This window comes from Eleutherodactylus coqui, chromosome 3 (assembly GCF_035609145.1).
Source record: "Eleutherodactylus coqui strain aEleCoq1 chromosome 3, aEleCoq1.hap1, whole genome shotgun sequence".
Classification (NCBI taxonomy): domain Eukaryota; kingdom Metazoa; phylum Chordata; class Amphibia; order Anura; family Eleutherodactylidae; genus Eleutherodactylus; species Eleutherodactylus coqui.
The window spans coordinates 203,612,954-203,685,042 of record NC_089839.1 but is presented as its reverse complement, the minus strand read 5'-3'; the positions used below and the strand labels follow the sequence as shown (position 1 = coordinate 203,685,042).

The following is a 72,089-nucleotide window of genomic DNA, read 5'->3' as shown; positions in this document are numbered from 1 at the left end:
TCATAAATCAGAGGAAATATAAACAGACATCAGACGTCACAGAAAAACACGCATCTACAAGACCGGAGGGGAGGTACTGCAGTGTAATAATCTCTGGTCACACACATGCGTCTTTGAGCCTATGAGAGGCGTGTGGAGGTACTACATTTTCTCTTTAAGTCTAATCTTCTACCTGCACTGTGAAGTCTAAAAGTGAACTGCCTTGTAGTATTTGTTGTCAAGTTTGAAGTAAAGTTTGCAGGGCTCTAACCATTCCTAGAGACCCGTGGTACTCCAGAACTGTCTGTGGCTGAATTTATTATCTGCCATGGGTCATACTGGTGTGTGAAGGGACAGTAGCGTCACCCATGACCACTAACTCCCTGTTATCCTGTTTAGTCGGCATTCCCTATCCTAGGGGTGTCCCAGGTGGCCTGCAGTGCTACTATGGCACTGGCTGTGTGTGTCCCTCCGTGAAGGAGTCTGGTAAGTGCCACCATGACACGTCAGCACTATACCCTCCCAGCTCCCCACATATGTCAGGTGTCCGTGGTATCCATATGGGATACTGCACTTACAATCTGCGAGGCAATAAGGGGACACAAGAGCTTGCAATCTATAGGAAATAGGGGAACACAAGAGCTTACAATCTATGAGGAAGTATGGGTGACATGAGCTGGCAATCTACAAGAAAATAGGGGAAGACAAGAGCTTACAATTTGCAAGGAAATAGAGGGGGCACAAGCTTACAATCTATGAGCAGACGGGGGTGTTGGGGGACACAAGGTAGAACTATTTGGTCTACTAAAATACTGGAAAGAAATGGAAAATATTGAAATAGATGCTCATTGGTCTCCATTTCTGCAGTAGATATCTGGGGTTTCCTCTGTATCTCATTTTCATGGGCTCGAATGCACCCGATATTACACAGTGGGGGGAGTATAATTTGTGTTCAGTAAGATTGTCAGTTGACACACCTCAGTGACATGACTCTGATCCCTCCTCTGTGATTGGTCAGTGACTGGACTGTGGATACTTACCTGTATACTGTGACTAAGGGCTGCACAGAATTTAGATGGAAATGTAGATAAAGTTGAGGGATTTTGCGGTCCTGTATCTGGAATCGTCACGTTCTGCTGTTAAACGTGCCGCCTTGATCCTCTGTGCATCTGTGAAACTACCTATAGGTGAGCTGGGTATAGCTAAGACTCCTCCCCTGCAGAGCCCAGATTACGTCAGTGGAGGCGGAGTCAGACCAATCAGGAGACGAAACAGGGAAGCTTAGACTCCTGCACAGAAATGTGAAATGTAACTCTTTGTGAAACTCAGTCTAATAAAGGAATAGTACTCTTGAGTCCTGGAGAGAGGGGGGTGTGAGCAGAAATTGATGTTAGGGAAATCATCAGAGATTTCTTAGTGTGTTTTATTGCCTGGTCCAAATTAAATGAGATGCTGTGTACACAGATCACTGACACATGACACAGTCTGTATCATCCGACAATGAAAGCTCTTCTGAGTTTATTACAAAGCAGCCAATATATATATATGTTCACTTACGTATGGTCAGAAATACATGCCCCCTGTAATCATAAGAACTCATGATTGGCTCTAGGTGCTAATGGCTTAACATATGTTAACACCTCAAGGCGTGTAACTCCAAACACGTAATTCCCAGGAATAGAAACTTAGTTCTGTACAGACTGTCCTAGCAGTTTCTACGGTATATGTGTGGAGGATTAGAAACCACTATTTCTAGACATTTGCTAAGCCGTGACAGAATATAGAGAGAATATGACCCTATCAACATACCACTGTACAACACAAACTGAGTTAACCACTTAGATGCTGGTTATCGACTAAGGAGGAAGATATATCAGTATCTACATATATATATATATATATATCTATATATATATATATATACATATATCCATACACGTGTTTGCCTAGACTGATATGAGAAACATTAGTATAACAGTGAGAATCCCCCCTCATGAAAATGTCACCTGCATCACAGTGTAGGAGGGACCTCGGTATTTGCGTATTTTATCAATATGAGTATATGGGAGAAGCAAGGTACATGTGCTAATATATCTCCCTCATTCCTGATGTTTAGGAGGTGAAGTGGCTAATGGAGGGCGTGGCTAATGCCTGGCATGGCTAGAGAGTCACATAATAAAGTTTTGCTGTCTGCAGACCCCACTAGGGGGATCTCACTGCATACAGATATATACTCTCTCCTTGGTCAGAGAATTTTCTGTCCACTCACTGTAGAGAACAGAGACGTCCCGATCTTTTCTGTGGTGGGATGGTGGTATTTGCTCTGTACTGTGCATCCTCATCCAGCAGAGCTTACCCTGTGCATACCTGATGGGGCTTCCTCCTACAGCCCTACCTACACTTGGCTCCTGCACTGTAGCAGATCCTCTCCAGCTCTCCTTCCGTTGGACCTTCCACTGAATCCCACTTGCATTGGGTAATGGGAGTGGTATATGAGGAGGAGGTGTAAGATATTAAATGCGCTCTATACCCGGGGTCATGTGAGGATTGTGGTGGAGCCTCCAGTCAGGGGGCAATAAGATTTATCAGTGATTAAATCCAGGCTCTATTACTGCTGTGATCCTGGCCCGAGCTCTCCAGGAGTCATGGTTGACTTATTGAGCCAATGATAAGACCATCAACAGAGCTCATGAGGACAGTGACAGAGCGTAGGACATGTGGTAGAGCCCCTGACATCTGGATTTGTTGTGGCAAGGAGCACATGGAAGGCCAAGATGTAGACTCAGTGGGGCAGGCGGTGATCTGTGGGTTTGGTACTCAGATCATACTCTCAGGTCATCTTCTGTTTCGTGGTTTGTCTCTTCCTGTGTCTTTGTTCCATTTCCTAATTCTCTACAGCGTATTCTGAGGCAGCTGAAAACAGTCATCTCCGACGTCCACTCTTCTCCTTCATCTCCATGGTCGAATCTTGTCCTTCATCTCCATTGTCCACTCTTCTCCTTCATCTCCATTGTCCACTCTTCTCCTTCATCTCATCCGTCTTCATCTCTATTTTATACAGTAAGATGAAGATACTGGCAGCACTCATCCTTATCTTGGGATCTCTGCAAGGTAAGGACAGTCCAGGCTTTGGTCATGTGTGGTACAGGAGTGTCAGTGATGAGTAATCATACCATCCATGGACAGGTTGGAAGCAAATGTAATATGTGGCTGTGTTCAGTAACATAATATATATATGGATATGTGCTATATATATTATTTGTGGATATATATGAAAATGTTGTGTTATATATGGATATAGATGCATATGATAAACTGCCAGGAAATTGTCATCAAAATGTTCCCTGATGAGAAATGTCCCCGTCTGTCTGTCAGGATTCCTCTTTCAGGAGATCCAGGTGTTTCAGGTCCCCGAGGTACATGCCACCCCAAGCAGCGATGCCACCTTACCGTGTACCTACAACATCTCTGGAGTAGAGGCCATTATCGGTACCTACAAGTGGTACAGATATCTAGTGAGGTATGGGCCAGAAGTGTCTGATAGTAATAAGGATTTCACCGGACGGATCTCCAGAGTGAATACAGACCTTTTCATTAACACCAGATCGGCCCAGATCACCATACACAACGTGATTCCCTCAGACGCCGCCAGTTATTACTGTGAAGTCACCTTTCTACATCATGGTGGCGAAATCTCTGGACACGGGGCCGGGACCCTGCTCAATGTGACAGGTGGGAATTATCTATTTATCTCTTTTATATAATCTATCTCTCTTATATGATCTATCTAATATCTCATACCTACTTATTTCTCTCTCTCTCTCATATATCTCTATACTTGAGGTTTGGTGCAGGGTCAGTAGAGATATAATTGAAGGTTGGAGCCTGTCCCAGGCTTGTGTGACAAACACATACATAGAGCAGTATGATAAAGCACTGACCCTAGGTCTCCTCATGTGGCCTGGGTGACAGAAGAGCTCATGCTTAAGAATTGAATGCCTGTGATTGGTTCTTCAAGCGCTGCATTGATTGGCTGAGTCACGGCGCTCAAAAACCAATCAGAGCCAGTGCTGTCTGGAGGCGGGATTTATGAACCCCCTGACCAGGAAGCGGCTGCTGAAGACAAGTGTGCCGGAGCTTTGGGAGAAGTGCGGTGGAGCGGATAGCACCTATTAGGTAATGTATTGGTTTTTTATTTTTTTAGATGCAGCTAGGGCTTATTTTGGAGATACACTGTAAAATTTCCTACTGTAAAAGTTGCATCGCAGCGCTCGAAAGCCACAATTTCGTGCAATGCGATGCAGCACAAAGGAAGGCTCCATAGGCAAACATGGGCTACAAAACATTGCAAATCGCAGCATTTTTTCTCTCGCAATGTAGCAGCCTACAAAACATTGCTAATGTGAAGGAACCCATTGGAAAGCATGGGCTTCACATACATGCAATATGGAGCAGTGTTGCATCGTGTGAAAGCGGCCTAATCTAGATATGGAGGGATATGTTTGCATGCCTTATACATATGCATATTTTTTGAGCATCACCAGATATGAGTATATTTGCATATATATATATATATATATATATATACAGTTCCCAAGGAGGGACTGTTTGTGACTATTGGATGTAGGTTATAGGTAATAGATAATATCTACCTTAACATGATTTATTATGATGTCCTGTCATTTTATTGAATTGCCTATGTATGAATATGTTATATGTTATACATGATATACACGATGTTGACAAAAGTATTGGGACACGCGTGATGAAATTTGATTTTCTCAATACAGGCTGCCTCTGCCTTCAGTGATTGTAGTAACCTCCTATGCACACTTTCCACTAAATTCTGATAGTTACGTAAAGCAGTTTGCCTCCACTCCTTGAGGAGAGTTTCAGATAATGATGTGTGGCATGATGGGCGTGTTGCGGGTACACAGATACTACGTTTCATCCCAAGGATGCTCAATGGAGATCCGGACTTTAGGTTGGCCAATGACGTTTGCAGATGTTCTGCTCCTAAAACTGAGCCTCAACACTGGTGCTGTATGACATGGTGCTCGGTCATGTTGGTAGAGACACGGAGCTGTACCAGAGTATTGTCATAGGGTAGGTGATGCCACATTGTGCAGGATGTCTCTGTACCCGTTGGGGTTATGGGTGGACTTCACTATAACCAATGGCCCGAGTCCTTCCCAGCAGAACCCCCCCTTCCCCACACCATTACAGAACCTCCTCCAAAGTTCATTGTTGGGACGATGCAGTCACATAGAAACCGCTCTCCAGGCAACCACCACACCCAAGTGCGGCCATCCGATTGGAAGATGGTGTACTGCGATTCAGCCGTCCACACTTGCTTCCACTTACAGTCCAGGAACAACATTCCAAGCACCATTGCAGGCATTTCAGTGTATGAGCTGCTGTGATGTTGGGCTTGAATGCAGCCGCTCGTCCATGGTAACCCTTCGCATGCAATTTCCTACAGATGGTTCTGGTGCTAATGGAAGATCCAATGTCCTGTGAGACCTCCTGATGAGGGCAGACGGTATGTGATGCTCCACAGCCTGTACAAAGCTTCGTTGTTCATGTTCTGTCAGTCTACGAGCTCTCCCTGAACGTGGCTGCACCGCACACACCAGATGGCTTCCTTCTCCCTATAACATGGCCAACAGTGGACTTTGGAAGGTCTAAAAGCGCTGCAATTGGTTGCTCAGGTGACATCCCACCACCGGACCCATTAGAAGTCTGTCAACTCTACACCTTTATACCTAATGCTCATACATCCAATTTGCATATCCACTATGCCTGACATTACAGGATTGGTGGGTATACTGCATTTAAAAATGTTTTGTTAGATATGAGTACACACTGAAGCTGAGAACAATGGTCCCATGTCCCATCCTCCTCACTGCATGCTTACTGCACCCCCCGGAAGTGAAGAGGAGACTGAATGGAGTGCTGGTAGCGCAAGTACGCTGCCGCATCATTCATTTTTAATAGGACTGACGGAGATAGCTGAGCAGCAAGCACTCAGGTATTTCCATCAGCTCCATTGAAATGAAAGAAATGGTGGCCGTGCACGCTCAGCCAATGCTCTGTTCATTCGGACATCACTGCGGGAAGGAAGGAAGGAGCGATAAGCTTTTTGGGTTACTTTTGTGATATATTTTGGGTCATTCTTCATCTATATTGTGAAGCATCGTCCTACCAGTTTTGCAGAAAATAAGGACGTCCTCCATACACTTCAGAATCCATCCTACTTATCTATGCATTATCAGTAAATACCAGTGACCGGCTCCATTGGCACCATACATGCCCAAGCCATAACGCCGCCTCTATCACATGTGAAAGAAGATGTGGTGCTGACACCCTTCCTATACTTCTTAACATTCTGGCACTGGTTCACCTTCATTTCATCCATTCATAAACTCTTGTTCCAGAACTAGGCAACTTTTTTTTAATGTCTAGTAAAGTAGTCTCCGGACGTTCTGTTCTTGAGATAAAGTCTCTTGACTGTAACAGTGATTTGCCAAGCTCCTCCAGCGTGTGAGGGACTAGTATGGATGATGTAAAGGTTTTCTTTACCAAGGAGAGAATTCTGAGAACATCCACTTAGCTTACTTTTGTTCTCTTCCAGGTCTTTTGGGGGGACGGGGTGGCGCTTTCCTTTATTTTAGGAATGGACCAGATAGTTGATTTGGTCGTTTCTGAAATCTCTCTGATTAGGATTTTCATCCTAATGATGGCCCTATTCACCGGCATTGACTCCTCCTTGAATCTGCATTTGGTTGCTGTTCATGGAAACTTCCAATATGTGGTGTAACACTTCAGAACTTTTATCTCCTTAATCTGCCATGAAATGATGAGGCCACAGCGAACCATGAACCTGCTGACCCGGCGCTTGTGTTACGGTAATGTGGTCAGAGCAAGGTTAAAGTAAGGGTCTTGTGTGAATTATTTTTGGATGACGAGTTCTTGTCTTACAGGGTATCTTTTCTGTTCTGCTAGGATTCCTCTCCCAGGAGATCCAGGTGTTTCAGGTCCCTGAGGTACATGCCACCCCAAGCAGCAATGTCACCTTACCGTGTACCTACAATGTCTCTGGATTTGAAGATACGACTATTGGTTCCTACAAGTGGTACAGACATCAAGTGAAGACCGGGCCGGAAGTGTCTGATAGTAATAAGGATTTCTTTGGCCGGATATCCAGAACGGACGCATCTGAATTCATCAGTAAGAGAATCGCCCATCTCACCATACACAACGTGGATTCCTCGCACGCTGGGATATATTTCTGTCAAGTTACTTTTCAACATGGAAAAGAAATATCTGAACATGGAAACGGGACTCTGCTGAATGTGACAGGTAAGTGCTGACGACAATCCTCATCACATAGTATCAGCCTTTCCCGAACTGTTATCTGTTTATAAAGTTTCCATAAACTCCATTAGGGGATTCTGATTGGGGGCAGAGATGCCTTATTTAGGACTAATCTATCAGGTGGACTAAAGTGCATCTGTGGAGGACATGGCACATCTCTACATTAGAACCCAGTGTTGGATCCCAGTGACTTATAACTCCATCCAAACATGTGTGAACAAAAAGAGGGATGTGAGGCACCAAGGAGCATATGATAGGGCGGATATATAGGGGTTTTATCAATTCTCTAACTACAAGTCATTAGTCCAATTTCAGTCCCAATGTGAGGCATTTCATCTATAGATGTAGCCAGTGTATCCCTGTATAACCAGTATATCTCATTGTAAACTGTATACCCCTGTATAACCAGTAACTCTCCGCCATATAACCCATGCACCCTGATTAACTGGTGGATCCCCAAATTACCAGTACACCTCCATGTATCTGGTAGATCTATAGTATAATCAGTACACTAGTATGATCAATACAGGCTCAGTATGACCAGTGCAGCTCTGGTAATGATCAGTATACACTTCCAGTATGACCAGTAGGGGTTCAGTATGAGCAATACACCTCTGATATGACCAGTGCAGATCCAATATACTGTGCAATCACTGCATTCATTCCTTGTCTTGACCTTCTTTTCTCAGATGACTCTCAGAAGACTTTTAGCATCTGCATCCCGGTGAAGGCAGCTGGATTTCTCCTGATTGTCCTGACAGGACTCATTGCTTCCTTGTGCACATTCAGATTTCGTTCTCTTATCTTAAATCACTTCAATCAGCACTCCGGCTCTCCTCGCGGTGCATGCGGTAGTCCTGCTGTCCTGACTCAGTCACTGTCCCAGTGATAGCGGGGTCAGCAGTACAGATGGTGGACAGTTCCAACGGGAGTTGCATCCTGACGGTGGAGGTAACAAGATCTCGGATCATTAATAGAGATGAGCGAGTATACTCGCTAAAGGCAATTGCTCGAGCGAGCATTGCCTTTAGCGAGTAACTGCCCGCTCGAGATGAAAGGTTCGGGTGCCGGCGGCGGGCAGGGAGCTGCGGGGGAGAGCGGAGCGGAACGGAGATCTCTCTCTCCCCCCCGCTCCCTCCTGCTGACAGCCACAACTCACCGCTCCCCCGCGCCGGCACCCGAACCTTTCATCTCGAGCGGGCAGGTACTCGATAAAGGCAATGCTCGCTCGAGCAATTGCCTTTAGCGAGTATACTCGCTCATCTCTAATCATTAACCATTGAGTTGTTCAAACCAATCACTGTCCCATGATCAGGTCTGGGGATCAGTCCAGTGTCTGAGATCACATAAACCATTGGAGAACACAACTCATGCATTTTAATTCAGTGCTATGAAAAAGTATTTATCCCTCTCGGATGTACTGCACATATGGGCCACAAACCTCCAGCGCATTAAGGCCTCCTTCGCACGAACGGATTTCCGCCGCGTAATTCGCGACGGAAATCTGCTGCGTTGCCCGCAGCTATTAGGTTCTATTGAACCTAATAGCTCAGGGCACACAGTGCGGAATTCCACCGCGGAATTCCGCATCGTGAAATCTCCCGTCCTCACCCGCAGCATGCTCTATTTGCCGCGGGTGTACGCGCTGACGGCTTCCATTGCAGTCAATGGAAGCCGTCCGTTCACGCTATCTCCCGCTGTAACACAGCGGAAGATAGCGTGAAAACGCTTCCCCGCCTACCGCCGCGTCATGTGACACGGCCGGCCGCGTCGTGACACGGCGGCGGTGGGTGGGGAAGCGTCATGCGGGAGCGAAAACGCTGGATCCGCTGGTAAGTATGGGGTCGCTAGGGAGCGCCGTGACGGGCTTCGCCGCGGAATATTACGCGGCAGAGCCCGTCACGCTCGTGTGCAGCCGGCCTAATGGTTTGTGATTTCAATATTGGGGACCTGAGTGATGATATGACCTAAGGGCAGAGTGGCAGCTTTCATAACCCTGACACAGCAAACACATAGTAATGATGTGCATCATGATATATAGTCTACAGGGCATATACATTATGAAGTCATGATATATCATCTGTAGATAATATACACTATGATGTTCTATCATCTATACAGAGTGAACACTATGACGTTGTGCCGTATCATCATTAGTGCATAAGTTATGACATTATGATATATCGACTATAGAGAGTATACACTGTGATATATCAATTGTGTTGTTAGCCATTTAGTCGTTCGCGACCCTACAGGCTCCCTCCATGTTTTTCGGTTTTGCACTGCTTCTTTCAGTTGTGTGATATCCATGCCAGTATCAGCCATCATGTTCTTTGGCGGGCGGGTCTTCTTTTGCCACAGATCTGTCCAAGCATTATAGACTTTTCTAGTGACTCTGCTCGCATTACATGGCCAAAATATGTGTCAATATATATTGTTTATATATTTGTATACAGTCTATGACATCATGATGTATCGTCTATAGAGCATATACACGGCATTATCAATTATCATTTATAGAGTGTATATATTATTAGGGTTCATACAGGTTTTTAAAACATTTTTTCCATGACAAAATCTTGATTTTCAATGACACTCGCAGAACTCAAAATACACACAAAGGTTGAGGCCTCATATCCACGGACGGATTACGCATGCAGTAGCCCACAGGAGCCCGACCCTGCCCACGGCCAGCGACCGCACCTACCTGTTCGGGTCTTCTTTTTTCTGTACTGCGGATGTGTGCGGAAGTGCCAGCCGGCGCACATGCGCAATACATATTTTTTGTTTGTTTTAAACTCTTGCTTTCCCGTGGAATCCGCGGCCCGTCCGCAATGCAATTATGGCCAGGCCGCGGCTCAGCCGGCTTCCATTTACTTCAGTGTAAGCCGTCCGTGCGGGAACCTTACTGAAATGAAGCATGCTGCAATTTGTTTTCTGCACCAAAAAAAATCCGCAAATCAAATCTGCATGCTTTATTCCAGGTGTAGATGCCCATACTTCCCTATGGGCAGCTTGAATTGCGGATGTTCCGCACGGGTGCCCCCCACTTGTTCCGTAAATCAAATCTGCCTGTGGACATTGGACCTTAAGGCGCCTGCACACGAGCGGAAATTCCGCGATGGGATTTCCGCCACTGGAAGCCTGCATAGGATTGCGTTAACATACGGCCACGGTATGGCCGCGGGAAATCTCACGCGGCAAAAAAACTGCGGCGTGCTCTATTTCTGTGCGGGGCTCACAGAAGTCGTAACACCAGTGGGTAAGAGCCCTAAGACTGAGTATTGAAATTCTTGTGTGTTTTTAGTTATGTTTATCCAAAACAATTTCTTTATTGCAAAAGCCTATAGCGCTAAACACAATACTGGATTGTAATGGAATAAAGAAATTGTTTTGGATAGTCAATAAACTTAATTACAAGAAAAAGTAATCTCTCAGTGATACGGGTGAAAAAAAGCACCGATTTGACTCTTAGCAAAACATTCCATGACAAATCAGAAAATTGCATGACCCATCAAATTCCAGGTTTTCTATGACACATATGAACCCTGATAATGACATCATGACGTCCACTGTGGATGGGCACACCCCTGCTGCTAAGCCAAGTCAATTTCCATAAAAACTGGCATAAAACTGAAAAAAAGTCACAATTTTCCGCACAAGTGCGCATGCACAGAAATTTGTGGCTTTTTTTACACCAGTTTTACTTTGATAAATTTCTCATTTGTGTTGGTTATCGATTGGCCAGCTCGTTCAGTAGGTGGTATTTTAGGATTGAGCTTTTCATTTCATGAAACGCTAAGAATAAGAATCTTTACTTGAAATGCATAAGGGGTTCATCAATGGAGACCGTCTTACACACCGTAGGAACAAATAAAGCTAGAAGTTCTATTGGATCCTGTCAATGTGCTGGAATGTTAGCTGCTCAGCACTGCTGTAGAATGTCCTTCATGCTGTTGCTGTGCTACAGTGAGATAGGGGAGCAGGATCTCTTCTTCTCTATGGGAAGAATCACAGCCCCAGCCTCCACCCCCCAGCTCTGGGAACACTGAAAATTCGGGATGGAGCTTGCAGAGGGGAAAACTGGTGATAAATACAGGATACCAGCCTTATAATGTCCACATGTCTTCTATTCCTCATGTAAACACACGGCAGTTTATTTTGCAAAGTCACTTGGCAGTGCAGGGGTGCTTTAAGGAAAAACTTTCCTCCAATGACACGTCCTTTAAGTGTAAGACGTAGATACTTGGGTCCAATTCATTTTCTAGAGAGACGGGCACTCATCCCTTGTGAAGGGTGGAGCAGCATTTTGTATGTACTGGGCTTGTTGCTGTGTTCATGTAAAAAAAAAACTTTTAACGTGTCAAACATTTTGTGGCTTGCATTCTTTCTCACTTATATATCACCAGACACACCCAGAGCTGCGCTCATATACCCTCTGCTCTCGTCTCACCAAAGGACAATGCACTGTGGGGGCTCAGGCTGCAGATGCAGAGCAGTGACAAGATTGTAGGGTGGAGTCTGATCACAAACGCTTTCCAACAACCACTAACAGTTCTAAGTGTAATCCGAGTATAAAGGCCCATTTACACGCAACGATTATCACTCAAAATTCTTTAAACGACCGATAATCGGTACATGTAAACGTGGGCATTGTGCATTTTTCGTGTGAACAATGATTATAAGGTGAACTTAAAAACCATCTTTCAGCCTTAGAGATATAAAGGATCCCCGGGAGCCGGAGATAACAGTGTATTCTGCTGGCAACCCCGACGAGAATAATGCAGCTGTGTGCTGAGCCCAAGGTGTGACTAATCACACACTGAGCTTTGCAAACAGCTCCTGGACCATTTACATGCAAATGAAGATGCTAAAGTGTTAATGGACATTAGTGTCCATTAACACTTTATGCAAATAGATCACTAAAACGTTCAATCATTTAAAAGATTATCTTTGCCTGTAAATGGGTCTTAAGCCATACTGTAATGTTACAGCAGATTTATGAAAGCAGCTGTGAATGCGACTGCAGTAGAAGACACAATGTAAAAGCAGTTCTAAATGTGACTGAAGTATAAGACACCATATAACATCAGTATTGTGAGTGTAGCTCTGAATAGGACTGGTGTATAAGCTACCTCAAAACATAAAGAAAGCCATTGGCAGAATGCTTGTTAGGGCACCAGCTCCCCTTCCAACGTTCCCATACTACATTCATAGTCAGTCTGGCTGAGCGGGCATGTGTTCTGACTGCAGAGAAGAAAGATAAATGGCACCATACACTTCTGTCCACCTCCAGATCCCTTTGTCCCCTTCAAGTTCCCCTTCCCTTTCCAGATCACTTTGTCCCCTCCAGATTGCTCTGGCAGCGGCTTATCTTCCCGCGAACAAAAGGATTGGGTTATTAAAATCCAACTTCCTGATACTTATTCCCTTGTATAGAGGCTGTTCATAGGGCACTAGACACATTAGATGACGGACTAGACATATTGAAATCAGCCAGTCTAAGATAAGAAGCAACATCAACATTGTTACTGCAGCTCTGGAAGTGACTGAAGAAGAAATGAAGATAACAATGGTGTATGGATTTCTGGTGCCCAGGAGTTTCTAGCTCCGACTCCAGGTAGAGTTTCCCTCTGGTCACAGCTGCAGCTGGATCATTGCCGGAGCCGAGTCCCTTAGATTCCAGAGATGAGTGAACCAGCACATTTCCTGTTTTGGCGCTGTATTCCCCTTGTACGAAGGATTGTAGGTACCTGTGCTCCAGCATTTTATACTCCTCATCGTAGATATGGGAAATACAGCTGCATTATGATGCACAGAGGTTTTTGGGCCATTTTTTCCATGTGGTTTTTTGAACCAAAGCCAGACATGGGTTTAAAAGATCTTGGAAATATACAAGAAGAACTTCTACTTCTCAGAGCCTCTACTTTTCCTTTGTGATGGAGTCGCTTCTGGGTGTCTACCTTCCTGACCTCTACTTTTCCTTCCTCTCAGAGACACTTCTGTGCTTCTCCTTTTCCCTCTCACTACAGCTACTTCTGCTCTTCTACTACTTCTTCTTCCTGTTGGTTCCACTTCTGTACTTGTCTCAAAAACCTACATGAAAACTGTCACTAAAAGTGTATCATCAGCCCAGCAGGACTTTGGACAGGAACTTCCTAATAGGAATCTGCGCGCTCACTTGTCCCTCACCCTTCATATTAACTTTTCATACTTTAAAAAAAATAAAAAAAGCACACCTATAAAGGGGTTGCCCAGTTGTTTTATGAGTGCTCTTTATTTCCCAGTAACAGGGACACCTCTTGTTCTGCATCTGGTAGTGCAGTCATGCACTCGAATACCCGACACATGGACAGGAGTGGCATGGTCTTTGTAAGAAAGCTGCCATGTTGTACAACCCTTCAGCAGACTGAAGCTTCGGTCCTGAGACCAGTGCTGATAATAACGATGGATATGATACTGTTGATGGGGGTGAGCAGCCACAGCTCATCTATACGCGATGGTTTTGGCAGCACTTTGAGTAGCGTCTGAGCGTGAAAGGTGTCCACAGGAAACCACATTACCCATATGACCAGTGAACAACATCCCCTCTGGTCACAGCTGCAGCCGGATAGCGGGGCTGCAAAGCAGAAACGAAAACCAGAAGGTCAAATGTGGATGCATAGCAGCTGTCAATTGCTGACAGCATCCGGACCTTCTATCGTGTGGCGCTGTGTATGGCCGCAGTACGGCACTTGATGAGATAAATGATATTTACAGAAAAACCTGATACTGTGCAAAAAAAAGACAGTTCCATGGCGAACAACAGCAGAGGACGCCAAGAGATGCCCACCACTGAGATATGCAAACACCATTTCCAATAGAAAGCATATCTGCAGAAAACTTGTTTTAAAATTTCCAGTGCTGCATACTAATATACAGCATGCAGGGATTTGGTGTGTGGGCCGGACCATCTCTTCTGGCTGGAGGCTTCGCCATAAACCGCCCATCTCTATTATACACAATATGAAATCTCATGCATGCGCTGGAGGTTCACAGACCGGCTCATGCAGATGGGTACAAAGGATCTGCACATGCGTCGGTCCACAAACTTCCTGCGCATACGTGAGATGTGCATAATATCATAGGCTTATAATGGGGCCATGTGCTGTCAGTGGATTAACATTGCCTCAAATACAGTAGAGTTATATAGTAGAAACCTCTTTAACCTTTCCTCCCTGAAAAGGGTGATTATACCTACCCGATAATCGGGTTTCCAGGAGTCTCCACGACAGCACCACCTGAGATCGCCTCCTCCTGATAGGACAGGAACACACCGAGAGGTTAAAGTCTTCCCCCCTTCCTCAGTGTATTATAACGAAACTGCCAGGTTAGGAGCTAACCTAAAAATTTTTTACCTATCTGGTATATATATATATATATATATATATATATATATATATATATTTTTTTTTTTTTTTTTACCGTATATACCTATTAACTTTTTTCCCCCCTTTTTTGGGGGGAGGGAATGTAGGGGTGCTGTCGTGGAGACTCCTGGAAACCTGATTATCGGGTAGGTATAATCACCCTTTTCCCAAGTCGTCTCCACGACAGCACCACCTGAGACGTACCAACTAAAGTTATTCTAGGGTGGGATTGCCGCCGAGAGGACCTTACGACCAATAGTCATGTCCTCGTCTAGCTGCACTTTTACCCTATAATGTCTGACAAAAGTATGAGGCTTTTTCCATACTGCTGCCTTGCATATCTGTTCCACGGATGCCGAGCTACGCTCAGCCCATGAAGTCGCTATTGCCCTCGTGGAGTGGGCTTTAAGAGCCGAGGGAGCCTCCTTCTCCAGGGTCCTATATGATTTGTTAATGGCCAGGCATATCCACTTGGCTATAGAGCTTTTAGCCGCTTTTTTCCCCTTGTTAGGGCCTGAGAAGTGGACGAACAGGTTGTCGTCCTGCCTCCAGGGACCCGTGGCATCGATGTACCTCAGGACCGCTCTCCTGAGGTCTAAGCAATTTAGGGCTCTCTCTCTTTCGTTTTTTGGGTTATTAAAGAACGAGGGGATTACTATGTTCTGGGCCCTATGGAATGGTGACACTACTTTAGGCAAGAAGGTCGGGTCTGTTTTGAAGACTAGTTTGGTGTCAGTTATCTTGAGGAGCGGGTGGCGGATGGATAGAGCTTGTAGCTCGCTGACCCGTCTGGCTGAGGAAATGGCCACTAGGAAAATTGTCTTAATTGTGATTATTCTTATTGAGAGCCCTCAATTGGTTCGAAGGGTTCCGCATACATAGCCCCCAAGACCCAATTTAGGTTCCAGTCTGGACATATATTTGTAGGTCTAGGTCGCAACCTATCTGCCGCTGTCAGGAATCTACTGATCCACTTGTCTCCCGCTAGCTTAGTGTCGAATAGGGCGCTAAGGGCTGCCGTCTGGACTCTTAGGGTGCTTGGGGAGAGGCCCATATCCAGGCCCTCCTGGAGGAAATCCAGGATTAATGGGATGTCAGCGCCGCTGCTCGAGGAGTCCTTTCCCTGCCTCCTGTCTTGCCCTTGCCCCTATACGGTTCCGGCTGTTGTGCTCGGGCCCGGAAGAAGGTCTTCCCCTTCTGCTGTTTCTCCTCCGGGAATCCCTTCCTTTTGTCGGATGCCTTCTCGAGGATCTTGTCCAGATCCGGCCCAAAGAGGAACTGGTCATGGGAAGGGAGCGAACATAATTTGTTTTTCGACACCAGGTCACCTGACCATGACTTTAGCCACAGGACTCTTCTAGCGGAATTGGTTAAGGCCGTTGCTTTCGCCGAGAGCTTCACCGACTTTTCCGCCAGAAAACTTGTGGCCATTTTTAGTATAGAGAGGAAATCTATGATTTGTTCCCTCGACGTTTTGTTTGAAATATGCAGCTCCAGCCATACCCCCAGGGTTCTAGCGACACACGTGGCTGCGACCCCTGGTCTGAGTGTACTGGCGGCTGCCTCCCAGGATCTTCTCAGTAGGCCCTCCGCCTTCCGATCCATTGGATCTCTCAACTGTGTGGCGTCTTCAAAGGGCAAGGTTGTCCTCTTAGCAACCTTAGCCACTGGGACGTCCACTCTGGGTATTTCCTCCCAACTTGCGCATACCTCCTCAAACGGGTAGCGTCTCCTAACCCCTCTAGAGGAGAAGGATCCCGCGTCGGGTTTTTTCCACTCTTTTTGTATCATCTTTGAGATGTTGCTGTGGACCGGGAAGGTATGCTTCCGTCTCTCCCCTAATCCCCCAAAGACTTCGTCTTGTATGGTGCGGGGCTCTTTGGGTTCCTCCATCTTAAGCGTGGCTCTAACCGATTTGAGGAGTTCCGCTAGGTCTTCTCTATGGAAGAGGTCCTTTTTGTAGTCCTCTTCTTCTGAAGACTCCTCGAGCACCGGCTCTTCTGGTTCTGATCCTGAACTCTCTTCAGAGTCCGAGTGCTCCTCTGGGCTATACGCCCTTTTTCGGCGTTTCGCCCTGGATGCCCCCATTGGTGGCGTTTTTGGAGTTGTCAGGGCTGACCGTACCTCCTCCCGCACTAGCTTCCTGACGTCCTCGAGGAATCCCCCCCCTCCGATTCCTCCTTGACTAGCCTGGCTATGCATGTTTTGCATAACAACTTCACATACGTAGCCGGCAGTCTTGCGCCGCATTCTGCGCATTTTTCGCTTTGGTTCTGGGAGGGGCATCTCTTTTATCCCCCTGGCAGATAAACAAAATTTTTTGCGGATAAGGATGCAATATTCACAATAACATACAAGAATATGCATGACCTTGTTTGTCCCACTGGCTACTTACGGTTCCCGCTGCGGAGCACTCATGTTTTACTGCTGGTGCTGCAGACACTCTTGGGGCAGTAAGCCAAACAATCACCGAATGGCCCTTACTTGATCTGCGCCATCTTCTCTCAGGTTCCTGTTTTATTTTTTGAATTTGGCGCCTTTAAGATTAAGCCCCGCCCCCTCCGAGCACCGGCTGAGCCAGCCACGATGACGTCATCGCGCTAGTCACGTTGCGCCCCGCCCCCTCCAACCCGCGTTAAGGGGATCCAGAAAGCGCCGCGCTCGGTCCTAAGCCGGCGCTGGAGGAGAGCTGGAGCTCCGCTTTGAACCCCCCATGGGCCGCCGCGGGAGGAACCTGGCCCAGGAGAACCACCCCATGTGGCGTCCCGGGAGCCGCTCTGCAGGAAGGGAGGGCAGGCTGACCCACTGCCCTCTAATCTGCCGGTAAGATCCTTCAGGCTGGCGTCTCCACCAGCCCCTCTCGGTGATCCTGCCTCCAGGAAGGACAGGAAAACACTGAGGAAGAAGGGAAGGGGGGGGGGGGAAGACTTTAACCTCTCGGTGTGTTCCTGTCCTATCAGGAGGCTGCGATCTCAGGTGGTGCCGTCGTAGACACGACTTGGGAAATAAATCTTATAGCAGCGACCCCTTAACCCCTTCATGACGCGGCCCTTTTTTTCCCCTCATTTTTGTTCCCCTCCTTAAAAAACTTAAAACTCCTTTATTTATCCATTGACGTCGCTGTATGAGGGCTTCCTTTTTGCGGGACGAGTTGTATTTTTCAATGGTGCTATTTAATGTACCATATAATGTACTGAAAAACTATTAAAAAATTCTAAGTGGAGTAAAATGAAAAAAAAAAACGACATTCCGCCATCTTTAAGTGCATCTTGTTTCTACGGTGCACAAACTGCAACAAAAACGACATGATAACTTTAGTCTATGGGTCAGTACTAGAGATGAGCGAACGTACTCGTCCGAGCTTGATATTCGTGCGAATATTAGGGTGTTCGGGATGCTCGTTACTCGAAACGAATACCACGCGGTGTTCTGGTTACTTTCAGTTTCCTCTCGGAGACGTTAGCGCGCTTTTCTGGCCAATTGAAAGACAGGGAAGGCATTACAACTTCCCCCTGTGACGTTCAAGCCCTATACCACCCCCCTGCAGTGAGTGGCTGGGAAGATCAGGTGTCACCCGAACATAAAAGTCGGCCCCTCCCGCGGCTCGCCACACATGCCTTGTGAGTTAGCTGAGGGAAAGTACTATCGTGCTGGTGCTGCTGTAGGGAGAGCGTTAGGAGTCAGTGTAGGCTTCAAGAACCCCAACGGTCCTTCTCAGGGCCACATCTACCTGTGTGCAGGCTGCTGCTAGCAGTGTTTTTTTGTTTTTTTTTCTCAAAATCGGCAGTGCAGAGCATTGCACCTGGCATTAGGGACAGAAGTGGTGCATAGGCAGGGAGAGTGTTAGGAGTGAGTGTAGCCTTCAAGAACCTCAACGGTCCTTTCTAGGGCCAAATTTAAGCGTGTGCAGTACTGTGCAGGCTGCTGTTAGCAGTGTTGCATTTTTTTTTTTTTCTAAAAATCGTCTGTGCAGAGCATTGCACCCTCCATTGATACTACAGGGACAGAATTGTGTAGGCAGGGCCACAACACAGTTATTGTTCATTGAATATACGCAGTGGGTCCTTCCCTTTGCAAAAAAGGAAAATAAATTATATTTGGCCTGCCTGTGTCAGTCCTAAGGTCTCCGTGTACGTGTGTGCTGCGTGGACAACGTACAAAAATCAGACGCAACCAGCTACGGTTTACTGCAGGCTTGCGCCATTGTCTTTCCTGACTGGCAAATACCTGCTCTGCTAGAGTTAATAACTCTGCTACACTATAGTTGTGTGACACTTTTTGAGGGCCACACCACAGATATTAAACTTCTTGTTCATTGAATATACGCAGTGGGGTCTTCCCTTTGCTAAAAAGGACAAAAAATTATATTTGGCCTGCAGGCTTGCGCCAATTTATTTCCTGCCTGAGAAATCAAATCACTGGTAAAACAGCATGCTGAGGGGTAGGGGTAGGCCTAGAGGACGTGGAGGCGGCCGAGGACGCGGAGGGCCAAGTGAGGGTGTGGGCACAGGCCGAGCCAGTGCGGTGGCCAGGGGTAGAGGCAGGGCCAGACCGAATAATCCACCAACTGTTTCCCAAAGCGCCCCCTCGCGCCATGCCACCCTGCACAGGTCAAGGTGCTGTACGGTGTGGCAGTTTTTCACAGAGACGCCTGACGACCGACGAACAGTGGTGTGCAACCTTTGTCGCGCCAAGATCAGCTGGGGAGGCACCACCAACAGCATGCGCAGGCATATGATGGCCAAGCACCCCCCAAGGTGGGATGATGCCCGTTCACCGCCTCCGGTTTGCACCACTGCCTCTCCCCCTGTGCCCCAACCTGCCACTGAGATCCAACCCCCCTCTGAGGACACAGGCACTACCGTCTCCTGGCCTGCACCCACACCCTCACCTCCGCTGTCCTCGGCCCCATCCAGCAATGGCTCTCAGCGCAGCGTCCAGACGTCGCTAGTGCCACAGTTTGAGCGCAAGCGCAAGTACGACACCACGCACCCGCACACTCAAGCGTTAAACGTGCACATTGCAAAATTGATCAGCCTAGAGATGCTGCCGTATAGGCTTGTGGAAACGGAGGCTTTCAAAAGCATGATGGCGGCGGCTGCCCCGCGCTACTCGGTTCCCAGTCGCCACTACTTTTCCCGATGTGCCGTCCCAGCCCTGCACGACCACGTCTCCCGCAACATTGTACGCGCCCTCACCAACGCGGTTACTGCCAAGGTCCACTTAACAACGGACACGTGGACAAGCACAGGCGGGCAGGGCCACTATATCTCCCTGACGGCACATTGGGTGAATTTAGTGGAGGCTGGGACAGAGTCAGAGCCTGGGACCGCTCACGTCCTACCCACCCCCAGAATTGCGCGCCACAGCTCGGTGGTGGTATCTGCGGCGGTGTATGCTTCCTCCACTAAAGCACCTTCCTCCTCCTCCTCCTCCAACGCAACCTCTGTCTCGCAATCAAGATGTGTCAGCAGCAGCACGTCGCCAGCAGTCGGTGTCGCGCGGCACGGCAGCACAGCGGTGGGCAAGCGTCAGCAGGCCGTGCTGAAACTACTCAGCTTAGGAGAGAAGAGGCACACGGCCCACGAACTGCTGCAGGGTCTGACAGAGCAGATCGACCGCTGGCTTGCGCCGCTGAGCCTTCAACCGGGCATGGTCGTGTGTGACAACGGCCGTAAGCTGGTGGCGGCTCTGCAGCTCAGCAGCCTCACGCACGTGCCATGCCTGGCCCATGTCTTTAATTTGGTGGTTCAGCGCTTTCTGAAAAGCTACCCCCACTTGTCATACCTGCTCGGAAAGGTGCGCCAGTACCCTGGCACACATGGCTGACTTCATGTTAGGATGCCTTTCTCGTGACCCTCGCGTTACACGCATTCTGGCCACTACGGATTACTGGGTGTACACACTGCTCGATCCACGGTATAAGGAGAGCCTTTGCACTCTCATTCCCGAAGAGGAAAGGGGTTCGAGAATGATGCTATACCACAGGGCGCTGGTGGACAAACTGATGGTAAACTTCCCATCCGACAGCGCTAGTGGCAGAAGGCGCAGTTCCGAGGGCCAGGTAGCAGGGGAGGCGCAGAGATCAGGCAGCATGTACAGCGCAGGCAGGGGAACATTCTCCAAGGCCTTTGCCAGCTTTATGGCTCCCCAGCAAGACTGTGTCACCGCTCCCCAGTCAAGGCTGAGTCGGCGGGACCACTGTAAAAGGATGGTGAGGGAGTACGTAGCCGATCGCACGACCGTCCTCCGTGACGCCTCTGCCCCCTACAACTACTGGGTGTCGAAGCTGGACACGTGGCCTGAACTCGCGCTGTATACCCTGGAGGTGCTTGCTTGTCCTGCGGCTAGCGTCATGTCAGAGAGTGTGTTTAGTGTGGCTGGGGGAATCATCACGGATAAGCGTACCCACCTGTCAACCGACAGTGCCGACAGGCTAACACTCATCAAGATGAACAAAGCCTGGATTTCCCGAGACTTCTCTTCTCCACCAGCGGACAACAGCGATACCTAAGCAATACGTAGGCTGCACCCGCGGATGGAAGCTACGTTCTCTCTCACCATCCAAAACGGGGACATTTCTGCTTCATCAATCTGTGTCTAATATTCCTCCTCCTCCTCCTGCTCCTCCTCCTGAAACCTCACGTAATCACGCTGAACGGGCAATTTTTCTTAGGGCCACAAGGCTCACTCATAATTTTTCTAAACAATTTTTATATGTTTCAATGCTCTTAAAAGCGTTGAAACTTTAACTTGAGCCAATTTTTCGTTAAACTGGGCTGCCTCCAGGCCTAGTTACCACTTAAGCCACATTAACCAAAGCGATTAATGGGTTTCACCTGCCCTCTTGGTTGGCCATGGCCAATTTTTTTGATGTACATTAGTACTGTTGATACAGCAATTTTTGTGGGCCCTCGCCTACAGTGTAATCAAATGAATTTTTAGCCCACCTGCATTACAGCTGACGTTACATCCGCTGTGTTGGGCAATGCAATGGGATATTTTTGTGTATCGCCGGTGGGTTCCAGGGAGCCACCCATGCTGTAGGTGCACACGGAGTTTAACCTACATCTGTCCACTTGTAAAGAACCCCAGTCAGACTGGGGCATGCAGTGTGGGCCGAAGCCCACCTGCATTAAGCACGACATTACTACCTCAGCTGTGTTGGGCAATGCAATGGGATATTTCTATGTACCGCCGGTGGCTTCCTGGCACCCACCCCTGCTGTGGGTCCACAGGGAATTATAAATGCATCTGTTTCCACTTGTAAAGAACCCCAGTCAGACTGGGGCATGCAGTGTGGGCCGAAGCCCACCTGCATTAAGCACGACATTACTACCTCAGCTGTGTTGGGCAATGCAATGGGATATTTCTATGTACCGCCGGTGGCTTCCTGGCACCCACCCCTGCTGTGGGTCCACAGGGAATTATAAATGCATCTGTTTCCACTTGTAAAGAACCCCAGTCAGACTGGGGCATGCAGTGTGGGCCAAAGCCCACCTGCATTAAGCACGACATTACTACCTCAGCTGTGTTGGGCAATGCAATGGGATATTTCTATGTACCGCCGGTGGCTTCCTGGCACCCACCCCTGCTGTGGGTCCACAGGGAATTATAAATGCATCTGTTTCCACTTGTAAAGAACCCCAGTCTGATTGGGGCATGCAGTGTGGGCCGAAGCCCACCTGCATTAAGCACGACATTACTACCTCAGCTGTGTTGGGCAATGCAATGGGATATTTTTATGTACCGCCGCTGGGTTCCAGGAAGCCACCCATGCTGTCGGTCGACAGGGACTTCACAATAGGGAGTTGTACCTGCCTGTGTCTATGAATTAAAAAGCCCGGTCTGACTGGGGCATGCAGAGACACCTTGACAGAATGAATAGTGTGTGACACATAGGTTCCCCATTGCTATGCCCACGTGTGCAGCTCCTGATGGCGGTGGCACAGGATTCTATTTCTCATTGCTTCTGTACAGCATTGTGGGCTATCGCCCCGCCCCTTTTAAAGAGGGTCGCTGCCTAGCCGTGCCAACCTCTGCAGTGTGTGCCTGCGGTTCCTCCTCATGGCAGACGCACTTCTAAATAGACATGAGGGTGGTGAGGCATTAGGGCAGCTGAAGGCTGCGCAGGGACACTTTGGTGTGTGCTGTGGGGGGGGAGGGGGGGCGGTTGGGCAGCATGTAACACAGGAGAAGTGGCAGTGGAGTGTCATGCAAGCAGTGATTGTGCTTTGTTGGAGGTAGTGTGGTGCTTAGCTAAGGTATGCCATGCTAATGAGGGCTTTTCAGAAGTAAAAGTTTTTGGGAGGGGGGGGGCCCACTCTTGCCGCTATTGTGGCTTAATAGTGGGACCTGTGAACTTGAGATGCAGCCCAACATGTAGCCCCTCGCCTGCCCTATCCGTTGCTGTGTCGTTCCCATCACTTTCTTGAATTGCCCAGATTTTCACACAAGGAAACCTTAGCGAGCATCGGCGAAATACAAAAATGCTCGGGTCGCCCATTGACTTCAATGGGGTTCGTTACTCGAAACGAACCCTCGAGCATCGCGAAAAGTTCGTCCCGAATAACGAGCACCCGAGCATTTTGGTGCTCGCTCATCTCTAGTCAGTACGATTACTACGTTACCAAACTTATATAGTTTTTTTTTTTTACTATACTACTCTTTTTTCAATTATTTTCTGCGGTCATTTTGTCCGCGCAATAACTTTTTTATTTTTCCATCGACGTAGTTCAGCGAGGGCTCATTTTTTGCGGAGTGTCCTGCATTTTCCTCCAGTACTAATTTGGAATACGTATGACTTTTTGATCGCTTTTTATTGCATTTTTTCTGGGAGACAGGGTGACTGAAAAAGTGCATTTCTGGCGGGGAGGGGGGGGGATTTCGGCCGACGTTCACCGTGCGGGGTAAATAATGCGCTACTTTGATAGATCGGACTTTTGCGAATACGGCGATACCAAATATGTATTTTTATTTTATTTAGACTTTTTAATTATAGATATGGCAAAAGGGAGGTGATTTAAACTTATTACTTTTTTTTTTAACAATTAAAAAAACTTTCTTGCTCTTTTTTTCACTTTACTTTTAAGTCCCCCTGGGGGACTACAATATGCGATACTTTGATCACCCGTGCAGTATGACATAATGTTATAGCATTACATCATACTGCATCCTGACAGGCAGCCTATCAAGCCACCCCACGGGGATGGCTTGAAAGGCAGTCTCTCAAGGCAGCCCTGGGGCCTTTCAGAAGGCTCCCGGCATCCATGACACCTGCACGGCTCCTCCGATCTAACCGGGGCTTTAAATGCCGCTGTCAGAACTGACAGCGGCATTTAAAGGGTTAATAGCCGTAATCGGACGAACGGCCGATCGCGGCTACTGCTCCGGGTGTAAAGCTGTAGTAAACAGCTGACGCCCGCGCTGTATGCAGAGAGGTCGCTCTGCGACCTCTCTTCATACATACCCCGACGTTCCCGGACATAAATGCACGGGAAGGGGTTAAATCTTCCTTCCCTGTTATAACTCTTCTAGCGGTAATCTATTTAATCCCTCCTCCTTGTAATAACTCTACTAGTAGAGACCCCTTTAATCTCGTTTTCCTGTAATAACTCTTCTAGGGACATGCCTTTAGGTCTCGTGTCCACGGCATGCGCAGATTTTTTTATGTGGATTTCCGCAGCGGATGCATTGCGTTTCATCATTAAATAGATTATTTTTTTATTGCTTGTGGGAGTTTGCAGATTGCGTTTTTTTTCCGCTCAAATCATGGCAGATGCACTGCTCAACCCCGCCTCCCTTTAACCTTCAAATCCACAGTGAATCCGCAAATGTATTTGCGGATGCATTGTGGATCGTAAGTTCCCATAGAGATGAATGGGGCACATCTGCACGTGACCAGCGGTAAAATGGAGCATGCTGCGATTTATTATCTGCACGTACCACCCGCAAATCTAAAAAAAATCCCATCCGCAGGTGTTATATTCACTGCAGACGCCCGATTCATCTCTATGGGTATATTGTACTGCGGATTACCCACACAGATGGCACAATCCAATTTTGCCTGTGGACATGAGGCCTTAATCCCTATGATAATTCCTAGCAGCGACACCTACCTTGCTGTGTGATAATAAACATCACATAACACAACAAAATCCACAGCCGGTAATTATAAAACATTTAATAAGGTTAAATAGATAAATAATGCAACAAAAACTAAAGGAAAGCAACCGGCGGCAACCGCCAGGAACAGACCCCAATACTAAAGAGGGTGAAAAGTCTCCGCTGACCAGACACCTGTGCTACCCCGCATCCGCTCCCAGGATATGACAGACTAATGACACGTTCAGAAGCCGGTGACCTAATTACTAACCAGTAATGATGGGAGTAATTAGCACATTTCTGCTACAGGATATAAACAGACAGTGACACTACAGTAAGGCGCAGTGTGACAGTGAATGAAGGGTTAATCTGTCCTGGGATCTGTAGCCCCAAAATGTAAACAGCAGTGAAATGAGGAATGACCGACCTACAGGACCCCAATCCAGGAGGGCTATGAGCAACGTCTGGGATGTAACCCATGAGACCATGTACTGAAAAAACTGAAGACGCAGAGACTACAACAACCATCATCTCAGGAAATCTGGCGTCAGCGCTCACAGGTAAACCAACCAAAAGTCAAGTGGCTTAGAACATGGAGGTCTGCAGCTCCCGCTTGAACATCCCCTCAAAGTTCAGGTCTGTCCCCATCAACTCTTCCTCCAGGTCATCTAGTGCCCACTGGTGGTCAGTGAGCTCCAGGGCTTCCCACTCCGTCTGATGAGAGATAGACAAAGAGGAAGACTAGTAACTGATAGCCTCACACAACGGGGAAGGGCATAACGGCAGGCAGTGTGTTCAACCAGACTGAGGTACCTGTACCTTCCCACTGTTAGAACTGTGAACACATGAACACAAGAGATTGTACCTCTCACCTTAAACGCCTTGTTGGTGTCAGCAGGCATAGCCATCGCCGCGCCGGTCATCTGCTCCTGCATGACGCGCGACTGGTCCGCAGCTGGGGCATAAAACACAGGTTACGACACCTGAGTTCAGGTAAATGAAGGGGCAGGCAGGCATGGGGTCAACAACTTTGACGCTCCCCCTTAATACACTATATGTGCAAGGGCCCAAGGGTCCACTCTGAACATACACCCCAATTTGATCTGCACCCCACTCTAGGTAACACACATGCGTACAGCGTAACATAAGCCATCTACTAATAAACAGTGAGGGACAGGGCCGAAAGTGACACTAGAGAGCGTTTCTTACCATTGTCCTGCCCCAGGATCAAAGAGTAGATGCTCCTCAAGCCAAACACATTGAGAAAGTACCACGAGGCAGAGCTGACCCTGCAGGGGGACAGGAGGGATAAGCAGAGGAAACCCAAAATCTGGGACACGGACACGGACACACACACACACGGACACGGACACACACACACGGACACGGACACACACACACGGACACGGACACACACACACGGACACGGACACACACACACGGACAAGGACACACACACACGGACAAGGACACACACACACAGACAAGGACACACACACACCAGGCGTCCTGGGGGTTACCAGTGCAGGGAACACAGAGGGGGAGGGCTATAAAGAACACTTTTATAACATGCATGATACATACAGGGTAGTGGGGTTATACAGAGTATAGACTAAAGGACCCTAAATAAAACTTTCCCCTCTATAGTTACCCTATAAAATTATAGACACCTCTACTGGAAAGGGGATAGAATATTGATGTAGGTGGTATATCAAAATACTAATGACCACTTGTCTGTCCGTGAGTTACATGCTCCGCCCCTGATCACATGATGGTGACATCATCACAGGTCCTGTAGGCAAAGAGCTGCCATCCGGCTAAGTGTTTGTAAGTATTCCATAGCAACTGAGGCTGCAGGTGGTTTGTAGGGAATGTAGTCCACCCGCAATCTGCACAGGGACCTGTGATGATGTAACTGTCATCTGATCAGAGGTGGGGCATGTAACTCAATCGAGATGAAATAGTCGTGATGACACCACGTGATCAGGGGTGGGGCACGACAGTGATGTCATCACAGGTGCCTCATCCCAAGTGCTGTGCCGCTTGTGATCCCTGTTGTATGGAATGAAGAATGTATGTAGCAGAGCTATATGTGAAATACATGTAGCAGAGCTATGTGTGTGACGTGCATTGTGCCTCCATAAACACTGGTAGTATAATTTCCTAATAATTACTAGTAGAGTATATATAGTTCACATAGAATATTGATTTTACACAAAGTATGGGGGAAAGTGCTGGGAAGGGGTTCATCTCCGGGAAAGCTGGTGCTGCTGGGGTTTATCTCTAGTACAGGTGGGGGGTGGGGGGGTATATCCAGAAGAGAGTTGGATATACTACAGTAGTATCACTGTATCTCCAACAAAAATTTACAGATCTCTTACCAGGAGGCGTCCAGTGAGAGCAGCTCAATCCCCTGCTGCAACATGGGCTTGAAGCGCAGGGTCAGGGGGAAGGGAACCTTAGCTAGAACACACAGAGAACACGCCAATCACATGATGCTATTATGAAGCAATCATCTAATCATACTCAAATAGGAAAAAAAAGGCAGGAGGATCCATCATGCAATGTGGTATAAAACTTCAACTGCTTTATTTCAATCCTTAAAATCAGGGCTTAGAAGCAAGATAGACGGGGATGTAATAAGGCAATTACCACACAGGACTGGCAGATTCAGGGATTCAGTCTGAGCCCCAACTTCTGCTGGTCCTACGAGTTCATTGCCTTATTACATCACCGTCTACGTCTTGCTTCGCACCCTGATTTTATGGATTTAAGTGAAGAATCTGAAATGTTATGCCACATTACATGCTGGATCCTCTTCTTTTTTGCCCACTTTCAGACAAGCACATTGTAACCCGTCCGTTATACAGACCCGTAATATGGACATGTTACAGATGGCATTAGTATTTGTCCAATAAAAAAAATAGCAAAACGGAGGTAAAAATCCAAACAGGTCATGCGTTTAAAAGACCCGAAACACAATGGATGTGAAAATACAGCCATGTGACTACCTCTATAAATTTACATTAGATGTGTAATACAGTCTGCAAATCACAGATATGGAGCTCATATACGCCTGTCTGAAAGCAGCCTGGGAGTTTGCTTGGAGATTTTAGGATCCTGGGAATGCCTCAGGTGAGCGAGTCATCCTCCTGTTTGCTGTATGATCATCTAATCATAGATGACAATGAGGGATCTGTGCCGCTCATCATCTTCATCAGCAATTGAGCCATGATCTTCCGCTATATAGATAAATACAGGTACACGCAGACGCCGGCTGGGTACAAGGTCTGATTCCGCCACGGGCTCCCGCATGCGGAATCCAACCCGTTCGTGTGCAGGCGGCCTTATGCTCATCACCCACCCTAAACCCCCAATCATCACTCACTTGTTACAAACCCAGAGAAGGTCATATTGATCCAGCCCCCGATGAGGATCATGGGAAGCACGTTGGTCACATTCCCCTTCATCATGTCTGTAAGCATGGTCGGATCTGAGGGAACCGAGAAGAGTCATCAAACCCTGAAAAAACTACACAAGCAAGGAAAGGGGGTTGTTACCCCATGTATGTGCTATACTCAATGTTGCCCAATAGTATATATACAAACCATGGCGAGTAGGGCGCTCCTATATACAGAGTGCTACCCTACATACAAAACTATAAAGATGGAGTTCTTCGATTTTTCCTCATTCTGTTCCAGCCTTTTCCTCCCAGAGGGAATGCAGAGTTTGTGCAGGAGTGGCATTAATGTGATGCTACACGTTTCACGTCACATACAACAAGCAGGGACATGCGCACCTGTCATGGGGGAGGGGGGAACAACTTTCCTCTTCGTCTTTTTAAAGAATCCGTCTTCTGAGTTGTTGAAGTAGAACTTTCTCATTAGAAAAGACTGAAAAGATGAAAGACAGCGTTAGGGGCGTGGGCTGACCACGACAGCGATGCATATCACACAGGTAAACTATGTGAACTGTGTGCTGAAGACAACCTCATATGACTTCCATCAGGGGGGGAGGTAGGAGGGGGTGCACATGGGGTCACTTACCTGTTTGGAAATGTACTTGCCGTTTTCTCTGAGAATTCTGCTTCGTATCAGCACCTGGCTGCAAGAGGAGACAACACATAATGTAACCCGGGGCATAACGATTCTTTAAAGGGGCGCTCTTACCGCAGACATGCCCGTAAATATCCTCTGAAAAATCTATATTCTCAAAACATTTGTCAAAAAGACAACAATGACAGACGAGATGAATGCAATAACAGTTATATCCTCTTATAGAATACAGTACATGCTATAACAATGTCATCCCACCCTACTGTATGATGGAAGGTAATATATGCTCTAACAAGGATATCCCACCCTATGATGTTCTGAAATCCCACCCTATGACAGAACAATGATATCCTGCAATATTATAGAAGGCAGAGCATGCTATAATGATATCCCACTATGATAGATGATAGAGCATGCTATAACTATGATAACCCACCCAACATGATAGAAGGCAGAGTATGATATGATAATAATATCCCACTCTACGATAGAAGGCAGAGTGTGCTATAACAATGATATCCCGACATATGCTAGAAGGTAGAGCATGCTATAAGAATGATATCCCGCCATATGCTAGAAGGTAAAACATGCTATAGCAACGATATCCTCGCCTTATGAAAGACGATGGGGTATGCTATGATATACCGCGCTTTGATAAAAGGTAGTGTATGTTATAACAACGATTCTTTGTGGGACATCAGTCTTTACATGGTCGGCAATGGCAGACCTAACCTGTCGGACACCTGCTCCTGCGTCAGCTTCTTGTCACTCTGTAGCAGGATGGACACATAATGGCGGATCATTCCGACAAAGAAAGTGATGAAGACGATGGGCAGGACGACCCACAGGCGGATGTTGGAGTCCAGTAACAGCTCTGGCTCTGCCATGATCACACGCTGGTCTAGATACTCCTCTGTAAATAAATCACAATTATTACATTATTGAACCCTGTGATGTATATTCTCTAACCACGCAGCTCCTCCCCCTCATTACATACTGATCTGGGTTAATGTAATAATAACGATGAGGATGAGGGATGATGATATTATATTACCTCACTGCCCCTCCTCCTCTGATTATATACAGACCAGGGTGTGATGAAATATCCATCATTATTATTATGACATAACCCTACAGCCCCACCATCACCACCACCATTTTATACTTCGTGTGATGTAATAATAATGATGATAAAGGATATTATACTACCTCACAGCACCCTCTTCCCAAATATATACAGATCTGTGTGTGATGTAATAATTATGGGAGATATTATAATACCTCATAGCCCCACCCCACCCCTCCTTCCGATTATATACAGATCTGGGTATGATGTAATAACTATGATGGGGAAGCTGTGAGGTAATATAATATTCATCATCATTATTACATCACCCCTAGATCTGTATATAATATAGGGGTGCTGTGAGGTAATAGAATATTCATTATACACAGATCCAAGTGTACTGTAATAATAATGATGGACATATCTCCCAGCCCCTTCTCCTCTTATTACATGCAGTTCTGGAAGTGATACAACAATGTAATTACCTCACAGCTTCCTGCATTATACTGTATTCAGATCTAGGTGTGATGTGATAATGATCACAGATATTATAAACATATCCGGGTGTGATGTTATAATATCCATCATCGTTACCTCACACTTCCCCATTATATGCAGATCTCGGAGTGATGTAATAATGATGATGGGGGAGCTATCAGGTAATATAATATCCATTATCATTGTTACATCACACCCATATCTGTATAAAATGGTGAGGGGGGAGTTGTGAGGTAATATAATATCCATCATCAAAATACTATCGACCACCTGTCCATCCGTGAGTTATATACTCCGCCCCTGATCACATGACGGTGACGTCATCACAGGTACTTCATCCCCGAGGAAGTTACATGCTCCGCCCCTGATCACATGATGGTGACGCTATCACAGGTCCTGTAAGCAGACGGCTGCTGTCCGGCTAGGTGGTCATTAGTATTCCATAGCAACTGAGGCCGCAGAGAGTTTGTAAGGGATGTAGTCCGCCTGTAATCTGCACAGGGATGAAGGACCTGTGATGACGTCATTGTCATGTGATCAGGGGCAGGGCATGATGGTGACATCACAGATCTTTCATCCCGAGTGCTGTGCTGCTTATGATCCCTGTTGTATGGGATGAAGAATATTATATTCATCATAGTTATTACATCACAACCAGATAACACAGGGTGAGGCAAAAGTCTGGACACACCCTTTTAACTGGTGTTATTATGAGAAAATTGATTTCCAATATGGCTTGACAAAGGCTGTCAGGAGTACAGCCGAAACGTTGCTGTTGTTTTATGCGAACCAAAATAAAGGTGAAGTTTTAAAGCTTATCATCTGATCTATCGACTTGAAAAAAAAACCCCGATGCTGCTGACACACTGACTGGTGATTTGGATACCATTTGGACGAAGGGTCTGCGTCCAATTTCAGCGCTGCATCAACAAATCTCTATTTTGGCTCTAGTGAGTATATCTCCTATTTTTTCTGGTGTGCTGCAACTAACTGTGAATCTTTTGTGCTGAAGAATGGAAAGTGATATTTCTTGACAGCATTGTAGCATTCGCCGTTTCAGGTGAACCACATTACGCTTCTTTAAATGGCTTTAAAGATAAAAGTCCAAAGGCATTAAAGGGGTTGTCTCGCGCCGAAACGTTTTTTTTTTTTTGCATAGGCCCCCCCGTTCGGCGCAGGACAAACCCAAGGGATGTGTTAAAATAAAAATAAAAATATGACTTACCCGAATCCCCACTCTGCGACTTCTTCCTTCTTCCTACTTCTTCCTTCTCCAAGATGGCCACCGGGATCTTCACCCACGATGCACCGCGGGTCTTCTCCCATGGTGCACCGTGGGCTCTGTGCGGTCCATTGCCGATTCCAGCCTCCTGATTGGCTGGAATCGGCACACGTGACGGGGCGGAGCTACGCGATGATGCGTAGAAGGGGGCGAAGCCAGGACGCCGCTCGTGCCCGAACGACCAGAAGAGAGAAGACCCTTCTGCGCAAGCGCGTCTAAAAAAGCAAGAAGACCCCGAAATTAGACGGAGCCATGGAGACGGGGACGCCAGCAACGGAGCAGGTAAGTGAATAACTTCTGTATGGCTCATATTTAATGCACGATGTATATTACAAAGTGCATTAATATGGCCATACAGAAGTGTATGAGCCCACTTGCTTTCGCGAGACAACTCCTTTAAATCCGGTGACCTTGGCAGCCATTCTTCAGGACCTCTATGCCCAATCCAGTGCCTAGGAGATTATACATCCAGCAATCTGCGTACAGCCATAGAAAAGTGCGGCGGTGCGCCAACCTGTTGAAAGTAATGAGGGAACTTGCTGTTCTCAGAGCACAGATGGGAATATGGTATCCTGCAACATATGGCGGTACTTTACACCGCTAAGTGATCCGTCAATGTAAAAAGCCTCGAATATCAGACAGTTTACCAAATTTATCCTCATATCCCTCCTAAACATGTAAAAAAAGGGCAAAGCTGACACTTCCAGTGTGTTTCTGAGTAAATTCCAGCCAAGACTGACATGTCACATGACCCGCTTTCCATTTAAAAAACCTGAGTTGAATTCAATATGGCAGAGTTCAAAATGGATACCAAAAACCTCTCCTCCACTAAAAAAAATAAATAAAAATATGCCGTTCCCCTCCAAATTAATACTTTCAAACATTGAAAATCAACTTTCTCATTATTACACCACTTAAACGGGTGTGTCCAGACTTTTGCCTCACCCAGTATAATGGAAAGGGGTTGCTGTAAAGTAATATAATAATGATCATGGATATTATATTGCACTCAGATCTCTATGTAATATTGGGGGAGGGGGGAGATATAATATCCAGTAGGGACCTTTCACGCAGGCTGAATTGTTCTGCAGGACGCCACATGCCTAACGTGCGGATGTTATGGGGAGTGGATAACGGATTAATCCTGCAACTCTGCAGTTAGACAAGTGGATTTCTGTGACAGCAAATTCCACTGCACCCGGTGGAATGATCTGCGTCCGTGCAAAAGGCCCCTTATACAGATCCAGGGTGTGATGGTATAATAATGATGATGAATATTACATCAAAGTCCCCCCAAGTATACAGAGATCCACGTGTGACATAATAGTGATGATGGATATTAGATTACTTCATAGTCCCCCCTCTCAGAATAACCCATCTGGGAGTGATATAACCGAGAAATCTATCAGTATTATTACATCCTATTCCCCCCCATTATATACAGATCAAGGGTGTGATGTAATAATTATAATGATGGATATTTATACAGAGATCCAGGTGTGACATAATAGTGATAATGGATATTATATTATATCACAGTCCCCCTCCCCTTATATACAAGTCTGAGTATAATGAAATAATAATGTCGATGGATATTATAATACCCTCAACAGCCCTGCCCCCACCCCCAGTATAAACCCATCTGGGAGTGATATAACAAAATATCTATTATCATCATTACATCACATTACCCCCAATCACTTGCAGATCTGGGTATGATGTAATAATGATGATGGGTATATTACATCACAGCTGTTTCCCCCAGAATACAGAGATCCAGGTTTGACATAACAGTGATGATAGATATTATATTACATCACAGCCCCCTCCTGTTATATACAGATCTGAGTATCGTATAATGATAGTGATGACGGATATTATATTACATCACAGCCCCCTCTTGTCATATACAGATCTGAGTATCATGTAGTAATAGTGATGATGGATATTATATAACATCACAGCCCCCTCTTGTCATATACAGATCTGAGTATCATGTAATAATAGTGATGATGGATATTATATTACATCACAGCCCCCTCTTGTCATATACAGATCTGAGTATCATGTAATAATAGTGATGATGGATATTATATTACATCACAGCCCCCTCTTGTCATATACAGATCTGAGTATCATGTAATAATAGTGATGATGGATATTATATTACATCACAGCCCCCTCTTGTCATATACAGATCTGAGTATCATGTAATAATAGTGATGATGGATATTATATTACATCACAGCCCCCTCTTGTCATATACAGATCTGAGTATCATGTAATAATAGTGATGATGGATATTATATTACATCACAGCCCCCTCTTGTCATATACAGATCTGAGTATCATGTAATAATAGTGATGATGGATATTATATTACATCACAGCCCCCTCTTGTCATATACAGATCTGAGTATCATGTAATAATAGTGATGATGGATATTATATTACATCACAGCCCCCTCTTGTCATATACAGATTTGAGTATCCTGTTATAATAGTGATGATGGATATTACATCACATCACAGCCCCCTCTTGTCATATACAGATCTGAGTATCATGTAATAATAATGATGATGGATATTATATTACATCACAGCTCCTCTTGTGATATACAGATCTGAGTATCATGTAATAATAGTGATGATAGAGATATTATACTATCTCACAGCTCCATTAGTATAAACCCATCTGGGAGTGATAGAACAGAATATGCATCATTATTAGAACACACTTCCCCGTTATATACAGATCCGGGTATGATGTAATAATGATGACGGTCATTCTCACTCGCAGCCCCTCCTCCTCCCATTCTATACAGTCCCGGACTGTGAATACTTGTGTAGATCCCGGTGTGACGTAATAATGATATTATATTACCGCACAGCCCCCGGGATGTCCAGTTCTTGTCTCGCTTTAACCGCACACCGGGCCGCCCTGAAAGAAATCAACGCCACCACCCAGCGCTCTCCGGATTATAAGCCTGTAACCTGATTGGCTGTGCTGCAGTACTACCCGGCCGCTGATTGGTTTGTCCACTTGTCTATCATTCACTGGTTTAGAATGAGTATTATCATGACCGTTACGTATGACCAATCACACTGCCAGAAAAGCGAAAGAGGGCGGGTCCCAGCGGAGAGAGCTCTGCCGCCTCTCTATCCGTAGCCATGGTGATACGGAAACAGACCCGGCGCGCGGCCGCCATGTTTCGAAACATAAACATATGGTCTATAAAGCGCCTGACAGCCGTCCTAGAGATGGTGGCTCAGGGAATCCGTTCATTTCTCGTTGGGCCTTCATGTTATGCACGCATAAAAATAATTGTTCACTCATTTGCACTTCGTTGCGTGTAAACAGCGATTGTTTAGTCGACTAAACGAGCGAGCGACTGAAATGTAAAATACTTTATCAGCCTGTATAAACTGCGACTACTCCGTGTAAAAGGAACCTAAGGCAGTTTACACAGGTAGATGCAGCGGCAGACCAAGTCTGCGTGACAGAGCCGATTATCATTCCAAATCTCTGGATCGTGCGATTTTGTACGACAATCCTTCAGTGTAAACAAGGCCGATGATTAAACGAGAATTTGTTCACTTCTCGTTTGTTGTTCATTTAATGTAAACATAAAAATAATCGTCCGCACGTTGTTGCGTGTGAACAACGGTCGCGCTGTCATTCAGATTGGTACAATGAATGTGAACGCAATTGTAAACGATTTATCTGCCCGCGTTAACAGACTCTATCATCATTCGCTCCTGAAAACGATTTATTGCTCCGTGTAAAGCGAGTCTAAGGGTTAACACCAGCTTTACACTGCGCAATTATTGTGCAACCCACGCCATCCTGGAGCTGGCTGTGCCTTCCACTGCAACAGCGGGAATCAGTGAGACCACCTATCACTGATGATAACCCCTTACATGCCGCAATCAATGTTGATCGTGGCATATAAAGGACTCACAGAGGGGGTGGGTGGGGGCGCTTTCTCTGCCGACTGCGATTAAGTTGCCATAGTAAATCGGATACCAGGTAACATGAAAAAAGAAAATTGTAAAAAAAAAAAAAAAACTTTGCAAACTTTTCCCTTTTTGTTTGTCAAAATATAAAAACACATTTGGTATCGTTGATCCATAACGACCCGTACAATAAACTGAACACACTATTCATCCTGTATGGCAAAAACTGTAAAAAAAAACAAAAAACTAAAAAACCAAAATGCCTATCTTTCGCCTCTTAAAAAAATAGAGAGAAGGAAGCAAGAAGTACAGGGCAGAGTTAGAAGGGGATAGAGAGTCTAGAGGGGTATGGAGTGGGGAGGACAGAGAAGTCTAGAGTGGAGTGGGAGAACAGAGGTGTCTAGAGGGGCGTGGAGGGCAGAGAGGAGTCTAGATGGGTCCAAATAAAGGACAGGAATCTAGAGTCGAGTGGGAAGAGAACAGGAGTCTGGAGAGGGAACAGAGGTGTCTAGAGGGGGAGTAGAGAAGCATGGAGAAAGCTTAGTAGTCTAAAATGGTGCAGTGCGGAGGACAGAGGAGTTTAGAGTTACAAGTGCATAGGGAGACAGAGACAATACAGATAAGTACAGGGCAGATTGTTAAGGGGATAGAGGAGTCTTGAGGGGTATAGAGTGGGGAGTGGAGTGGGAGGACAGAGGAGTCTATAGGGGCATGCAGAAGAGACATGGATGCAGAATAGTACAAGGCAGAGTGGGAAGGGGACAGAGGAGTCTAGAGGGGTACAGAGGAATCTGGACGGTCATGGAGAAGGGACAGGAGTCTAGATAGATACAAAGCAGAGGGGTGCAGAGAATTGATAAGAATCAAGAGCAGAAAGGGACAGGAGTCTAGAGGGGCATGGAGAGGAGCAGAGGAGTCTAGAGGGGTGCAGAAAGGGGAGGACAGAGGAATCTAGACGGGTACAGAGAAGGGGCAGAGTAATCTAGAGGGGCGTGAAGCAGAGGGGGAGAGTCTAGAGGTGCACAGAGCAGGAATGACAGTGGAATATAGACAGGTGTGGAGAAGAGACAGAGGAGTTGGATGCAGATTTTCCACAGTGGAAAATCCGCACCAATTCCGCTAGGTGTGAACGTACCCTTACATTATTTATAACATCAATTAATTTAATCATCAATACCATGTATATAAATTAAAATTGTAAATTAGATATAAATGAAAATTAAAAACAATATGTCAGAATTTAAAAAAATTAATGTTAAATTATTACATTTCCTAAATTCCTCAGAAATGTGAAAAATATCTCAAATGTGCCTGCAAAATAAAGTAAACAAGTGGAAATATATAATATGAATATATCTGATAGAAAATTAGTACAATATGTACTGCAGTTGAAAAAACTATTTTTAAAAATGTTCTTCAATTTTTAAAAAAATGAAATAATTGTAAATTGTATCATTCTACTTTTACCACTTAAATAAACTACAATATGTGATTTAAAAAAGCTATGTTAGTATTAGGGTGCATTCAGACGACCGTATATCGGCTGGGTTTTCACGCCCAGCCGATATATGGCGTCTCTCTCTGCAGGGGGAGGAGGCTGAAAGAGCTGGGAGCAGTCTCTGCCTCCTCTCCGCCCCTCTGCACTATTTGCAATGAGAGGAGGCGGAACGGGGGCAGGGCTAAGTTCTGGGAATTAGCCCCACCCCGTCCCACCTCTCCTCATTGAGAGTGTGAGAGAAAATTGGAGTACCCAGAGGAAACTCACACAAACACAGGGAAAACATACAAACTCCATGCAGATATTGTCCTTGGTGAGGTTTGAATCCAGGACCACCATGCTGTTATTAACCCTTTCCAATCCACTATCTGATGTCTGAAGACATTATGATTTAAGGCTGTACAGCTCCGATGTTGGAAGACATCCGTCGGGGTTCTCCTACTGTATATTGCCAGCTTCTCTGCTGTTGGAGGCTATTTAATGTGTCACCTTATGCAGTACTGGCTTTAGCGAGCAGATATTGCCATTGTATAACAGCATAAAAAGAGTAAGCCCCCAGGATACAAATTGGATTGGAAAGAGTTAAGGCATAAACAGGCTCGGTCTTGAAGTGGTTAAATTAACCATGGGTAAGGGCGCCCACCCACTGGCGTTTTTTTTTCCCTGCGAAATTCGCAGCATTTTTTTTCTGCAGGGGTCTATGGGACTTGTAATGTTAAAATCGCGATCGCGCAAAATCGCAATTTACCGCGATCGCGATTTTAACATTACAAGTCCCATAGACCCCTGCAGAAAAAAAATGCTGCGAATTTCGCAGGGGAAAAAAAACGTCAGTGGGTGGGCGCCCTTAGTGTGGATGTTGCAAAAGAAAACCAGTACAATTACCCCCATTGCATGTACGAGGACAAGGGCCCATAACTGCAGAGCTCTGCCCCGAGAACATTGATGCTGCAATATCTGATGAAGCCACTGGGGGCAGAACTTAAAGGTTAAAGGGGTTGTCTCATGAAATCAAGTGGGGTTATATACTTCTGTATGGCCATATTAATGCACTTTGTAATATACATTGTGCATTAATTATGAGCCATACAGAAGTTATTCACTTACCTGTTCCGTTGCTAGCGTCCCCGTCGCCATGGATCCGTCTAAAATCGCCGTCTTCTGGCGATTTTAGACGCGCTTGCGCTGTGCGGTCTTCTGTGCGGTGAATGGGGCCGCTCGTGCCGGAAAGCTGGTCCTTGTAGCTCCGCCCCGTCATGTGTGCCGATTCCAGCCAATCAGGAGGCTGGAATCGGCAATGGACCGCACAGAGCCCACGGTGCACCATGGGAGAAGACCCGCGGTGCATCGTGGGTGAAGATCCCGGCGGCCATCTTAGTAAGGTAAGGAAGAAGTCGCCGCAGCGCGGGGATTCGGGTAAGTACTAAACGTTTTTTTTTTTTTAACACATGCATTGGGTTTGTCTCGCGCCAAACGGGGGGCCTATTGAAAAAAAAAAAAAACGTTTCGGCGTGAGACAACCCCTTTAAGGTCTATTTCCCCATTATGTCATAGATACAGATTTGTAGAGTAAAGGCTAAAGTTAAAAGGTCATGTAGTGAGATGATCCGATCACATCAATGATCAAGAACTTGTGAGCCACGTCTTAACTGACTGATATGTCTTCTGCAGGTAATGCGATGGGCTCGTACCAGCTCTGGTTTCCATGGATGGAGTTAGATGAGGACTTACAGTGGTTAAGAGGCACTACCGCCAGACCTCGCGGGAGACATCCCCTCCCAGCACAAGGTGCATGTGTGTACATCCACAAGTTCCGGCCCAGCTGGAGATGTGCAGCGGATTCCAAAAACGAATATAAGGGGATCATAGCACCTCAGCCGGTGCGTCTCCTGGGCCTTGATCAGGTCTTCGGCAGGTTCATCACCGTGCAGCCTCCCATGGGGAGCAGCTCTCTCCATATATCTGACCATTCAGCCTTCTCAAGAGTCATCAGCCAGGTGCAGCCGCCGTCAGGGTCCAAGGGGACGGATGTGATGAGGGCCGCGCACATGTGAAAGCAGGTGTTACGTGCCATCCTCTTGCTCTATACAATCTACAAGAGATGCATTTTTCCATCTTATCACTCCAAGGCGTAACTCACTGCGATTAAAAGACCATACTCTTGTGTCCTCACATTTGACCCTTAGAAAGGAGTCCTTGTCTATTAGATCTTCTCCACAGTATAGCATATACAGATGTAAATAGTGTGTGTTCCGAACAGTCACTATAAACCATCTGCTCTTACAGTTACCAGGAATTCTGCTGTGTCTCCATCTCCTGCCTTTTAGTTTGTTGTTGAGGCAGTTGCTATGTATCTGTTCCATAGCTGATTCATTAGAGTGGGTCAGTTGACCATACTGCTGCAACTCAGCCTCATTTGGAAAGTTCTCTCATCTAGCTTTATTTCTGTCAGTGTAGTTTTGTTCCTGTGGTTGTTCTAGTCCAGTCCTTCCTTCTTAGGCTTGGAGCTTCTTGGTTGCTCCTTCCATGGTTCTATCTGTCTTGTCTTGCTTCTTAGTTTAGCTCTGCTCAATTTGATTTTTTTGCCTTTGGGTCTTAGCACCTTGTCATTGTTTGTCAGGATCCATTTGGGATACTCGGGGACAATGGTGTCTGGTGCTAGGGTCAGCATCAGGGATAGATTATGGGAAGATTTAGGGAAAGCTAGCATTATGGCCACTGATTGTCAGGTTGCTATTATCTATTCACCAGTACCTATCTGCTCCATTATCTGATACTATAATCCGATTACTATCACCTTTCTGTTCCCATCATCTATTTGTGAGTTCCTATTCTTGAATCTTTTTATTTACTACAGCTGATATGTGCTTCATTTTATAACTTATTTGCCTGTCCATTTGTTACATAATTCAGTCCTACTGTAAGTCTTGGGGGTATTTGAGTCTTGAGAGACATCATTAGTAATTGAGAAAGGTGACTGTTATAGGTGAAGTCTGGGGTGAGCTTGACTGCGGGTGAGGGGGGTGGGGGTGCAGGGAGGCATGAGCATCCCAGGCTGGGCCCTAGCAAGTGTTTAGGACTTCCCCTCTTCCCAATGATAACTTAAGTGTTGGTGGCCCCCGCTACCAAAGCTCCATCCGGTAGCACTAGTAGAGCTTATCTTTGCTGTGTGCAGGACTCCTGTCAGAGGTTGCTCACTTGTCCTCCAGTCTCAGCAGTTGATTGCTGTGTGTTCCAGGGACAGGTGGATGAGTCAGGTTACCCTTTGCAAGAGAACACACGGCCTTTGACAGCAGTCTTCTGAGTAAAGAAGATAACTGGACTGGAGTTCCAAGGCCATGTAGGGGGTCCTGTTGTTAATTATGGCACAGAGGGGATCCTATTACTAACTGGGGCACTGTTACTAAGTGGGGACACAGAGTACTATGGAGGACACTGAGAAGTTCTTTAGGGGTTGCACTGGCAGGATGGGGAGAGTATGCAGAGACAAGTCATGGCTGGAAGAAGTTTTATGGTGATCTGGGTCCAGATAGAGAAGAAAAATGAAAAGAGACAACTGCAATCAGAGAAGACAGCACCTGTGATCACTGGAGATAACTGCACTGTAATCACTACTAGAGATGAGCGAGTACGCTCGGATAAGTCAGTTACTCGAGCGAACCTCGCTCTTCTCGAGTAACTGCATTCTTGTCCATAAAAACCCTAGTGCTCCAGGGGGCAGATCATATATGGAGTATAAAAGCCAGGTAATGCCAGGTAAGTCACCTTCCACGCATACAGTGTTATACCATCTTTAATATCAATGCCAGGAGCACTGCCTTTGCTGAATATTCTTAATCTTAAAGGCAAGCGTCGAGTGGCATGTTCTGGTATCTCAGTGGACCAACTGAACCAGCAGTACAACAGTGGGGATATTACACAAATTTACACAATGACCATGCAGTGGACCTTGCATCAACTGGAGTTTAATTGCCGAAGACCGACAATAGTGTCCCTGACGACCCCACGTCATCAGCAACACCTCACATAGACCTATGAAATACATTAATGGACCTTGGACACATGGCAGAAGGTCGTCTGAAGTGATGATTCCCTTTTCCTGTTGAACCATACAAATGGCTGCATCTGGCTTAAACAGGATGAAGCCATATCTCATGTGTATACTGTTCAGCTAAAGGCAGTGCTTCAGGGATAAGGTGAAGGAGAAGACCATATGGTAATCTCAAAATTTAGGTGTGGTGGTAAGAAATAGATTTATAACTCACCCTGACATGCCTGGACTTCCTAAATAGGGACAGTCTGGCAAGTCCCCAATCCTGGTAGACAATATAATAAGCAGGCTTATGCTGGATTTGTCAGCCCTGGTCCTCCAGACATCCATTTGCGGAGAGCATCAATGGGGATTCCGAATGGATAGATTGGAAAACATATGAAGAAATAGGCAATGGTCAGACCATAAAAAGCCCCAGCGCTCCAGGAGATGAACAACGCTGAAGAGTGTAATATGAGTGAAGTACTTATTTAACAGGGGTGTCTCTGAAGAGAACACCCCTAATGCAGACGAGCGGTCTAATCCTTTTAGGGACTCCAGCTCCCAGCTCCCAGAAGAAAATCCAATGGAAAGTCCAATAGGCGGCAGGTTTATATTTTAAATTATATTTATTATGGCAGGCAACATTTTTCGGCCCACAAAGAGCCTTTTTCAAACATACAGATACATAGAATATGAAGCATTGAAAACGGATTCTGTTTGTATCAAGTGGGGTACAACAAAGTTCGGTCCTAGGCCCAGTGTTGTTCAATAGTTTTATAAATGATCTGGAGGACGGAATTGATGGAAAACTGATCAAATTTGTCGACAAGACAAAGCTAGGAGGGATAGCTAGCACTAGGGAAGAGAGAGAGCGTATTCAAAAAGATCTAGAAAAGCTTGAACAGTGGGCGGCGACTAACAGGATGGTATTTAACAAAGAGAAATGCAAAGTCCTACATTGGAGCAAGAAAAATGAAGAAAGCTCATACAGAATGGGAGGAATTGAGCTAAGCAGCAGCACATATGAAAAAGACTTGGGTATACTAATAGATCATAGACTGAACATGAGCCAACAATGTGATGCAGCAGCCAAAAAGACAAACACAATTCTGGGAAGTATTAAGAGAAGCATAGAGTCTAGATCATGTGAGGTGATTATTCCCCTCTACTCTTCCTTAGTCAGACCTCATCTGGAATACGGTGTCCAGTTCTAGGCACCCCACTTTAAAAAAGGCATAGACAAACTGGAGCAAGGTCAGAGAAGAATTACCAAGATGGTGAGTGGTCTGCAAATCATGTCCTATGAAGAACGGTTAAAGGATCTGGGAATATTTAGCTTGCAAAAAAGAAGGCTGAGAGGAAACTTAATAGCTGTCTACGAATATCTGAAGGGCTGTCACAGTGCAGAGGGATCAGCCCTATTCTCATTTGCACAAGGAAAGACTAGAAGCAATGGGATGAAGCTGAAAGGGAGGAGACACAGATTACATTTAAGAAAAAACTTTCTGACAGTGAGGGTGATCAATGAGGGGAACAGGTTGCCACAGGAGGTGGTGAGTTCTTCTTCAATGGAAGTGATCAAACAAAGGCTGGACAAAAATCTGTCTTCGATGATTTAGTGAATCCTGCATTGAGCAGGGGGTTGGACCCGATGACCCTGCAGGTCCCTTCCAACTCTACCATTCTATGATTCTAGATCTGTTCTATGTGCTTTACGTAAACCTTGGGATATTGTTCCTGCAGTTTGTAATATGGCCACAAGATGGCAGTCTTACACTAATCTTCTATTGGGCTCTTAACACCACTGTCAAATTAGAGGACAAGAATAGTGCAGCATGCAGACGGCCACCTGACCGACACCTTTATAAGTCACTGTGGTCCATTGGGATGCATTTTAGAACATACTTTGCACAGAATTGGGCTCTTCCATTGTGAAAAAAAGCCACAAAGCAGATGTGAACAGAACCTTATATGAGCTCTTCAATATAATTTGCTTTTTGAATGGAATGTAGCAGAGCTGAGATTGTTATTTGGCATCATCTATGGTGATGACATGCCTACTGTATTATCTTAAAGGGTTTTCTGAGCAAACATTATTGATAACTTATCTACTGTTCGGGCTCCCCAGTGATGAGCTGGTCGCTCAGCCCACTGCTAGTACAGCGGTCAGACATGTGTCGTAGGGAATGACAGTTGAATTTCCGTAGCTGGCTTTACTCTTATCGAAATCAATAGTAGCTAAGGTAGCCATTACACTTCCGGCACTTCAAACTCTGACATCGGGTATGTGCACGAGGTGTAATAGCTGCTTCAGCTCCCATTGATTTCAATGATTGTTTAAAAAAAAAATGTTTTCTCAGGATAGGTCATTAATAGTTGATCAGTGAGGGTTTGTTGCTCAGGACCCCTGCTAATGAGCCAATTGAAAATGCCTTGGAGCTTGGGTGAGTGTTGCAGCCTCTTCTCAAGCTGCAACATCACGTTTATTTCTCACACGGCCTGAGAGCAACTCTGTCCCATTCAAGCTTGTTGTTGGGGCACGTACTATGTAACTGTCACACAACTGACCCATTAGAGTGGGTCAGCTGAGCACACTGCTGCGGCCGAGGCTCATTTGGAGAGGATTTCTCGATTGGCTAGCTTTTATTCATATATTCCTGGCTTCTGCAGTTTATTGCTGGTTATAGTGCAAGCTATTATCTATCATAATTTATTAGTGAGTCCCTAGTCTTGCATTTGTGTTGATACATACTTCATATATTTGTTCTTGTTGTGAAACTATTCGGCTTAACTATAAGTGCAGGGGCTATCTGAGAACTGGGAAACAACGATGGTACCCAGGAAGATGACTGCCATAGATGAAGTCAATTTCTGCCGTCTTGTGTCCAGCTGGTATTGTTACAGTAACACCCAACTCCTCTGAACCTATAGAGTCTATACCGTAAGTGGTAACTACCATGTATCCCCGAAAATAAGACCATGTCTTATATTAATTTTTGCCCTATAAGAGGCGCTATTTCTTATTTTCGGGGAATGTCTTATTATACTTACCTAGCAGGATTGGTGCAGGTCCCTCCCGCTGCTTTCCGGAGCTCAGACGTGCTGAGCCGCAGCATTGATTGGCCAATTCATAAATCCTGCCTTCACAACACGATGGTTGTGATTGGTTCTTCGACCAATCGATGCAGTGCTTGATGAACCAATCATAGCCATCGCATTGGTTCATTGAGTGTTGCATTGATTGGTTGAGCAGCACTCAAGAACCAATCAGAGCTATCGCTTCCTAAAGGTGGGATTCATGAATCCAGTAACCAGGAAGTGATCTTCTGTGGATGAATGAGGACTGCAGGGCGCACGGCGGAGCTCTGGACAGCAGCAGGAGAACCCTGCTAGGTAAGTATCCCTTTTTATTTTTGTTTATGTAATACAGCTATGGCTTATTTTCGGGGTAGGGTTTATATTTCAAGCCTCCTCGAAAAATCGGAACAGGTCTTATTTTCAGGGTAGGCCTTATTTTGGGGGAAATAGGGTATGTCTCAGAGGAAAAAGTCTTGTAGGAATCTCTTGGGAGAGTTGGTGATATCCAATCTATTTTCATTAAGGTCTTACATGGGCATATGTGTCTTATTATTTTTCATGCATGTAAAATACGCAGTACACAATGCATATTTGCTGAATATGTCTCCATAGTCTATATTGGTGAGTATTACATGTGTCATACGCATCAAAATAGGACATGCCTTTCTGTGCAGGAAAAAAAACCCCGCAGGTATGATTGGCCCAATAGAAATCAATTGGGTTTTAGCACCATGAATCCCGTGTGTGAAAAATATATGCGTAATATGTGGACAACATGTGCCTGTGTGAATGAACCCTCTTAAGCCAAGTTCACAGAGCAGGTTTGGTGCAGTTCTGATGTGTTGGGAATTGTACAGGTAGTTACCTCTCCCATTTGGTGTCCAGCGCTGGCTTTTCCACTAGTCTTGACATTCATGATTGTTACCTAAAAGACATTTCTAAGAATATATGACATTAATCCTTTAAAGCTGTGCTTGCCCCGGGCACAGAGGGTTCACCTTATTCACCCTTCTAGTCCTGCAAACCCTCAACTCACAATGGCCCTTTGTTGTCATTGTAACATTATGTATCCATCTGAATACAGCTCCGTTTTTATTGGAACGAGTGCAGCGCTGGACTTCCTTCCTTATTCATGTTACAATGATGCCAGTATTTATAGGAGACTGTGCCAGTATGGATCACATGAGGTTCATTCACTTTATAGTCATGTATCTGTAATATGGGGTGTATTCACTTTACAATGGCACTGTAGAAGATGGACTGAAGTTACAGGGGAGAGTACACAATCAGCAGCAGTGCTCAGATGGAACAGGTTGGTTATAGAGGAGAGCACATGGTCAGCAGCAGCACTCAGGTGCTCCTGGCTGGATGTAGAGGAGAGCACATGGTCAGCAGCAGCACTCAGGTGTTCCTGGCTGGATGTAGAGGAGAGCACATGGTTAGCATCAGCAGCATGGAGGTGCACCAGGCTGGTTATAGAGGGGAGCACATGGCCAGCAGCAGCAGCACTCACATGAACCAGCCTAATTATAGAGGGGAACACACAGTCAGCAGCGTTCAGGTGGACCAGGCTGATTATAGAGGGGAGTACAGAGTCAGCAGCGCTCAGCTTCATCAGATTGGATAGAGAGGGGAGTAGATGGTCAGCAGCAGCACTCACATGAACTAGCGTGGTTATAGAGGGGAGTACATGGTCAGCAGCAGCACTCAGGTATACCATGCTGGTTGTAGAGGGGAGTACTCAGTCAGCAGCACTCAGGTGCAGCAGGCTGGTTATATAGGGGAGTACATGGTCAGCAGCGCTCAGGTGCATCAGGCTGATTATATAGGGGAGTACATGGTCAGCAGTGCTCGTGTGCACCAGGCTGGTTAGATAAGGGAGTACATGGTCAGCAGCAGCACTCAGGTGAACCAGCCTGATTATAGAGGGGAGCACAAGGCCATCAGTAGCACTCAGGCACACCAGGCTGGTTGAGGGGAGCACACAGTCAGCAGTGCTCAGGTGCACCAGGCTGGTTATAGAGGGAAGTACATGGTCAGCAGCAGCACTCAGGTGCACCAGGCTGGTTGTAGAGAGGAGTACATAGTCAGCAGCAGCAGTCAGGCACACCAGGCTGGTTGTAGAGAGGAGTACATAGTCAGCAGCAGCACTCAGGTGCACCAGGCTGGTTATAGAGGACAGTAAATGCTCATCAGCACTCAGGTGCACCAGGCTGGTTATAGAGGGGAGCACACGGTTAGCAGTAGGGATCAAGTCTTCTAATCCTCCCCATATTGGCTGTGAACAGTACAAGGGAGTGCACCTTACATAAAGGGTAGAGTTCCCTGGCGACACATTGCAGGCAGAGCAGAGCCGTGGGTCCCCGTGTAGGAGTGTCATGAAGTAACACACCCTATGTTTTTTTTTACTATTGTTCTCACCATTATTAGTGTCGCTCTGCCTTAATATGACTATTTGTGGTCAAAGCCTGACCGCTGGCGGTTAAAACGTGTATCGCTTTAGTGCTTTGTTAGTATGTTGTTTTCTTCATATGGAGTCAGAAGGTCATTTGAGGAGGATGTGGGCACACTGATGACGGAGGCACTCTCTATAAGAAGCTACGTGTAGATGCCTATTAGTCTATGCTAGGAGAGGGTGACAATAAAATGCTGTATCAGTCTCACTGTCCCCGGCTTGCACTGTACCTTGGTGCCTGGTAGTAAAGCCTTGCTGAGACGGCACAAGTTTCAGATTCGGTACTCAGCATAGGCTCCGTCCTCACTGCCTGCACTTCTCCAAGCGAGATCTATCAACCTCGTGTTGGCCCACCACTGGGTCGACAGGATGTAACAGGTGGTCACTGCCATCTACTATCATCCTGAAACAATTGGTACCATGACTCATGGGACCACACCACATGTTTTCCATCCTCTAGGATCCAGTTAGTAATCTTATGAGCCCAGGTGAGGCATTGTGTCCGGGGTAAAGGTATTAGAGGTGCTCTGGTGGGTCTTCTACTCCCATATCCCATGGAAGCTACACTGACCTGCAGGATATATATGTGGGGCCTCCTGTGTTGAATGTGGATGTGAGTCGCTTGTGTCGCACACACAATTCTAGCCAGATGCCACTGGTCACGATCACTAAGCACCCGTCGGTGGCTATTGAGCTGTCCACTGTGGGTGGTAATGCCTTTTATGACATATTCCTGGTACACACGTGACATTGCAGATCGGTGAATGTTAAATGCCCTCACAACTTCGTAAATGAAATGCCCCATCCGTCTGGTGCCCACTGTCACGCCTCGTTCTAACTCCAATAATTCACATTGCCTTGCCAAGAACTCAGGTGTGGATGTTCCCAAGCTGTCATCTGAGGTAACACCAAGTCATCATCAATTTACATGCTGGACCTTTGGCGCATAAGTGTATTTACACATGAGGTCACTTCTAAGTCCTCTCTTTTCCACGCTGAAGAAGCCTGATTTTTCTAGCCTCTCATTATAAGCGAGACCTCCCATCCTAGTCTCTGGCCCCTTTCCATCCCTCCTCTATTCTTCATAGAATGTGGAGTCTTTTGCATGGGATTGAAAGTAAAGTGTCAGCTTTTCCTGATGATACAAATTTTTGCAAGATACTTAAACCTCAGCATGACTGTAAAATTTTACAGAAAAAACGGAGTAAGCCAGCAGTTCGGACGGGACGCGGCAGAAGAATAGTACTGTTGATATATGTAAGGTAATGCACCGTGGCACAGTAATCGTATCACCTCATATACATTACATGCAATAGAACTGGAGACAACAGAACAAGAGTATGCTGGTTACCAGTAAGCTACGCAGCAGTACTCTGTGTCAGGAAGCAGCTGCAAAAGCAAATAAGGAGTATAAAAATTGATACAAATCTGTGACCCCAATGTAATATCACCCCTCTATAGATGTCCCTTAGTTTTGGGCTCCCCATTGTAAAACAGATAGAGAAAAAGTGGAGAGGATCCAGGATGGGCGACTAAATTATCACATGAGATGGAAGGCTACAAAAATTGGGCTTATTCAACTTGACAAAAAGATACCTAAATGTACTTTTATACTGAGCAGCGCTAATTGTTTATTAGCTGTTTGCTGGAATATTGTTGTAGGATCTCCATGCAAATTTATTCACAAGCCGTTCAAGTACGAATGACTGTGATTTTACACTAGATGATTTTTGATCAACCAGTAACTATTTTTTAGATAAGCTGAAACAAAATGACTAGCGAGTGAGTTATCACTTTTTACTGTCTTGATGGCCGTATTTACGCTGAATGATTGTCATTTGGCCTTCTTCTGGTCTGAGTTTCCTTTTATGCAGAAAACTCTATAGGGACGCTAACCGAGACAGAGCAGTTGGGTTTAATGTGTGAGACAGAGACTGTTTGGTCTATGTTTCATTAGGTCTCCGTCTGTCAGTCTTTAGTTAGATAGAAAAGTGTTGTCTATGACCTGGGCCTTTGTTTTCAACCGATGTGAGATGCTTTCTACCCTAGATGCCAGTGTGATGCAGAAGGTTGGACAGCAGGGGGAAGGTAGTTCCTACGTGCATCTGTTCGGTTGTGTGCCTTCAATTATTGATAGATAGAACTGGACAAAAAAGTGGGAGCCAAAAATTATTGCAACGCTATCTTCGTGTAAGGAGTGAGCCCAAGTTTGAGTTTGTGCTGTAATGAGTTCTGCTATGGTTCCTATAGTTATATAATTTGGATGGTATAAGGGCGACCTCTATTGGCCATAAAACATTACTGCAGTTTGTGTATTTCTCTGTGGAGTGTTGTATGCAACTTCCCATTGGCTGTAGAGGTCAGGTGGGAGATCTGTAGGACTTGAGATCATAGCAAGCTGCAAGCTGGAGAGCAGTTTTAAGAGAGACTGCATTGCAAGGAGAGAGAGCTGCCAAAGGAGTGAGGAGTCAGCTTAGGGAATTGTGTGAGACGTGGCCTGAAGAATCTGTGCCTGTTTTGGACAGTGACACAAGAAAGGAGACAGCTATTGTTTGAGAAGCACAGCTTCATAACGTGCCAGAGTCAAAGTTGATGAGAGGACAAAACTGCAGGGACTACAGCTAGAGAGACTGCTACATAGGATTCATATCGTCCTGCAGCTCTGTAAATCAGGGTACTTCCAACAGACGTCCAAAGATGTTTCACCTAAATTGCAGTACGGAACACACTGGGCATATGTAAGTGAGGTAGGTCCTCAGGAAAAGGTCTGACGTCTGCACACGTGTAGTGACTTAAATGCAGGCCTGCCAGTAAAAATCCGCAAGCTTGATCCGACACTAGAGGAATACATATTCATCCACCAGTTATTGAACAACACCTGCATTACTTTCAGACTGTGTGGGGGGGGGGGGGGGGGAGGGGGGAACCACCATTGCTGGGTTGAAACGTTTGGTGGTTCTACTGCATGTTCTACAGTTAAAGTGTGTAGCTGGCCTTTGTGATTGATAACAGATTGTTACCATACAGCACTCACATTAGAGTGTAGCATACTCTTAGTTAGAGTCAGTTAGGTTGTCTAACGTTTCTGAGTAACCATATATTGCTTATCTATTAAAGAAAGTTTCTACTGCCAACTTAAAGGGGTTGTCCCGTGAAAGCAAGTGGGGTTATACACTTCTGTATGGCCATATTAATGCACTTTGTAATGTACATCGTGCATTAATTATGAGCCATACAGAAGTTATTCACTTACCTGTTCCGTTGCTAGCGTCCTTGTCTCCATGGAGCCGTCTAATTTCAGCGTCTAATCGCCCGATTAGACGCGCTTGCGCAGTCCGGTCTTCTCCCTTCTGAATGGGGCCGCTCGTGCCGGAGAGCTGCTCCTCGTAGCTCCGCCCCGTCATGTGTGCCGATTCTAGCCAATCAGGAGGCTGGAATTGGCAATGGACCGCACAGAGCCCACGGTGCACCATGGGAGAAGACCTGCGGTCCACCGTGGGTGAAGATCCCGGCGGCCATCTTCGCAAGGTAAGTAAGAAGTCACCGGAGCGCGGGGATTCGGGTAAGTACTATCCGGTTCTTTTTTTAAACCCCTGCATCGGGTTTGTCTCGCGCCGAACGGGGGGGCTATTGAAAAAAAAAAAAACCCGTTTCGGCGCGGGACAACCCCTTTAATGTCTGTTTATTTGTTAGAATAAATATATGTATTTTTGTAAGCCTGCTGTCCGCATCATACCCTGATTCCTGTGTCGTCTGCCCATACTGCAACACCTGAACAACTAGCCAACTGCCATCTAAGATCGGTGAAATGGGTTACTGGGTTTGCAGTGTGAAACCTGTGTAATGCCGTTCTCTTGTTAAACAAAAGTTTTCAGCAAGCAAATCTGTGGGGTGTAAGGGGTTATGTGCCGACTCACCGTATGGCACTGCGACAAGTTTGTGACCGAGGCTTCTTTAAGTGATTCCTGATGATGCTTCAGACTGAGAGAGCTGCTGACTCCAGAACTCCTGTGCACCCCCACCTCCCCCAGCAAGTAAGTTCACCCAAAAACCTGTCTGAGTCTAAAGGTACCTTTTTACACAGGACAACTATTGGCCGAATAATCACTCAAAAGAGGAAATATGGTTCTTATACGGATTTGCTGCAGGAATGTATTATTCCTTGTATTGATTATTAACATATAATTTTCTTTCAGCTTTATTCATAAGTTTTATTTTTATTAAAGGAGCCCCAATGACATCAAAATTCCCTCTCTCGCCAATTTATTTATGGCATCACGGGAGGAGAATTTTATATTACCTGCAGTGAGCCTGTATCCGGACCGCCTCTTATGTTATGTCTTGTTGGTTTGAGGTTGTGATGTAGCATCCAGCCACAATTGTCCAGTGGATACTGAGTGGCGCCTTGTTTTTTTAGGGTGTATTAGTAACAACTCACATAATATTAAATTCACAGGCTCCATTAATTCTTCTAGTGTAGTCTGTTTGGACATCAAACTAATAGGAAATGTGGATTTGGGAAAGACAACATCTTAAAGGGAATCGGACATCAGGTATGAGCACCATAAACTAGGTTATGGTGCCATACGGCAGGTTCCCTAGAGTCCACAGAGGTATTTCTTATACTTTCCCGGATCCCCGATCCAGCGCTGTCACCCCTCAAAGTCAGCGCAGACTGTGTTGCCCAAATGCTGGCTGGCAGAGTCTCTTTAACCCTTTCCAATCCACTGTCTGACATCTAAAGACATTCTGATTGAAGGCTGCACAGCTCCGATGTCGGAAGATGTCCAGCATAGTATTCTTACTGTACATTACTATTCACACTGTTGTCGGGGGCCTTTCCAGCGTGTCCCATACCGCAGGACTGGCTCTAGCCAACAGATGGCACCATTGTACAATGGCAGAAAGAGAAAACCCCATAGGAAACCCTGAATCCAAAATTGGATTGCAAAGGGTTAAATATCTCCCTATAATCACCCTAGATGATAAATGTAAATAGATCCTGGATGTCGGAGGGAAATGTGTTGCTAGACGTAGCAGAACATTGGGGAATCTGCTATATCCCAGTAAATGTAGGCCCTTTCTGCAGAAAGAAAACCTGCCTATCTGTAGAGGGCTTTTTTTCCGTGTAGCAGTACACAGTGCAAAGAAGATGAAAGTATTTACATCCATTGATGCCTCCATCAAGAGTTTTATAAACTGTCACTCGCATCACATTGTGTGTGCAATTTCTTGAACATTATGCAACCTTATGTATATGGGTTGCACTAAATGCAAGCTTAAAACCAGAACTGCAGAACACCTTACAGGAATTGAAAAGGGTTATTCACATGTCTTGGGTGTAAAAGTCTTCTGCAAAAGACTTCACAGAAAAACACAATGGGTCAGTGAAGGGTTTCAGCTTTAAAGCAATTAATTAACCAACATGCGTGGGTAACTGGAGAAAACATGGTTTAAATAGAGAAGCATTTTGAACTTCGCAATAAAGTTTCCATGAGGCATGAATAACAAAAGTGACCTCCTTTATATCTATTAAATACACTCACTGACAAGAAAACAATCCCTCCCCTAGAATCGGATGAAACATTCTGTGTGATTGTAACATTGATATAAGAGATTACAAGATCAGAGCAAAATGGTTATTTAATGTGGAAAACGGACCCCTTGAAGGGAGGCTCTAGTACCCTGTTGTACCACCTCTAGCTTGGATACAATATGTGATACAGGGGGGCATGGAGGCTCTGGTACCCTGTTGTATCGCCTCTAGCTTGGATACAATATGTGATACAGGGGGGCATGGAGGCTCTAGTACCCTGTTGTACCACCTCTAGCTTGGATACAAGATGTTATTTGGGAGACACAGAGGCTTTAGTATCCTGTTGTACCACCTCTAGCTTAGATACAAGAGACATGAAGGCTCTAGTACCCTGTTGTACCTCTAGCTTGGATACAAGATGTGACACGGGCGGGCATAGAGGCGTACAAGCTCCGTATGGTATCCTGCGGCAGATTTGTACACAGATGTAGCAACTAGGCCTATAGATCCTGCACACTCATAGGCTTCCAAAGCTGGTGTCCCATTCCAACTGGACCCATCAAAGCTTGACTGGCTATAAGTCTGCTGACAGGGCAGGCCAAGAAAGTGCGAGAGTCGGGGAAACCCTTGCTGTGTGCGGACGGGCATTATGCTGCTGAAAAATGCCTTTTGGAAGCCCTGCCATGAGAGGCAACACATGACTGCAGAATGTCCTCATACCACTAGGAATGACCGACTGTCGTATGCGATGGCCCCAGGCCATCACACCAGCAATGTGTGGCTCCCTAGCAAAGGCGGAATTGAGGCGCTCACCATGAGGCCTCAATACTCAACACAACCATCGTTGTCTCCCAAGCAGAATCTGGATTCGTCGCTAAAGACAATACGGTTCCGCTCCGTAGCAGTCCAGGTTTCTTGTCCACAACACCCCTGCAAACGAAGACAACAGTGATGGAGTGTTAATGGCAGGACATGTAATGGGCACTGTGACACTAAATATCCTTCTGCTAAGTGCTTGGAAATGGTCCGGGCAGAAGCAGGGTTCTGCAAAGAAGGCAACAGCTGTGTCTGGATGGCAGACAACAAAACTGTTGGATCTGCTCGTGCTTGTTGGCAGATCAAACACTCCTCTTCACTGGTGTGATCTGGCTGGAGCCTGTGTGTGGCGCCTTCATGTATCCACTTCTCCCAACACCACCTAACAACTTGGTCAGAACAGCCTTGATGGCAAGCAATTTGCTTGAAATGACCATCTGGCTTCTCTCATTTCAATGATGCACCTCTCAAAGTCTGTTAACTGGGCAAAATATCTTCGAGGGCATCGTAGAGGCGTCTAGTGTTAAACAATCTCTCAACAAGAGGTCCATCACACAGAAATAGCCTCTGAGAGCCTTTTTATAGGGTAATGGGAAGCGCCTGTACCGCCTCTTGTGGCAAGACTCAAGTGTCTAATCAGACCTCAACTGCAATCATTTGCATATATGCCTGAGCTATAACTGCATGCTGAATTTTGCAGCATTTTTTTTTGTCAATGAGTGTATTCTGATGTTTTTATCTAGTCCTATCCTTGTTTTCAAAATACAGTGGTGTAGTTGTTGAATGTAATTTATTGAGTTTACGCCTCTATGCAAATTTAGTTACTATGATTGGTCTATCGTTGTTTTTAATATTTTATATGTGCGGCTCGAAACGCGTAGGAAAACACAGTCATTTGGACTTTTTCCTGTATTATTTTTGTATAACTAAAAAAGAACTGAATTTTACCGGTAATGCTGCTGAATTTCCTTGTTTCCTGAAAATTCAAACATTAGTTGTTCTGTGTTAATATAGCCAATGACGGGGCGACGAGCGATAAAAATAGTCATTTCTATTCAGCTCACCAAAAAAAAGTCGCTGGTTGATTAAAAGTCATCTGGTGTAAAGTCACAGTCGTACATATCTGAAGGACTTGCATATGAGTTTGCATGGAGATTCATGAACATCTCAGTGAACAGTTAATGAAAAATCATCGCTCTGTGTTAAAGCAAATGAATGACTGTCATTCGACGCTTCAATGACTTCTGAGGGACTATCTGAACGATACTTGCTCCATGTAATGGTACCTTTAGGCCTTTCACTAGGAGATGGTCCAGCACCTTCTCCACACACTGAGCAGCTTTCTGCAGGAAGCTCACGGACTTGATCCTACCTTCCACGTGGCCAGCAGCCAGTGCACCTGAATTCACCACACACACAACAAATACTCGTGGGGACTCGGATTTCATGCTGCTTTGTGAATTTATTTTTCTTTTTTTTTCTTTTTTGTTTTTTTTTTCTCTTTTGTTTCCACTTGTGCTCCTGCCAGGAATCATCCAAAAAGACAATCACAGCAGCAAGAGTAAACCCTCAGCATTGCTGGTTGTAGATTATAAAATAATTTACAGCAGTTTTCACTTTTTTCCTTTTTTTTAGATTAAAACCACAAACATTCCAGTATCACACTGCAGGAGTAGGTTCAGCGGTACAGAGCATAACCTTTGCATAGTATTAAATGAACATAGACATAATGTTTTTTTTTATTTACAATTAGTATCTTCTAGAATTAAAAAAGTATGTAAAAATGGGCGAACCGCGGATTTCCCCCCTCACGTGCCGAGCACAGACGGAAGAAACCATTTACAGAATGGATTGTACCATTAAATATCTGTATATATATTTATATATATAAATGTATAGATCTTTATATAGATTTAGATTTTTTGCCTTTTTTTGTTTTTTTTTTCACATCTCCCATGCTGCTAAGGACAGAACGTAGAAAGCACATGTGTGTTAATAATGAGCCTTTAGAAATACACACAGTTCCGTTTCCTGAATCCTACTCCGGTTGGGGAGCCGGATTTTTTTTTTTTTACACTGTGATAACGCGTGCAAAGATTTTTTAACGAGTTCTGAAGTAGGGACAGACACGGAAAGCAGCCGCAGGTGAATCAACGAAACCTGCGCAATTGTGGTCACTTGCCAAAGCTTCATTTCTGTCACCTCCACATTGGGTCTTGAGGCTGTAGACAGCGCGCGTCTGATCGGGGATTACATCGGGCCGATGATGGGGAGTCCTCGGCACCGTATAGTTCCCTGACACGTAAGCACAGTGCTCGGCTGAATCTAGAGACCGGCGACAAGATGGCGCTGATGGTGACCAGCCAGACACACTTATTGCTGTGATACATGCTTTGAGTGGCAGCTTTCATCAGACGCTTCACATTTTCATGGGCGGTGGGCTTAATCTGCGCTATGTGCTGTTAATATACAGGACTGAACGTTTCTTATTCTAATGGTTCAATAGTCGAATTAGAAGGGACAGCGCGGAGCCAGGAAAGGTGCTGCCGTCTAAAGGGGTCTCATCCAGAAAATGGACTACAAGCAGTTCTCCTACAGCTCCAGCGCAGAAGAACGCTAATTTTTGGCGTATTATTTATCTTTTACGACTCTCGTTCTAGCTGATTATACAAGTGGTGACGATGCAGCGTGACCGCTTGTATTCAATAGTTGGTGTTTCTACTGAAGTCAATGGGTAAACCCGCTACAAAATCCAAGGGATGGGACTTAAATGCACTAAAAATACATCTCAGTTGTGTTGCACGAATAAGATTTCTTGCAAACAACATTCAGTACAAGGCAACATCTAGCCCCGATGGACGGAATATACCCGCACCTCATGTCCAGTAGACTGTGCCCAGACAACTCATGATTTCTGCCACTCCCTCCACATTTGTAGCCCCTAGGCAGCACATCCTTATCTGTCCGCAGAGGTGGATTTGGGATTGTTTCCCTTCCTAATGTCTCCTGATTGAGTACATGCTCCAGGCTTCCTACTTTATTTCAAAGTCCCTCTGCTGGGATCCTTCTCTACTTTATACTGCAGCCATGATCAACCTCATACAGACCTCATTAAGAAGGGTTGTCCAATATTTGAAAAATATGGCTGCTTTCTTTCAAAAACAGCATTACTTCCGTCCATGTGCATGGTGTGGTACTGCAGCCAAGCCCCATTCACCTCGATGGAGCTGACCTGTAATACTGGACACAACCAATGAACGGTGTGCCGTTTCTGGAAGAGAGCAGCCATATTTATCTACTCCTGTCCAACCCCCCTTACAGGGTTTGCGCAGGGCTTGCTTCTGTTTCCAGGAATGGTGCACCCCTCGCCCAAGGATTTGCATGTGTTTGATACTGCAGCTCTTGGGCAGACTGGGGACAGTTTCTGGAAAGAAAGCAGACCCCTTATTTTTTTAAAGGTACGCTCCACACCCCTGTAACGAGAGCCTACTTATACAATAAACTTTCATTGTCTACATCCAGAGGCTGGGAACTTGCCGGTATACTGTCCATAGATGCGCATCACCGCCTCCTTTTGTAACAGGTTGTACATTGTCGTGAGCTGGGCTGGGTCAGGTTGGGTCTTCAGCCTTTGAATGTGAATGCTCCTATTTACTCTCCGCAAGAAGAGGTCTTAAAGTCGTTGTCCAGTTGTAACCTATTCATGGTCAATCTTTTGGATAGTCCATCAACAATAGATAAGCGGATGTCTACCGCTCAGGACCTCCACCAATCAGCTGTTCTCCAAACTCATTTCTGCAGGAAGCAGACAGCTCTGTTCTCACTGCAGTGGCCAGGCTTGGTGTTACAAGCAAAGTTCCCATTGAAGTGAATGGCCTGTAATACCAAGCCTGACCACTGCAGTGGGAATGGAGCTGTTTGCTTCCAGCAGAAATCAACTTAGTCTACAAGCTCAGGCGCCCAGATAACAGCTGATGTGTGGGGGTCCTATACTACGAACCTAGTATCCTAGGGACAGACCACGAACAGTTTACAACTGGACAACCCTTTTAAGGAACTGCTATTCAAAGTCTGTTTTAATTAAACTTAATTGCTGTAAGGAAAGTGTAATCTATCAGCAGCTTCTTTTATGACTACCGTACCTCTTGCGCGGCCTGTCTGTAGCTTCCTGTGCAGTATTGAGGCTGCAGTAAAGTTGCTGATTGACCTTCCCTGGAATGATCATGACATTAGGGACTCTTGTACTGTATATTAGTTGTAAAGCCCAGTAAGCGCTGATGACTTGTGAATATCGCTGTCCTATGGAGTATTCTACATTGGGAGCTACATCAGCCATGCACAGAACAAAGTCACGCGTTTCACTGCTCCAGATTCAAGTGTCATTCATTAGCTCCTGTCTGTTCCCGCTGGATTCTAGATTCTCTCCTATTTTCTAGGTCCAGCAGATCAGTCCTAGGGGGAACCTCACTGGAATATCACATAGTGATGAAACAAGTGATGTCGATTTATCACCAGTAAGGTACAAAGAGATAGAATAAGCTCCACCGCCGGACTGATGCTGCTTTACATGTACCCGTAATGTAATTTCTCGCTATGTAACACTGCTCACTGTGAAGAAATAGTCTGAAAGTGGCACCGATAAATGAAAAGGAGGGAGCCGGACACCTCAGTGACTCCAGTACCTGGCATACAATAATCACCAAGGAGGAGGAAAAGGTTAAGAATATCGATGCCGGTTAAGGCGTGCCAAGTGTGTGGGGTAATTATTGCACATAAACATACCTATATGCACTAAAATACGATGATTGCTTCAGACCACTGAACTCGGCTACAAGCAAGCAGCATTTATTGCAGCAATATTGTAGCTAGATGAAGCGCTCCGCTCAGTCCTGGGACCGTTATGCCGTGAGATCTGGACGCCAAACACCTGAAACCTTTAACCCCCCAATGTTTTCTTCTTTGCCTCTCAGCTTGTAAACAAATTACATTCATCTTCCAGGATGTACATCGCGAAACCAAATGTCAAAATGAAAATACAGCAGCCCGCCAAATGGGGAACTAAAAGAGTATGTGGTAGCAAAGAAGTGCTCAGGCCGGACTCAACGGGAATTATTGCTATTATAACCCCATAAGGGGGAGCCGGACGGTACAAACAACCTGTGTGTTTACAATATAGCTTCTTTTTCTTCAGCAGCCATGCGGCGAGGATGGCGGAGAAGCCATTTGGACTTGGATCTTGACTGGTCTGATGAAGGAAATGTCTCTTCTAACTGTCTAACCACATTGCACTTCAAGGAATCTGTCCAAAGAAAGTGTGATTTGTGCAGATCTCCGGAGGAACGATGCTTTGTGCATGTCGACCACTACAAGTGGTAGATACAAAGAAACATAACCTGTTCGTGCACCCTGCTTGCAATAAGTATATTAGCAATTTTTTTGTAGTTTTTTTTTTTTTTTTTTTTATCTTTTTAACCTCATATTTTAGGGAACAACATATTTCCCTTCTCACATGCATAAAGGGATTGTACACAGATTTTTTTTTGTCATTTTGTAAGAGTAAAAATGCATTTGTGGGTGGGGTGTTGTGCAGCCCCAGCACCTGTGAAGATATGCCAATGTTCACATGTCTCCTTTGACTTATGTGAGGGGGTTTCCACCTGTGTAGACGCACACACACATGCACACATCTGCCGCCTTGTAGAAACCTCTCGTATTATGTTCTACTGTAGTTATGGGTGTAAATCCACTGTGCAAGTTGAGGTTTAGAGCTTCGAAAAAGGAGGAAAAAAAAAGAGTAACCCCTCTAAAGGATTCTGAGCTTTGAGGTCTTTTGCCTAGTTGCAGTTTTGGTGACTCAGGCATCAATACTGTAGACTGGGGAAACGCTTGTTTGTCAAGTCTGCCCCTTCCATGGAAACCTCCAGAAACGTAGGTAAAAACTGAAACGAGAGCAGGGATTGCAAGTGTACATTCATGCAGGAACATGGTTGGTTCGAGTTGTTCTCAGGAGGGAGCAACATGCGGCTTTGCAGAATTCTGCCACATTTTCTTTCCTGGCGCTGCCCGGACGCGGACCATCCAAGTGGTGTCACCTCTTTCAGACAGACACGAGTATTGATTGCTTTTGTAATTCTGAATTATTATTTTGCTGTTGCACTGCCGTCTCCAGCTAGAGGGAGGTTTCCAGGCTATGTATCGGACTCCCGGGACTGGAAGAGGTAGCTGATTTGCTTGTCTCTGTGGTGAGATTGATCCCACTGTCAATTGCATTGTTGTTTTTGTTGGGTGAGGGAGGCTGGCTGGAGTTTTGCTTCAGGGCAGGGTCTTCCTCCAGGTCTGTGTCATCGATTAGAGGGATATGTGGCTGAGAATCTTCTATCTTAAATTCTGGATGGGTCATGAAATTGTGAATGGAAGTTCGAGAGTCCGGTTTTTCTAAACCTTCATAGAGAGAGCTACGGAATGCCTTCACGACGCGGATCTGTGTGCAAGGAGTCAGAGAAAGGAGTGAAAAACAGGGGCAAATATAGTCACAGTTACAGACAAGAAAGGACATGACTGCTTTGTCCACTAAAGAGAAGCAGATTCTGGTCAGAGGCGGAACAGGCAGCACAAAGTTAAAATGTGGAAAAGTTGATTCCTGCCGAGGGGCAGGCGACTCAGTGTTCTGTGCTTTCTACACGAAGGAACCCTTAATAAACAGAGGAACATAGATCTGCGCTCTTTATTAAGGGTCAGTAGATAAGAAACAAAACCCATTCGAGGCCTGATTAGTAAAGAAAAGTTCACGATAATGATGTGGTAACACAGCTGACGAGAAAAGCACAAACAACACCGGCACAGTCAGATGAGCGAGACAGAGAAGGGGCATAACTGCTGCATATTTGGCATCGGTTTTATGCAGAGATCATGGACAAAAGCTGTGAGCGGACTCCCTCATCATCCGATCTTCATTATCTGCAAATATTTGAGGGGCCACTAAGGTTTTAGCTAAATTGTAACCTAAAAAATAATTCTCATATGGTCACAAAAGGCCAGCGGTCCATCGACTAACAATGTCCTCAAGGTCTAGTTTTGTGTTATGGCTAGGGTTGCCACCTTTGTCAGCAAAAAATGCTGGCCAAGGTAAGACGGTGCGGTTAGAGGCATGACTTATCACAATGTATGTGTATACCTCTGCTATTTCAGTGCCCCCAATGGTAATAGTGCCCCCAGTAGTAAAAGTGTAACCTTTAGTGGCCCCAATGCCAATCGTGCCCCTTTCAGTGGCCTCGATGGTAATGGTGTCCCTTTTAGTGGCCCCAGTATTATTTGTGCCCTCTTTAGTCGCCCCAGTAATAATAAAGATGCCTTTAGTGGCCCCAGTAGTAAACAGTGCCCCTTTAGTAATAGTGCCAATTTAGTGGCTCCAATAGTAATAGTACCCGCTTTAGTGGCCCCAGAAGTATTAGTGCCCTCTTTGGTAACCCCGGTAGTAACAGGGCCCTCTTTAGTGGCTCCAGTAGTGATAGTGCCCCCTTTAATGGCACTACTAGTATTAGTGCCCTCAGTATTAACAAAGTCCCCTTTAGTGTCCCAGTAGTAATAGGGCCTCCTTTAGTGGTCCCAGTAGTAATAATATTGTTGCCTTTAGTGGCTCCAGTAGTAATAGCGCCCCCTTTAGTAGCCCCAGTAGTAATAGTGCCCCCTTAAGTGGCCCAGTAGTATTAGTGCCCTCTTTAGTAACTCCAGTAGTAATAGATCCCTCTTTAGTGGGAGGCCCCACTAATAATAGGGCCCCACTAATAATAGGGCCCCTCACGTACCTTACCCACCCCTGAAATTTCTGGCAGCAACCAGTACTACAATCTGCTGTGAAGTTCCGGTCAGAACCCTGCTGCAGCGTTCAGAGAAGATCCTGCCTCCACTGTCTGCGCTGCATGCAGTATGTGCAGGATGCAGATGTGAGGGAGGAGTGAGGATCTTCTGTGAGTGCTGCAGTGCCGTCCTGACCACAACTTCACAGAGAGTTTAGTGCTTAATAACTGAGATGCTCACACCAGGTAATTATTTTTTACCGGCCATTAATTAGGCTGGTAAAAAATAAATACTGGCACCAGCCTCTAGAGTAAATTACTGTCTGGGCCTGTGGGTTATCAGCTGGGTGGCAGCCCTAGTTAAAGCTGCAGCACACATGTTCGTGGTCCTAATGTCGTCTTTTCAACAACCACATGAAAAGCTCCAGAGTGATTTAACCCCAGAATAATTGCTTATCGTGGTCATTGAGGATCAGTTAGAAAGATGATGATCTCTGTCGATCAACCTCAGCAAATGCAGCAGCAGAGACATGGCAGCCACAAGCAGACATTAAACAAACACATGCCACAATGTACATAGGGTCACTGGCACCACAAGACGTAAGACACTGGCACACAGTGACTCTACCACACTACACTCAAAGCCCTGGATAATGTCTACAAGCGTCTTCTGCTTTTCTCATGCACAAAAGGTAAACACTTGAGTATAGGCCCAATATTCTCTTCAGCAATAGTAGATACCCAAAGGGACTGCTTATCCTAGGAAATGAACCCCCTCTCTTCTGGGAATGATGTAAGCGTAAGGTGACGAATCTTCAGTAAGAAAGACAACAGACCTGTTTTATGGGTGGCACATCTGCTGGACAGCTGCAGAATGCAAGGACCCCACAGTCCTAAATGTACAGGTGCTGGCCATGACCCACCTTGCTGGGCTGAACATCTATTAAAGGGACCTGAAGCAGATCCTCCATCACACAAGCTCCGTTTACCATTCTCCAGATATTTGTGCTCTCCCTTTCTGCACTGTAGACTGTGTCCGCATACACCAGGTGGGATAGATCAAGCTTTGTGATATCTAATTTTTGGCAAACCCTGAATTCTCCTTTTCTGCTACTGATGTGGACAAACACTACAGCATCACCCAACTATCTGCGAACTAACATATTAAATCCAGGAGCTAACACAAACCAAAGTAATTGCCAGGAAACAGACATTCTAGCGACACGGACATGGAGAGACAAGCTCTTGTTCTAGCGGGACTAGAGACACCACATAACAGAAAACCTCTCCAGACAGAGGAACTACAAGACAGACATGACAATAGTCTACTGCACACAGTGGATTCTTCTTTCCCGACAGCTGTAACAAATAACCGCAATCAAATCTTCATCCGATCCCTGCAAGTTAGAGGGTAATAATACTGATAGCGCTGGGGAAAGAGAGACATTCACTTACTGTCGTTGTGTGGATTCTACAAGCGAGTGGTTACAGTACCCACAGCTATGTCCTGGAGCATGTCCACTCTTACTCCTGTAGTGTCAAGTATGTGACTAGTATAATATATATCAGTGATATTAAGGGTGTTTGGACTTTGTCTCCTTTTTGCTTCTTTGGAAATTGTCCATGGTGTGTAAGAGCTTGTGCATGCAAGACAGGAAGAGTATTCTCCAAGCCCTATCAGCTGCAGGACTGAGCTATGTCCCTGTGTAAAGCGCTCTAGAACAGAACATTAGAAATCCTATTGGTAGCACATCAAAAGCAGAGACAATGAGAATTCAACATGTGAAAAAAAAAGTCATCAGCTATGCGGAGAAGACACCTGGGTGGAAGCTCCAAAGAGACACTGCAAGGCTGTGGCCACGGGCTGCCATCTACAGTGGGTCCAAAAAGTCTTTAGACCTTTAAACTTTTTTTAAAATTTTGTTATGTTGTGGCGGTGTGCAAATTTAACAAAAATTTAACTTTCCCCTGATCATTTTGCACTCAATACCCCATACTAACAAAGTGAAAACAGAACGTTACACTGTGATTTTTAAAAAAAATAAAACACTGACATTTTGCATTGACATAAGTATTCACACCCTTTGGTATGACACTTGAAATGTAACTCTGAGGGCCTCCCATTTCTCTTCATTATCTCTGAGATATTTCTACACTTTGATGCAAGTCACCTGTGGGAAATTCAGTTGATTGGACATAATTTGAAATGCCTCACTCCTGCCTATATAAGGTCTCACCGCTCACAATGCATATCAGAGACAAAACCAAGCAATGAAGTGAAATGAACTGCCTGCAGAGGTCAGAGACAGGATTGTGCAAAGTACAGAGATTTTCTTAATGAAAACCTGATCCAGAGGGCAAGGGACCTAAGATTGGGTAGAAGGTTCTGTTACCATACAGTGCGGCATGGGGTCCCGCGGTCGGCGCACGTCGCTCCGGCGTCGGCTCCAGCAGCCTGGAGCCCTGTGTCGAGGTCATCCCAGCAGCTTGGGTTGGCCAGTGGGCGGCGGCGTGGGCGTGCCCGCCCGTAGGGTGCCGCCCGCACTCCTCTGTGCTTCTTATACAGCAGTGGGTGGAGTTGCCTCCTCCCACTCTCCGCCCCTGGGCGGAACCTTGTGGTTAAAAGACTGGCAGTGAACTGAGCTCATTGCCAGTTATTGGTTCTGCATGCACCTAGCCAGTCTGTCTGCGGTTCTCCTCAGCCAGTCCCTAGTTGTCGGTCAGCTCCCTCTGGTCCCCTATTACTCTGTCTGTTGTGTTGGTTCTGTTTGCCTCTAATCTAGTCTGGCCCAGTCAGCACTAGTTGCTATCCAGCACCCTGCCAGTTTGCCTGTGAGTCCCATCTCCAGCCTTGCAAGTTTTGTTGGTCTGATTCATCTGCCTCCTCTGTCGGCACTCTGTTTCCCCCATTAGGTAGTTTCCTGCTTGTCAGTCGCCAGGTCCCTAGCCAGGGCAGGGACCGCCGTCCAGTTGTCCGCCTGGGGTTAGCCAGGGCCGAGGCAAGTAGGCAGGGACAGTGGGGGTGCGGGAGATCAGGGCACCCCAACTGGCGCTCGGGGGGCAGAGTGCCGTAACATAATAACTGGCCCCTGGAGGCCTCAGCGTCCACAGTCTGAAACGGCAGAAAGACTTCCAGTCCTAGGCGACTGCAGGGAGAGTCGCCTAGGACCTCAGGTACGTCCTAGACTTCTGATACCCTGCCAGGTTAGATTCCGGAACTTCTCCCGCCTAGGGCAGGCGTTTATTGATTCCGGAGCAGCTGCTAACCTGATAAGCATGCGTCTCGTTGAGCCCCTGAAGGCTGAATTTGTGGCGCTGAAGACGCCAATTCGTTTTGCTAGCATTGATGCTACTCCTCTTGCTTCGGGCTTGGTACGATGGAGGACCCCAGTGTTACAACTCATGGTGGGGGGTCGCCATTTGGAAGGTCTATCATTCCTGGTGATGGAGAAAATGTCGGTAGACATGGTACTAGGGATGCCATGGCTGGCGTTGCACAACCCCCAATTCGATTGGGCCACTGGGGAGCTAACCCAGTGGGGGCCGTCCTGCCATAGCCATCGTGCTCCCCCTCCCCCCTGCTCATTCGAACAGAAGGGGTACCGGTCCTCTGGAAATCGCAAAAGGAGGGGTCGCACGGGGTGCCATAAGTCTTTGTCGAAACCTGTTGTCTCTTCGGTGATGCCCACCTCCGGTCCCCCGCCGCCCACCCTGGTCTGTGATGAAGTTGAACACAAGGCCCAGGAGGTCCTGGATTCTTGCCGGGGTCCAGGAACCGTACAATATTTGGGGGCCCGGAAGAGTTTTTTGGAGTATGATAGCTCAGATGACAGTGATTTTAAAGTTAGAGATGCCTCAGATTTTGAAGGCAGCGTCATTGGTAGCGAGAATGGGTCAAAAGACAGTGGCGAATGGTTGGACATTGACTCGGAAGACGACCTGAAACATGACGATATGTCAACGGTTGGCCCTGAAGGAAATGGGGCAGCCACAGACTACCGAAGTCATGGACCTGAGGATCAGTCCATGGTGTCCGCTCAGGAGGGTCACATTCTCGGGTTGGTACAGCGTTTTCACAGCCTTTGCCTGGATAAGCCTGGTCGAGTTTCCGGGGGCCCGGAGGTCCCCCGTCAGAGGGGGGGTAATGTTACCATACAGTGCGGCATGGGGTCCCGCGGTCGGCGCACGTCGCTCCGGCGTCGGCTCCAGCAGCCTGGAGCCCTGTGTCGAGGTCATCCCAGCAGCTTGGGTTGGCCAGTGGGCGGCGGCGTGGGCGTGCCCGCCCGTAGGGTGCCGCCCGCACTCCTCTGTGCTTCTTATACAGCAGTGGGTGGAGTTGCCTCCTCCCACTCTCCGCCCCTGGGCGGAACCTTGTGGTTAAAAGACTGGCAGTGAACTGAGCTCATTGCCAGTTATTGGTTCTGCATGCACCTAGCCAGTCTGTCTGCGGTTCTCCTCAGCCAGTCCCTAGTTGTCGGTCAGCTCCCTCTGGTCCCCTATTACTCTGTCTGTTGTGTTGGTTCTGTTTGCCTCTAATCTAGTCTGGCCCAGTCAGCACTAGTTGCTATCCAGCACCCTGCCAGTTTGCCTGTGAGTCCCATCTCCAGCCTTGCAAGTTTTGTTGGTCTGATTCATCTGCCTCCTCTGTCGGCACTCTGTTTCCCCCATTAGGTAGTTTCCTGCTTGTCAGTCGCCAGGTCCCTAGCCAGGGCAGGGACCGCCGTCCAGTTGTCCGCCTGGGGTTAGCCAGGGCCGAGGCAAGTAGGCAGGGACAGTGGGGGTGCGGGAGATCAGGGCACCCCAACTGGCGCTCGGGGGGCAGAGTGCCGTAACAGGTTCACCTTCCAACAAGACAATGACTCTAAGAACGCAGCCAAGACAACATAACAGTGGTTTAGGGACAATGCTGTAAAATGTCCTTGAGTGGCGTGGCCAGAGTCTTGATTTGAACCCACTTGAACATCTCTGGAGAGACATGACCTTAGAGGATCTCTAAAACTTCTCCTCACTATGCTTCACTCTGTCAGCCTAAAGTACACTGCTCTTTCCTAGTTCTCCTCCTACCTCTCTGACCACTCATTCAGCATCTCCTTCACTGGCTCTATCTCCTCTCCACTTCCCCTCGCTGTTGGGATCCCCCAGGGATCGGTCCTCGGTTCCCTCCTCTTCTGTATCTACACAGCCCTAATCGGACAAACCATCCGCAGATTTCGCCTCCAATATCACCTCTACACTGACGACACCCAGCTGTATACCTCTTCCTGTGACATCTTAGCACCACTCCTCCAAAATATCACCAGCTGTCTGTCTGCTGTCTCTAATACTATGTCCTCCCTCAAAAACTGACCTTTTCGTCTTTCTGCCTTCTGCAAGCCCAACTCTCCCCAACATCTTCATATCAGAATCTCGCACCATCTGTCACCCCAAGACAGCAAGCCCACTGTCTTGGGGTCACACTGGATTCTGACCTTTCCTTTACCCCTCCACATCCAATCTCTCCCCCGAGCATGCCACCTAAACCTCAAAAATATTGCTAAAACCTGTCTGTTTCTCACCACAACACGCTAAAGACACTCATTGTCGCCCTTATCCATTCCCGACTCGACTGCTGCCACTCGCTGCTCAACAGCCTTCCCCACACCAGACTCTCCCCTCTCCAATCCATACTAAATGCAGCAGTTGGAATTATCTTCCTATCCAACCGCTTCTCGGATGTCTCCACACTATGCCAGTCGCTGCACTGGCTGCACATCCATTACAGAACTCAATTCAAATTTATCACCCCCACCCACAAAGCTCTCTATAGCGTCACACCACCGTACATCACTTCCCTCCTGTCCATACATCACCCAGCCCACACACTCTGATCCACTAATACTTTCAGACTAAATGCCCCTCTAATACGAGCCTCACATGCTCACCTCCAGGGATAATCCCGATGCACGAAACCTCAGACGCGCCTTAAAAATGCACCTCTTCAAAGAAGCATTCCAAATTTCCTGATCTAATCTCCCCAACATACCCCCTGCCCCTCATGTGGCTCCCCACATTTTCCACTTTGCCTATCATGTACATCTCCTGCCCCTGTAACTCCTTATCAATCCCACTCCGATTGTTTCCAAATAATTGAATGCCACATGTAATTGTATTGTTTGTGGTTTGCAAGGGCTGCGGAATACGTTGGCGCTATACAAATAAACATTATTATTATTAAATGGCTGTCCACGGACGGCCCCCAACCAACCTGACAGAGCTTGAGAGGATCTAGCAGAAAATACCCAAATCCAGGTGTGCGAGCCTTGTGGCATCATACCCAAGAAGACTGGAGGCTGGAATCACTGCCAAAGGTACTTCAACTAAGTACTGAGTACAGGGTGTGAATACTTACATCAATGCAAAAGAATAGTTTTTAATTTTTTTTTAATTTACGAAGATTACTACCCTGCTGTTATCACATTGTCATTGTGGGGTGTTGAGTGCAGAATGATGTTGAAAAGCTTAATTTTTTATTTAATGGCAAAAGGCCACAATATAACAAAACATGACTTTCGGGACCCAGTATACTCAGCTCTTCAATTCATTGTAACTCCTGACAACTTGTGAACTTGGGCCCATTTAGCATACTACCCAAACCATGAAATGGGGTCCTTTACTTAATCATATGGAAGGGTATTTTTCGTAGAGGTTCTCTACCACTTGTCGTTCTAGAGCAGACATCAGGCCAAAATTGAAACGCCAGATTTTCAAATGCTCTATGCATTAATGTATTGTATAAATAATGTGACCCTCCAAATATCTCTAAGTGCAGCTTACTTACACAGCCGGTAAACCTGTGGGGAAAGATGGTGTATGACTGTGAACATAATGAGGGAGCCCCTTTGCACCTTATGAAACCCTCTAGATTTTATGGTTGCACAGCTGGTTATTTTTGGGCATATACTCGAAGGTTTACCCTGGCTTCGTCAAGACGAAACCCTTAAACTCTGAGTCACATTCAATTTAGGCTCAAGGTGAAAGACTCACAACCTCTTTATATTTCACTCTCTCGCTAAACCTTTGGTCCAGTGTTCTCTAGCCCTCTGAGAAAGACAAACAAAGTGGGAAAGGTTTAGACAAAGAGCAGAACAGCAAAGAAAAAAAATGCAAATCCAGATCTACACTGGGTAATAGACGTTACTCTTCCAGAATAAATACGTCTTAACAGTCCCAAGAGATGCCAACTGCTGAGAGTGATGTAATGTGGGAGCAGGAAGGAGGCGATGTGAGGTGTGCTGCACACGCATGCATCATTTATGTTAACTCTCTGAGTGATGGGTGGAAGTGATACAGATTGTACATGGATAACCATTCTGATCATATCATTGCATGGAATAGGAGCCTCTAGGATGATTGTTGGCACCCGTCACTGGGCCAAGTCTTTACATTCGGACAAATGTCCTATGTGCTAAATAGGGGCTGGAAAAGATCACCCTAACAAGCATGTGTGGTGACATCCCTAATTCCTGAGGATTCACCCTATAGCTGAAAGCTTCAAGGAACCTGTGCTAAAGTGCTACACCCATCAACATCATCCACGTAGGCTGTATCAACCAAATTATCTGGAACCAGCTTATATCCCAACAGCTCTGCCCTATGAACACGCTCATTGGGTACTTCATCCCATGACTTCTGTGCAAAGAATACTTCTAATCTATGCATAAAGCCACTATTGCTAATCGCTAAAATAACTGCAGTACTATGCAGCATAAAAAGGTGCATATAATTAATGCAATAGCAGTTAGTAGTCGTTAAAGAGTAAAATACATTTTCAGAATTTTTGTAATCATTTTTAAAGTCTTCCAGTAGCTCAGTAGAGGACCAGGGAAGTCTTACAGTTGTTTAGAAGAAGTCTAGGGAAGTCCTACAGTTCACTCAATAGAGGACCAGGAAAATCTTCCAGTCACTCAGTGGAGGACGCGTAGAAGACCAGGAAAGTCTTGCATTTTCTCAGTAAAAGTCTAGGGAAATCATACAGTTGCTCAGTAGAAGTCTAAGAAAGTCTTATAGTTGTTAGTATAAGACACCCCTAAATCCAGGGCCAGGAAAGGGTTGGCATGCACACAAATAAGCAAGGACTGCTTATTCAACTATACTAGTAATTATTAGGAAATTATAGCACCAGTGTTTCTGGTGGTGCATGTCACACACAGCTCTGCTACATGCACGCCACACACACACACAGGTCTGCTACATGTACATCACATACAGCTCTGCTACATACATTTGTCATCCCATACAACAGGGATTACAACCAGCACAGCAAAGTCCTGCACATACTTATCGTCCCTTGGTCATGTGACGCCGGACTCCTCTCACACAAGTGACTGACCACATGACAGTGACCTCATCACAGGTGCTGCAGGCACGCGGCTGTTGTCCGGCTATGCAGGTTTTGAATAGAGTGAAGGACCTGTGATGACATCACCATCATGTGATCAGGTGCGGAGCTCAGAGCCCCAGTGACTGATCCCATAACGGTGGCATCTTCACATGTAACTCACACAGTCACTCACTTACAGACATGTGGTCATTAGTATTCCATAGCAACTGAGGCTGTGGGGGTTTGTAGGGAATGTAGTCTGCCCATAATCTGCACAGGGATGAAGGACCTGTGATGATGTCAGGGGCGGAGCATGTAACTCACTCACTCATGCACACAGAGCTCAGGTGACTGATCACATGATGGTGACATCATCACAGGTCCTGTAAGCACATGGCTGCTATGAGGCTCTGCATGTTTTATGTTTTAGGACCTTTAATGATGTCACCATCATGTGATCAGGGGCAGAGCATGTAACTTACTCACTCACGGATGCACAGGTGGTCATTAATATTTTGATTTAGCTATACTTGTCTGATAACAGCTCACTTGCCCTCTATGATTGAGCAGAGCTCCAGTGTACAACAGTCTTTTCTGCTAAGTCATTAACCTGGCAAAACCCTGTACCCTATCCAGATGCTAGGAGACAGACTGCCAATACCAAATGGGTATTGGATAGTCAATGACTTGACAAAATGAAATGTCATATTAGGTGAATAGGCACCAATCATCTCTGATCATGTGTTGTCTAATGGCCCAGACACCTTTCACTATCACTACAGGCAGAATTATTAAACTTTATTTATAGAAATGAATGAAGATGAAATGTGGAAGTGATCCTCATGCTGAGGATAAAATGTAGAGGCGTTCTTCATATGGAGGATGAAACACAGAAGTGTTCCTCAAACTGAGGGTGAAACATGAAAGAGTTCCACACACTAAAGATGAAATATTAAAGTGTTCTTCATACTGTGAATGAAATGTAAAAGTGTTCCTTACACAGAGATTAAAACATGGAAGTGTTCCTCATATGGAGGATGAAACGTGGAAGTGTTCCTCACACTGTAGATAAAATGTAGAAATGTTCTTCATACAGAGGATGAAATGTGGAAGTGTTCCTTTACCTAAAGACAAGATGTGCAAGTGTTCCTTACAGTAGCAAGCTCCAGTAGTGGTTTGTCAGCACCGGTTACATATTGAATGTGGTGACCTGACTGGTCACTAGACCTTTCATTACTTCACATACCAGGATCTCATTGGCCATCAATATTAACCATCTATTTGTCCCATTTCTTGTTTATTCTATTCTTCTTGGTGACACTGCTGTCATCCATACATGTCATATCCCTATATGATTGTTATTAGTCAACACTAAGGTGATTTGTAGTAGCTTAATAGTATTGTATGGGAAATGAGCGGTTGTATCTTTATGGTAATATTAAAGCTGTATGTAAGCATCTGAGTGAGTCCTGTAAAACTCCAGAACCTGTAAAGAAGAAGACGTAGGAGTGAGAGGTGCACTAACTACGTTGCAGGGAGGTGAAGGACCAGCACAGATACTGAATAAGAATAAAGTGGTGGACATAAAGTGGCCAGTATAGAGAATGTGACACTGTACTACAGCTGGACTGAGCTTTGATCCAGATTCCCTGTTTGGTGACTGTACGTGAGTACAGTAGTAAAACCTTTTCTGTGGGATGGGTTTCCCTTTTTCCCTTTGGAAGGGAAGATGACAATAATAAATATTGAAGGATAATACAGTGAAAGATCACAGGTATATAGGGGAAGTTCCCAGAGGTTCTGTCCATGACTGCGGCTAGGACCCTCACCGGTCAGACCTCTATGGGGGGGACAGTATCTGTGCTGGGCTCTCACTATGGAGGACTGGATAGGAGATGGAGGAGGCCTCAGTGAGGACTGCAGGCTAGTTGGCATTTCTGTGGATGTGAGGCAGTAAGAAGGCAAACTCACGCCCTGCCGCTGATGTGCTGGTAGGAGAAGAAAGAGCATTGGATAACGAGACATGACTAGGGCTAGAAATATTGGTTACATCCTGGTTCTGGCTCGTGGTAGACGATTGTCTCCTTAGGGCCCCCTGAAAGGAAGCCCCGCTCTTGAAAGTATTCACTACTTCAATCTGTAATGGAGCAGAAAATGAGACAAGTTTCTTTAACACTCCATGCAACAAATGGCAAAATAATAAGTAAAATAACACATAGCAGTACAGAAAAGACACAAAACACACACAAATGCACTACATAAACATGATATACAAAGAATACAATGTGATCTGCACAATGAGTACACTTTTATCCAAGGTTTGGTTCACACTGTGTTTGTGGGCCCGTCCAGCCTTGCCATCCCTGGGATCCATCCAAAATGCTGAAAAGGGCATTCAGATAGAACTACAAGCTGTCATGAAAACAGAGACTGAAGCGGTAAGCAGGTCGACTCCGCTATTCTGCCCGGCTAAAAGGCCAGAAACTAATGGAAATCTGCTGAAGCTGAGACCAAATCTTGTAGCACTGGTCTCCTTTTTAATGACAGGCTATGGTTTCATCCAGGTTTCTGTCTGAATGTCAGTTTTGCCATTTCAACCAGAACTCCAGGATGGAAAGACTGGATGGTTTCAATTGTGATGTGAACCTAGTTTTACACCTACACACTTATTGGCGTCTTATCGGAGAGAACTAAGAACTCTTCCTCTTATTTGCACTTTCTGACTTATTTGGCATATAACCTTTGTCTTTTCTTATCTGCCGTCAACATTCACTGTATAGCATGATATTCA

At 45.9% G+C, this 72,089-nt stretch overlaps 3 protein-coding genes across 3 annotated transcripts in view; 1 reads left to right on the top strand and 2 right to left on the bottom strand.

Annotated features, from left to right (window-relative positions):
* Window positions 1-24,933: 24,933 nt before the first annotated feature.
* On the bottom strand, window positions 24,934-34,774 carry EMC3 (ER membrane protein complex subunit 3). The gene is made up of 9 exons (XM_066596823.1): window positions 34,655-34,774; window positions 29,657-29,837; window positions 28,916-28,973; window positions 28,669-28,762; window positions 28,258-28,362; window positions 27,251-27,332; window positions 26,079-26,158; window positions 25,742-25,824; window positions 24,934-25,583 (listed from the first exon to the last, which is right to left on the bottom strand). Exons 2-9 carry the CDS (start codon window positions 29,809-29,811, stop codon window positions 25,455-25,457), a joined length of 786 nt encoding a protein of 261 aa, XP_066452920.1. The 5' UTR covers window positions 29,812-29,837; window positions 34,655-34,774; the 3' UTR covers window positions 24,934-25,454.
* A 4,130-nt stretch (window positions 34,775-38,904) lies between these two features.
* Window positions 38,905-39,279, top strand: FANCD2OS (FANCD2 opposite strand). Its single transcript, XM_066594936.1, has one exon. It carries the CDS (start codon window positions 38,905-38,907, stop codon window positions 39,277-39,279), a length of 375 nt encoding a protein of 124 aa, XP_066451033.1.
* Window positions 39,280-54,864: 15,585 nt separating this feature from the next.
* LOC136621365 (plasma membrane calcium-transporting ATPase 2-like) overlaps window positions 54,865-72,089 on the bottom strand; it is a 179,680-nt gene continuing 162,455 nt past the window's right edge. The window contains exons 23-24 of the mRNA XM_066596822.1: window positions 71,349-71,435; window positions 54,865-59,624 (exon numbers count right to left, since the gene is read on the bottom strand). Of these exons, the coding sequence (XP_066452919.1) occupies window positions 59,313-59,624; window positions 71,349-71,435 (399 nt within the window). The 3' untranslated portion in view covers window positions 54,865-59,312. The remainder of the gene's footprint in view (window positions 59,625-71,348; window positions 71,436-72,089) is intronic.

Bases quoted from the DNA above. Each gene is read 5' to 3' on its own strand.
- EMC3 (XM_066596823.1), bottom strand. From the start codon at position 29,811: ATGGCAGAGCCAGAGCTGTTACTGGACTCCAACATCCGCCTGTGGGTC. The intron at 28,363-28,668 runs GTGCGCATGTCC...CGGTTCCCTCAG, and splicing joins TCCCCCCTCCCCCATGACAG to ATCCGACCATGCTTACAGAC. The intron at 25,825-26,078 runs GTAAGAAACGCT...TTTATGCCCCAG, and splicing joins GATCCTGGGGCAGGACAATG to CTGCGGACCAGTCGCGCGTC.
- FANCD2OS (XM_066594936.1), top strand. From the start codon at position 38,905: ATGGGCTCGTACCAGCTCTGGTTTCCATGGATGGAGTTAGATGAGGAC.